Here is a 66,214-nt window from a genome sequence, read left to right on the forward strand (position 1 = left end):
CCCCCTTCTTTTCTAAATTTAGATGACGTATTTCTTTATTGTTCATTGATATGGAATTTTTAATGAAGCATCTTATTTCTTCTTCTTTATAACCCTTGTTATGTTTTTTCCCTCCCATCTAGCTACATCCTCTAATTTCTAAATATTTATTGGCAGGATATATATATATAGATGCATACATATAGCTTGAGACAAGCACCCCCCTTATTGTCCCCCTCCCTATTTATAATGCTACCTTAACCCACTCCCTAATCCAAAACCCCCTGCTTCCCCTAACCAGCCCCTAACCTTAATTGCCTCTGAACCACTCCATAACCCCTTAATCATGCCAACCCACTAATCACATAACCAATTCCTAATTAGTACTAGACCCTTAATTTCTCCCTACCCACTGCCCAACCCTTAACCACCACTGCCCACTCCCCTCTTGCACATTCTTAATCCACATGCTCTTCTTGATAGACCATTATTCTCTCTTTATTTATATCCATCCTACCACTCCCTATTTATGTGCTCTAATTCTGCCTGGTTGAACTACGGTGTGCATGCTCTTTTATGGCCTCTCCACTCACACGGTTTGTCTTCTCCTCCCACACGTACAGACTATCGTGCCTCTTGTAGTGCACTCCGCTATATATATATATATATATATATATATATAATGCATTATATATTTATGTTTTCCTCTTTTTTCTAATCTTTCTATTATCAATAACCATTCATTTTTTACTCTATTGTATTTTAATCCTTCTTCCACCATTTATCTAAAATTTAACTTTTAACCATGGTGCAATGGTTCATTCATTAATCCTTGTTAAAATTGATCTAACTTGTGTCTAAATTAATCTATTGCTTTATTTAAATTAATAGTGCATTTTATTACTTATGTATTTCTATTTAGTTGTGTACAATAATTTTAGTTTTGATATTTAACCTTTAAGTTATACTAGTTAAATTTGGTTCTTATGTGCAAAAATTCTTGTCTAACCTATAAGTACTTTATTTATTTCTACTAGCTAATTCTAGCAAGATGATGGAATTTTTTTATTAAAAATCGTTAAATCCATTGCTTCAATTTAATGATTTCCCTTATTAAACTAATTACTTTATCCATTTTATTTGCTTTAAGTGCTTTATCTATATTATGATTTCAACTTCTTATTACTCCCTTTTAAGTTTTTTTAAACATAATTTAGTATTTTAAAATTTCTAATTGACTTCAGTAAAGTATAAATATTTTGATTGATTCTTTTCAAATTATTTTTAGTGCATGGGTGTGGAATGCCCCCCACTTCCAAAAAATAATTTGGTTCTATTTTCATAAACAAATGTGCAGAGTACCCCATGTGGATTACCCTCCTTGTGGATTCTCTTTGCAACAATTAAAGCTTTCAATATTTTATATGTCTACTTTAATTTTAAATTTTTTCCTTAATTAAACTTTCATGGGAGTGGATAACCCCCATCATTTATCCAATTAATTTGTTTGACTCTCAAGTACCAATTAGGGACAAGGATTACCACCCTTCTTTAACTAAGAATTTCATGTATTTCTTCACTCGGGGATGGTGTACCTACCTTAGGATTTTTGTCACTTTATCAGATTTCTTTAGAATGTAAACCCCTGCTATTTTCTTAAATTCCTTTAGGGATCCTTTTTAGCTTAGAAATACAAAAGATTAGTTCAAGTTCTTTGGTAAAGCAATAACAAGCCAGGGATATGGGCATTACCTGTCTACCCAAATTCAAGATCATTGTTCTAACAACTGGTGGGTTTGGATGGTGGTAGTAAGTGGCATGGACCTTGACCTCAGAGCTTGGACTGCCTGCTAGATTCAACACGTTTCTACTATTTCTTTGCTTTCATTTGCAACCTCAATATAAAGAAAAATTATATTGCCAATCCTGTTACTCAGGCCAAAGTTATGTCAATTTTTTTTCTTAAACATTTCAATCCATTTGTTATATGCAACTTTTTATTATTATCCAAATAATTGAATTAATTGTATGGTTTATTTACTGATGGGATTATTAAATCTACACACACACACACACAGAGCTCTCTCTCTCTCTCTCTAGGATTCTTTTGTACACTTTTGTGTAGACCCTCACCAAAAACAAGTGTACTAAAGATCTAGGGTGCCAACTCCCTTTAGTAAGAAAGCGTATCAAAATCTTGAGTATGAGATGAATTTAACAATATGCCATAAGTAAAAATTAGTCAAATTAGCATGGTTAAGTTCTACACCAAAAGAGCTTCAAATATGTCTCGACACCTTGAAATTTAGGTAACATATGAAAAAGTAACATTAATTTGATAGGAGATGGGCTTTCATATTTTAGTATATTTTTTGTTTTACCCCCCCTCATCGAGAAGACCCCCCCCCTTGGGCCTCACATATTATGAAAAAGGTGTACAAATCCTAAAATCTTGCATATTTTTCAAAGTATATAACTTATATTTTGTGGGAAGGGGGACATGATATTTTCATATTTTTCCCTTGCATATTTGAAAATTTTAAAGGAAATCCATGCATATTGTACTCATATTGTATATGGACCTTCTCCCTCCATACCCTGGATTTTGGACGAGAGTAGTAACATAATACATATTGAGTTGGCATCCCAGGACTAAAGAATGCAATACCCTACAAATTGCCAATAATTGTGTCATGAGCCATGTGATATATACCTCTCTCTCTCTCTCTCTCTCTCTCTCTCTCTCTCTCTCTCTCTCTCTCTCTCTCTCTCTCTCTCTCTCCCCCCCTCTGCAAAAAAAATTGGGAGAGAGATCTACAAAAATTAGAAAGGATTGATGTTCATATCTTGAAAAAAGTGAGTGTCAGAATTGAAGGAAAGTGATCCAGGACATAAAATATACACAATTCTGGACTGAAGTGAAATAAAGATTTGATATAAAGTGATGCTCAACTATCATGAGCTGGAGGTCATCTGATGTGTGCATAGCTAAACATCCATCGGCGTGGGACGTAGCGGCTGTCATATTTATTTATTTGTGTGTGAAATAAGTGTCTGTGTGTGTGAGATACATTTACTAATCAGATTTATTTATTTATTTTGTGTGTGTGTGTGTGTGTGGCCCACCCCAACCCAGAGGGTAAGACCAAGCCCACCATGTGAAACTTACTCCCCCACCTCTACTGAGTCAAAATGAAAAACTAATTCCAATAGTAAATGTGTAAAGCACTTCTACAATATAGATATATCAAAGTTAGTAAAAAATAAGGTGGATCACAACATGACTAGGGATTATCCATGCTAAAGAATTATCCAATGGATGTGAATTAATTGTATGGCAGTAACCTGACCAAAGGCTAGTTGGGAAATCAAAGTATGTGTTAGATTAAAAAGTCCCATCAATAATTGAGTCATATAATTAATTGCATCAATTGGATAAAAAGTTAAAAAAGAGAAACATATAAGGAAAAAATGTTTGAGACATCTAAGTTGAAAAATGCAACCAGAGTTTGCAAAAATTTCAATCAAAATTAAGAATTTTTATTAATATCAAGTTTGACAAACATAATATTGAAAAAAGATGTCGAATCCTCAGACAATCCGGGTTCCGAGGTCGAGTTCCACTTACCTGCGACCATCGAAACAAACTAGGTTTTCGAACATCATAGTTACATTTGGGTATACAAGTAATGCCTATTTCCCCCGGCTTATTATCGCTTTACCTAGGAATATAGACAACCATATGGATTCTTAGATAATTAAAAAAACAATTTAGCCAAAAGTAAAGTTCACGTCACACAAGTGGAGTAAGGAGCGAATGAGTGCATGGGTTAAGAAGGGATTAGAGGAGGTATGGGACGATTAGTGGGCTTGGTATGAGGGGTGGTTAAAAAGGAAATGTCTCTCTCTATCTCTCTCCTACTCCTCTAAATCTATTGGTAGGGCTACAAGATTATGCAATGTTGTGACCCCATCTTTTCCACAACACTAAAAATGCATTGGATGAGTGGATCCCTTGCACCTACAACTTGAATGATCGGATAGTCATGAAAGGATTGGCCAAAGGTCCACATAAGCTTCCCAAGGGCAAGGGAGGTGATATCTTGCATGAGTGGAATGGCCGCATCTTGAAAGTATGGCTTGAATGGTTTGCAAAGAAAGTATGGATTGCAAAGGTGCAACACATCTACATGGGAAAGGTATGTGACTGCCTCCATCATTCAATCAATCTAGGATACTATCACACTATTAGTTTCTCTATCTATGTACCTTTCTCACCTGTAAGTGTACATAATGAATCCATTTGGGAATTGTATTTGGTTTATAAGTGCTCTTATTGATGGCACATGTTTTCCCTTCGGACTTCAAGGAGTGGGAACCAGTTGAGTCATTCATAGGCAGATGTTTTCCCTTTGGACTTCAAGGAGTGGGAACCAGTTGATTCATTCATAGGCAAGTTCACTACAATTCATGAGGATTTAGGTAAGTAAATGCATGCTAGGGAGAAGTCAGCATCCTTGCAAAAGAAGAATGTGTATTGGTATACTGCAACATACATGGATCCAAGGATATCATCAAGATATGGACATTTGCAAAGCATTCCACCACCACAACTTCAAGACATGGATTGTAGCATGGTGGACTCGAGGACATTGCAATCGTATAAGGACAAGATTGCAAAGGATGTGGGCATGGCCATGAAGTTCACATTTGGATACAAATGGGCAAGGTTCTCTTGGTTTACGACTCTTTACATTTTTGCTTCTTGTTTTTAGAATACACATATGAATAGAACAAGAACTATGTGGTCTTGTAAGCATGTATTTAAAAAAGCTCTTGAAGATTTACTTGGGATGAATTGGGGAACCAAGTCATGTCAACAAAAGGGTGATGGGTTTCAATGTCACGCATGTAAGGACAATGTGTGTTAAGGAATTAACAATCAATGTGGTTATTGTGAGGTTAACACAGATTCAAAGGGGCGCAAGTACTTGCAATCCTTCCACCAACAGTCGCAACCGCACGTTGTATATCCACGGGACCAAGTGTCTCTTGATCATTATGCAGATTCACATATTCAGATGATACATTGTCTTTCATTTTTATCTCACATACTATGTGTCGTTGAGTCTGAGACGCCCTAGCTAGAGCCTTTTGGGGGGGCTTAGACTAGGGTAGATAGAAGAAGCCTAGAAACAAGGTCACCAAGGACCATAGACACAAAGCTAAAGTTCTACTGTAGGCAACATCTTCTCAGGAATGTGTATGAATTGTGATGAGATGAGCTTGTTTTTATGATTAAATGGTAAGTTTTTACACCAAAAAGGTGTATATGTACAACATGAGAGTCATCCATTGATGTGTCGCAAGATCACAATTACTCTATCAAACTAGATGCTTAATATGTGGCTAGTTCCTTTGCTAATGCCATTTCTTATTTTAAGAATTTTTTTTGAAAGATAGCTTAATAGACAATATATTTTTCATCATTTTTTTATTTTTCTTTGGTCTAACTTAGTTTTTACATAAGTTCGAAAATGTTGAATAGTGTTTTACTCTAAGTTCAATTGATGCACTAGATGGAGGATTTTCTAGTCACACCATTACGGAATCCCTAATAACACAAGTGAGGCTCTTGCTAGGTGCCTTCTATTGACTTAGACTAGCTCTTGACACTATTTAATAGGCCAAGCCCATAAACTTGAAACTGTGAGATCTTCATGTACATGGCTTGAGATCTAGATTGAGGAACCATTGCTTAATAAGACTTCATGTTGACTAACAATAAATGAGGAAGGTTTACTAAACACTGAGTATTACATCGAGGCAATCTAGATACACATAAACCAATAAAAGATGCCTTAAAACAACCAAATTTCCCTTAGTTCCCAATAACTAAGTGAAGTGCAGGCAATCAAGAATGATGCCAATCAGAGAAACTCATAGAGTGAATATAGATCCATGTGATTTGATGCACAATGCTTATAATCAGAGGCCACCCTAATGCTCTCTCTCTCTCTCTCTCTCTCTCTCTCTCTCTCTCTCTCTCTCTCTCTCTCTCTCTCTCTCTCTCTCTCTCTCTCTCTCTCTCATGCACGTGTGTGCGTGCACACACTTTTTTTGGTGGAATTTTGTGCACGCGCACATGCACACACATACACATGCGCATGCACGCATGCATGCACACACACATAGTGGAAAATAATAATCTTTTTTTTCCTCTTGCAACCATAGCCCTTGTAGGGAAAGATCTAGACTAGAGAGTTCAAGGTCTCTCAAAAGATTGAGGTAGGGGGCATCCATTTTGCTTATGGATTCACTCCTCCCTCCGTGAGTACTTTGTGATTTTCTTTAGCTTGATGACTTTGATTACAAAAGGATAAACCTTCTACCACACTCCAATCCTACTACTTTTTTTTAATGGTGATAGATCTTTTTCTGTCTCTTTGATCTTAACTAGAATGGGGATATGAGACAGTAGCATGATCCACATTTGAGGCTAAACCAGGTTTGAAACTAGGTCTAGATGCCTTTTGGTTGGCCCCTAAGATTTGGATGACATGGCATCTTCCAATCCTTGATGTTGTGGACATGGAAGTCGATACTGCATATAATGTCATGGCACTAAAATTAATTGGCTCTTTGAATTGGGGTTTAGATTTGACTTTTTCTATAGGAATTTAGAGTCGGAGTATTATCTTGAAAGTGGCCTCAAAATTAGTGCTTGTCAGATGGCTCTCTCTATGAATCATGTCATATTGGAGGCATGGGTTGTTGATTTGGACCCTAACCCAATCACGAGGAGTTGAGAAACTAGCAAGAATAATGCTATGAGAACTAGATTTGAACTAGCATTGGTGTAGTATATGGACTAGGATTTCTACAAGGGTGAGCTATCACTAGGGCTTGAGGCAGCTTATAGAACTAGGAACATTAGCATCCCATGAGTGACGTCAAGACATAATACCCAAAAAAATTAGCCCCCCCCCAAAAAAAATGTTGATGTATAAGAGGCTCCCATGAGCGGATGTATTACTTTGGTGTAGCAATGGAGAGTTGGATGCATGGTTGGACAAACACAAATGATGATGTCGATGATGAAGCATCTAAAATATGAAATGACTTCATTTGTCTTCTAGTGAGAGATATAATGGATCACCTTTGATAAACTTTCACTAGAGCCCTCTTGATGTGTACCATAAGACACCTTTGATAGATGAGAAGTTGTAAATCCAATGAGTCCCCCTTTTAGCTCTAGGGCTTTAAAAAATGGAATGGAGTTTTCTTAGGTGGGCTAAAGATTTGGATGAGCACTTCAAGCATTGAAGCCTCCTTAAATACCCTCATACGTCTCTCTTTGAAGAAGTGGAATCCTACTACCCTACTTTGCATTTTAGTGATAGCCTCCTCTGATGAGTGGCACACCCTATGAATAAACAACATTGCTTCATAATGTATGCACTAGGAATAGGATTAAAGATAGAGACAAAGATACTACTAAGCCTCTTGGAATTGCAACTTTCCTTCCTTGGAATGTGAGAGATCTAAATGGAGTGGAAGACTGAGCCCCTTTTAGTGTTAAGCTCTTTATCCTATGACTAGGATTGACTCCATTGGTAATCTTCGACTTGATAACTTTGGCCTCCTAAAAGAAGGGGCTAAGATCAAGAATGTTGATCATCATGTATGGAGCCTTAAGCTTCCTAATGTACAATCTGGAAATATTAAGCATGGTTTAGTAGTATCAAAATCATCACCCATGTTCAATCTCAGGGGGGTCACTCATCATATGTAACCCTATCACGTGAGTTCAACATAAGGATATTTTTTATTTCTAAAATTTATGAAAATAAATACACATAAGGGACTATTTAAAATAGTTTTGGAAAAAATTTACAGATTTGTATAGAAAAGGGGTACATTTTATTAATGAAAAAATTTACAGATAAGGGATTTTAAATATAGGCCTTGAACGCACGTGAAATAGAGGGTTTATACATAGTGACCCCCCCGAGTGTTCAATAGCTTTAACTCTTGTCATGGACTTTCTTTACCACCATCAAGAAGGAGAGGCAAGATTGTTGGTTAAGTAATGTCTCTTGCCCTTTGACCTCCTTGTAGATATATATCAGTGTAGACCTTGTCCTAGATTTCAAATAAAGCTCCAAAAATCCTCTACATATTTTTTTGCTTGAAGCTAGCAGGACATGAACGGCACCAAATTAATTTGAATAAGGAGGCCATTGTGATTCAAGGGCAAAAATATCAAATGAATCCCAACTATGAATTGAGTGTGAAAGAGGAGATTGATAAGTTTCAAAAGGTGTGGTTCATTTTCTCAATTGACAAAATCATATGATGATCACTAGTTGTCATTGTGCCAAAGAAGAATGGCAAGTTGATGCTATTGCCAAGTACATCAAGGTCCTCCATGTGTGACAATGGATGTGAAGGGTTGCAACAACCATTTCCTTCCCCCTTTGTTCTCTCCTGGTGCCCCGCCACTCTATTTGCCTCTTTTGCTTTTTCCTTTTTGTGCCATTACTTTCTCTTAAAACTGCCATTAGCTTGCACTAAAGCTCCAAATTTGTAGCTATAGCTCCGATATTTTGAAGTGTTTGTTTGGTTGCTCCTCAAGTCTCACTTGGGGCAATGGACAGGTAGCTCTATCTCAAGATGTCCATGATGAGATGGATATAGTATTTGATCTTTCGGTAGACATACCAGAGGTAGTTGGCCCAAAGCACTTAGGCTTTTATACATTGGTAGGCCATGAGAGATCCCTCCCATCAATCCCCCCCTCCTCCTACCCATCCCCCCCTCCCAAATCTTCCCTTTCCCCTCCTCCTCCTTCCTTTGTACCCTTGCTCCTCCCACCACTATACGGCTGCAATCAATCACGCCACCCACCTCTTGCCCTCCTCACCTCCCCCCTTGTCTTTGTAGCAGTCCCTTCTGCTTCCCCCTCTTCAATCTAGCCTCCTTGGATGACCAAGACTTTGGGCAAAGGCAAGATTGGGGCCTCCTATGCACAATCTCAGGCCTCTTCCTTGGTGTCCCATACTAACTCTCTCTAGCACATGATGCAACTCATAGTCAGAGGTAGAGGGTTTTCAACTTCCAAGCCTAAGATAGCATCCAAGTCAACCCCTCCAAAGTGATTTTTGGAGGCTCGGACCGTGGAGCTACCTCGACATCCCAGATTATTGATCCCTTTCCCTTGAGGTGATCTTGTAGCCTCATAAAGGGGTTTTCCATTAGGCTGGTTGGTTCCTCCTCATGGCAGGTTTAGGGTTTCAACTTCACCTCTATGAGAGAGGAGAAGTGGAACCCTAGTGATTTCTTATCTCATGACATGAGACTAAATGTTCCATATGATGGAGACGTGGATGGGACCCTAGGTCAAGGAGGAGTGTCTAGGACCCTAGGTCAAGGAGTTGTAGATCACTCATGGGCACACACATCAGTTGAATTTCTCAATAGGTAGATGGGGATTGAGTTTAGTATTAGTTGCACTCTAGGTGCGGTTGGAGGTTCAAGTTATACAACTTAATGGCCACTACTATAGCAGTGTGCTAGCTAGCTCAAAGTAGAGGCTTCCTTCATGATGCAATGGGCCTTAAAGGTGGGTATTGAGCCTGCAATGCCTCTAATGCACCATTTCACAGATGAGGACTACTCCCCTTCAAAGCCCCCTTTGAAGTGAAATGCCTCCAAGGGTATACTTTAGCCTCCCACTTAAAGAAGGACCTTGTTCACCATCCCCTCCTCCCCATGAGTTGGAACATACATAGGTCCCATGATTGTGCATCTCAACAGCCACAACCTTTGCTACTTTGTCAAGAGTTGCAAAGGGCTATGGTAGGGTAGTTAGTGGATTTTATTTTGCTTTAGGAGCATATGTTTTTAGCATCTGATATCAAATGCCAATGATGCCTTATTCTAAGAAAGGTACCTGAGGTGTGGTCTCTTGCAATACATAGGAGTGGAGGGGTTGGTATCTCTATTTTTTAGCCCGTGGTGTTTGACCAAGGAGAGCTCATCATAGATTGGGTAATTTGGATGGGTCTACAAATGGGGATAGAATTGGGATTTCGAATATGTACGCCCCTACTTGCAAATAGTATCATCTTGCCTTTTGGAGGTGACTAATTGAGATCCTCTTCGATGTTGACTCTTGGTTTGTTGGAGGTGACTTCAACAACCTAGATTTTGTGGAGGACAGGCAAGGAGGATCTTCCTTCTATAGTTGATAGGAGTATGTGGGAGTGGTTCATCTTTGTGATTAGAGAGCATGATCCATGGAGAGATGTAGAATTATATGGACTTCCTAGAAGCCTTCTCTTCTCCTTTGGTCAATGGAGGCATTATGGTCTACTCAATCACCTCATCTGGTTTTATGTGGGGGATTGGGGGATGCATAGAGGAGGAGACATAGGTGATTTTGTAGGTATGCCAATTATGCTTCACCTGTTGTGGACTCCACCAAAAGGAGGTTCATATTCCTAACACTTTATGTCAAGACGAGGACGTCGAATAGGCAATAATTGAGATTTGGCAATAGCTAGAGAGTGCTCATGTTGTCTCTGTGCCAACATGGACTTAGGTAGAATAGAATGTGTGTGTAGAGTAGCGGCAAATCTCCGCTTGCATTTGCATAAGGCTAGAAATAATCCCTCTTAGAAATCCAACTTGCATGTTCTACATGCAAGTTCTACATACGATTCCTACATGCAACTCCTACATGCAACTCCTACATGCGAGTTCTACATGAAACTCCTACATGCAATTTCTACATGCGAGTTCTACATGCAACTCCTACATGCGAGTTCTACATGCAACTCCTACATGCGAGTTCTACATGCAACTCCTACATGCAACTCCTACATGCGAGTTCTACATGCAACTCCTACATGCAAGTTCTACATGTGAGTTCTACATGCAACTTCTACATGCAACTCCTACATGCAACTTCTACATGTAGAGAGAGAATGTCTTACAATTCCTACATGTAGAGAGAGAAGATCTCCAACTTGTATAAATACCCCATAATGGAATGAAGCCCACACTCTTTGGGGCATTGTGTTGAGTTCTACTTTGGTATTCCAAGCAATTGTCTCAAGTGTCCATGCTTCCTTGCACTCCACGTCCAAAAGCATGTCCTAACCTTGCAACTCCTCCTCCCCTCTCCTCCAACCTTGCAACCCATCTTCTCCCTCTCCTCCTCCCACCTCCTTCCTCCTCCTCCCTCTTCCTCCTCCTCCTCCCTCCTCCTCCTCCTCCTCCTCATCCTCCTCCCTCCTCCTCCCTTCTCCTCCTCCCTCCTCCTCCTCCTCCTCCTCCTCCTCCTCCTCCCTCCTCTCTCTTCTTTCCCCCATGCTCTTATACCTTCTTCCTCTCACACTCCTATGCTCCCCCTAAACCCTTAGTTCCTCAACCCTTAATCTCCATGATCTACAGGGGAGACGAGTTCTCCACCATGTACTCTACTCTAAACCTTGGAATCTCTTCTAAACTCTGGAACCTCTCTCTAAACCTTGGAACCTCCTTCTAAACCTTGGAACTCCTTCTAATCCTGGAACTCCTTCTAAACCTTGGAACCTCCTTCTAACCCTGGAACCTCTTCTAAACCCTGGAACCTCCTTCTAAACTCTGGAACCTCCTTCTAACCCTTAAACTCCTCCTAAACCTTGCAAACCCCAATGAAGGTGAAAGCCTTCATTACCTCAACCATGATGATACACGTTCCTTTTACACATGCATGCACTATGTTTGCTTACCACACTTAAGCCTACATCTCTCATCGGAACACAACTCAAGGTCCTAACCTACATGTATACTACAAATGACAACCCTGATATATCTGTAGGTGACAAAAAGCCTCAGAACCCTGCATACTGAGAATACCTTGCTCTTCCTACAGAAGCCGTAAGAAAGAGCCAACATTTGGCGCCGCTATCGAGGAGACTAGCATCTCAAGTAACGAGTAAACATATGCAGGTATGTGTAAAAAACAAACTACTTTGAACTTTCACGAACATAAAACTCAAAGCCAAGGAGAGTAAAAATTTTTCCATTTTTAGCCAAACATATCAACCCCAAGCATCAACCTTGGGTTACTACCTTAAGAAATTTTCTTTATTTCTTAAAAAGAAGCCAGTTGATAAACAATTAGGCTAGGTAGTGGACACAAATGTGTAGAGCTTGAATTTTGATCGTTTCACCTTTTTGCAGAAGAGCAAACCAAGCTATCCATAAAAAGTTATGGCTCAGGATGAGTTTAGGGTTTAACCTTAAACCTAAACCCAGTTCCTATAAAGACCCACTCCACCCCCTCATTCTTCATCTTTCATATCTTGCCTCCATCCTCTTTCCCATTCCGAGCCCTATGCAAGACACTCCTCCCTCTCCATCGACTACCACCCTACTCCCATCCTCACATGGTAAGTGACTTCGAGCCCATCTCGCAGCGATAACCTAGCCATCCACCCACCGTGCATTGGTCCTCAACAATCCCGTTACATCGAGAAAGACTTGGAGAGCGTTCAAGTGACCATCTCTTCCTCCCTTTGGATTTCTGGCAAAGTTTTCCATTTTTCGTCAAAGTTTTTCGTCCGTCAAGTTTTTTTTTTCTTTTTTCTTTTTTCCCTCCCCCTCCTCCATCTCCCCCTCCACCCTCCCCTCCATCTTCACCACCCTTTTCCTGCCTCCCTCCCTCCATCTCCCCTCCACCCTCCCCTCCATCTTTACCACCCTTTTCCCCCTCTGTTCCTCCATTCCCCCCCCACCCGCCCTCCATCTCCACCACCCTTTCCCCCTTCACCACCCACCCCCCCACCACCACCACCCCTCCCCCCTCTATCTCCACCACCCCTTTTATCAACCCCTTCCCTCCACCCCTCCCCCTCCACCACCCCCTCCCCCTTCCCCCCCTCTATCTCCACCACCACCCCCTCCACCACTCCCTCACACCCTTCATCACCCCTTTCCCCCACCCCCTCCCACCCCCCCATCCCCCCCCCCCCCCTCTCTCTCTCTCTCTCTCTCTCTCTCTCTCTCTCTCTCTCTCCCCTCTCTCTTTCTATCTCTCTTCCCCTCCCCCTCTCTCTTTCTTTCTATCTCTCTCTTTCCCTCCTCCTCTCTCTTCCCCTCCCCCTCTCTCTTTCTTTCTATCTCTCTCTTTCCCTCCCTCCCCCTCTCTCTTTCTTTCTCTCTCTCTTTCTCTCTCTCTCTATCTCTCTCTCTTCCCTCTCTCTCTCTGTCTCTCTCTCTCTCTCTCTCTCTCTCTCTCTCTCTCTCTCTCTCTCTCTCCCCCCCCTCCTCTCTCTCTCTCTCTCTCTCTCTCTCTCTCTCTCTCTCTCTCTCTCTCTCTCTCTACCCCCCTCGCCGGCCGCTCCCTACAAACCAACCTACCTAACTACTAAGCAAGGGCCTTAAGGCCCTTACTGCTTGAGAGCCAGTGCTCGCAGTGGTGGCGCAACGACCGCCCCGCCCCTCACCTACCCGCCCTGCACCCCTCCATGCCCCGCTCACCCCCTCTGCCTGCCCACCCTCCGCCCCGCGCCAGCCCCTCACCCACCCCTCACCCACCCCTCAACCCTCCCCTCCCCTCCACCCTCCCCCCCCTCTCCCCCCTCCACCTCCCTCCCCTCCCCTCTGTGTGAACCCCCCCCCACGTCGTCGCCGCCGCGCGGAATTCCCCCCCAAAAAAAAACCCTAACCTAACCATTAATCTAACCCTAAGTTAGTTTTAGGTTAGGTTAGTCTAACTAAGTTAGGTTAGTTTAACCTCGGTTAGTTACTAATAGCTAGGTTAGTCCAACTAACCTTCACTTAGTAACTAACTGTAGTAGGTAAGAGTAGTTAGATTAACATCCCAGTTATAGTAACTGGGAGGATATAAGTTAGTTTATCTAACTAGAATTATCTTGGTTCAAACCCCTCAGTTGGACTTAAAGTCCATTCACACCACCCTTAAGACAACCCCCTCCAAAAAAAGCCAAATTTACCCCTACTTTAACCCCTAGTAACTCATCCGTTTGAGACCCAAACTAGACCCCGTTTGAACCCAAATTTCACACACGAAAACACCACGCTACGGGGTATTTTTCCAGCCCATTGCACACATGATTTCACACCCCTGTGTGGGCCTTGTTTTGCACAAATTTGCTTGTATCTTCACACTATGTCCTCCGATTAACGATCCATCTGCATCGGCACATTTCCCTACACACATAGGACAATCTTAGGCACATTATTAACACAACGGCCCCTACACAAACTAACACCACTCTAACCCTCCCAACAAAACTACATCCACACCTACACTTGCGGTAAAGACACCCTTTGCAAATCTCACCCAATCTGCATGCAGCTACGTTCTGGCCAACGCCTCTGACTCCAACGCTCACCAAATCTGCATACAACTCTGCTGCAACCACTGCCCCCAACAATCCTCTACCCCAAATCCCCCCCTGAGATTCAATCACTCCCTTTGACTCCTCCATGCCACAACATGGCTCGATGCTATCGTGACAATGATGGGGATATCGACCTCGATGCAGAGGCTGACAATTTTTTTAATCAAAGAAATAATAACACTCAAGGTAGGCATCCCTTGGGAAAAGTGGAACTTCCCAAATATAATGGTAGGGGAGATCCAGCTCGATTCCTCTAGCATTTTGATGCCACATGCTGCGCAGGTGGAGATCAATCCCGTGAAACCAAGGTGGCTTGGTTTCCCATGGCCTTAACTGATGAAGCGTATGAATTCTACCTAGACCTTCTAGTGGAAGAGCGTGCCACATGGAACCTACTTCAAACAGAATTTAAATGATGCTTTCAAACAAAGAGGCTACAAGAGGATCCCGCTCTCCAACTAAGCAAGATCGAACAAGGCCGTCGAGAAGATGTACGCACATACCTGGGTAAGATGAAAAGATTAATCACCAAATGTGACCCACGCCTAGATGCAAACTACCTCACGGCATGGTTCATTGTTGCAAGACTAAGAAAGAAAATCCGAAAGGATATGGAAAAGATAAGTAGCTATGAAACATTCAGTGTTGCTCATGCGGTAGCCATTAACATTGAGGATGGCATGACCGACTCAAACATTAGCAGTGATGACGGTAGATCTAGTGTGCGAGATAAGCACTCAAAAAAGGGCAAATCAAAGTCCACTATCGAAACATGAAATAAAGATCTGCCTAGAGGCCATGACTATGCAGCTGAAAGAAGACATGATGTAGACCATGGAACAAAAACTCCACTTGTCTCAGCCACCAACTCAAACATATCCACAGCAAGAAAATGTTTGGTGTCCACATTTTGCATGGCCAATCATATAGCAAATGAGTGCCCGGTCCTAAGAGCTAGGATCACTGCACAAGCAAGTCCACTGCCAAGGTTGTGGTGCCATATTCGCATTGTCAGCGGCCATGATGAAAATAGTTGCATTTTCAACATGCGCAACAACCCGCCTCGACCTCAACAATACCAAGTGGCACCCATGACAGTGTACAAGCAACCAGCACTGGCACAAGCGTCCCTAGCTCCAAGGCTAAATCTTGTTTCCGTTCGGACACAAGTCCCACAACTACTCAGGAATCGGAATCCATGACCATGTCCAAGAGCACCAAATCCAACTCCTCAAGAAGTTCCAATACATCAATTACAAGTCGAGGAAGTACACTCATCATTTGAGTATGAATCAGAGTACCCAGTGTACTATGTAGAAGGTGCAGAGAGTCTAATACCAGTTTATGTAAATCAAGTACGTCCCAACACATATTGAGCACCTATCAAGTGCTACGGTTGTGGAGAAAGTCACCGGATCATAGAGTGCCCTCATCGTGGTAGCCCCGCTACATTCCAACCACTCTGCAGAGATTGTGGCATAGGACATGCCTGTATGGATTGTCCCATGAAAAATAAAGTCCCACAACAAACATAGGTTAAGCCTGATGTCCCAATCGACATCATTGGGGTGGACAATCAAAGTCTAGGTCTGGCAAGTGTAATATCACAACCTGTCAATGTAATTACATGCCAAAAGAAAGAGGCCACCAAGGACCCTAACATTCCAATCCAACCAAAGCGACTTCTTAAAAAGAAAGCACAAGTGTCTCCACCTCTGCCAAGCAATGAGCATGCAAGCTCATCCACATCAACTCCCGAGCCTCAAATAAAAGAAGCTCCATACCCAAATGCAGAGGTGGAGAAGGCTCGTTTTCAAACACTTCAACAATGGGTACAAAAGGAACAAGCTCAATTTGAGGCTGAGAAACAACCTCAAGACCCAATCCATGACTTGGACTCACAAAGTATTGATATTGTACTCAAGCCTCTATTCCAATAACAGATTCCACAACATAATGAACTGCCACGTCAACTTAAAGGAGCCGCACTCTCTAGCATCTTGAGTTGCCCTGTGTTAATTCCCATTGGAGTCCTCCTACGAAATTGTCCCAATCTCTAGGAGAGTTTCAAAGGATGGATTGAACTCGCAAATCCCCCTCCACCTACCAATAATGACATCAAAGATATCCCTGTGTGGATGGGTGAGAGAGATGACATACGCAACATTACTGTGCCTTTGATCCACAAGGCATATAATGAAGTCCAAGCCATAGTAGATGGTGGATCAAGTGTAAATGTCCTATCAAAGGAGCTCGATGAAGAATGGGGTCTCCCACCAATGCAAAAGGCTAATTTCAACATACGCCTTGCCGATGATTAAACCCTTGGGAATAGTAAATGGCGTGTCCCACAAAGATCGCAAGAGTCTGCTTTTCCCTTCAATTCACAATCTTGGATCTCCCCAAAAAATCCTATCAAATCTTACTAGGATGTCCTTGGTTATGGGAAGCATCAGTTCTCCATGACTAGGGAACTGATAGACTGACAATCCAAAATTGCGACACAGCAGTTAGGGTGAATGTGGGAATAAGAGCTTTAAAAAAAATTGTGCCTAGAGAATTGGATGAAACATCTTCAATGACAATCTCAAGCAAATCAGCTCCCTTGCAACAGCATGCCATAGTGGGCGATTCACAAAGCAATGTCAATAACTCATACAAACATTGACAACCATCAACAACTACCATTCATTAGATCCCATCTTCTCATAGATAGATGCTAAGGTGCTACAGGTAGATCCTCCACTCACACATGAAGAACCAATCGATCTAGAGATGCCATTCTTTATGGCTAACCTCGAGTGGGATAATGAACCTAAAGAAGGTACCCATACCAATGATGACTTAGATTTTCCTTGGGACCTTGAAACTGAGGCTAAGAATGCTGAAATTGAAGATCAAATCTTTGATAATGACTTAGCCATTCTGCATGCCCTAATGGCAATCGAGCTCCCAAAAATTGAACCTCCAAAGTTGAATAACAGCAAAAGATCCTGCAAGAAAGCTGAAGGAGGAAATCGTAGAAAAGCCAAGGCTGAGCACTTCAATGACTTTGAATGAGTCCAAACAAGGATCGTCAAATTGTACCTTGCAAAGCGAGCTCTCTCAAAATCAGAACCACAACCTCTTGAATGGTCCCCTGAGGGACTGGAAGGAGTATGCGTGGAAACACCTTACCAGTGCAAAAGTTACCTCACAGTTCCCAACGTAATAAGTTCCAGAAATATAAGCCACATGTGTAGATGAAGCTTGATTAAGAGACTTCAAAGAAAGAAAGTAAAAAAGAACCTAACAAATTGGTAAATGCAACTATGCCACCTAGTACACATGGCACATGTCAGGCTACTTCAACACCATTAGAGGCCGATCTTTGAGAAGTGCCAGAATACTTCAAGAATTACAGTAGTGATAGTGCACCAATAGCAATGCCAAGACCATTAAGAGAATCTGAAGTTCAAGAAACCGATAGCATTGGAGAAACTCCAATCTATGAGGGATCAGAAAAAACATGCACAATAAACCTCGCCCTTGAAGGGGAGGAAGAAAAACTGGTTTTCATTGGGAAACAGCTTCGACAAGAAGATGAAACCAAACTCAAAGCACTCTTAATGGAATACCGTGACTGCCTAGCATGGTCATACAAAGAGATGAAAGAGATTTCACCAGACGTGGCAGTACACACAATACATATAAGGGAAGGTGCTCACCCTAAGGTATGTGGACCTTATCGCACAAATCCTAAATATGGCACCATGGTTTATGAGATGAGCTGGGAAAACTCCTAGATGCCAGATTCATCTACGAGATAGAGCACACTGATTGGGTTTCACCCATGGTCATTGTGCCTAAATGCAACAAGAAGCTCAGAATATGCGTAAACTTAAAAAATGTGAATGCCATCACAATTAGGGATCACTATCCCCTACCCTTAACAGAAATAGTGTTGGAAAAGGTAGCAGGTTTAGAAATGTATAGCTTCTTGGATGGCTTCACTGGCTATAACCAAGTGCAAATTGCTCCTAAAGACCAATCAAAAACAACATTTGCTATAGAATGGGGTATTTTTGCATGTAGAGTCATGCCATTTGGCCTTTGTAATGCCCCGGCCACATTCTAGCGAGTCATGTTCACAGGTTTCAAGTCATTTTCGAATAAGTTTTTATAGGTGTTCTTTGATGATTTGTGCATCCATTCAAACAAAAAAGACCACTTCAAATGTCTTGAAGCAGTACTAATCAAATGTAGAGAGTACGGCATCTCCCTAAATCCAACAAAATGCCAGTTCATGGTCACCCACGGAGTTGTTTTGGGACACATCATCTCTCAACATGGGATTGCAACTGACATGGACAAAGTCAAAATCATCATGGAATTGCCTCCTCCTACAAATTCCAAAGGTGTACAGGTCTTTATGGGACATGCTGGCTATTATAGAAGATTTATATTGCAGTATGCCATGATAGCTAGACCACTTTACAAATTATTAGTGGAATTCTTATGGACCGAAGAGTGTGACCAAGCCTTTGAGCTTTTAAAGTGGTGCCTAATCACAAAACCCATCCTTATATCTCCCAGTTGGGATATTGATTTTCATGTTCATACAGATGGATCCAAGTATGCAATTGGGAGTGTGCTTTGTCAACCTAGTGAACATAAGAAAGACTACCTATTCTACTTCACCAATCGACAACTCAATGATGCAGAGATCAACTATACCACCATAGAAAGAGAAGCCCTAGCAATGGTGTATAGTGTAAAGAAATTTCGGCACTATCTATACTGGCAAATGATTTTGTCTTCTACACCAACCATCAAGCATTGCTTTATCTTGTGAACCGTCTGTGTACAACAGGAAGAATAACTAGATGGCTCCTCTTGCTTCAAGAATTCAAATTCAAAATAGTGGTCCACAAAGGTGCCCAACACTACATTGCTAATCACATGTCTCGTGTCAAAGTTGGGAGAAGAAGCCACTGGAGTAGAGGATGACTTACCAGATGCCACACTATTTCAAATAGATGATGTTCCAGAGTGGTGTGGAGATATCATTGGGTACTTGATGGCAGGAAGACCACCCCTGAAATAAAAGCAGTAGATGCCATAAAATTGATTCTAAAAGCTGCACCCTATCAACTCATCGCAAGACAACTGTAAAAGATGGGCAAGGACTAGATATTAAGAAGATGTGTAATGCCTCATGAGATCATGCCAATCTTGAGTGAAGTCCATGAAGGCATTGCAAGAGGACACTTCCAAGGGGAAGCCACAGCAAGAAAAGTTCTCCTCATAGGCTACTGCCTATGAATATGTAAAAGGCTGTGATGTATGCGACAACGGACTACTAAACCACAACACAAAGAATTCAATCCCCTAACAACAGTTGTTGCACAAAAACCATTTGAAAAATGGGGAATTGACTATGTGGGTCCCATACATCCAACAAGCAAAAGGAACACAAGCATGCTACATCATTGTGGCCAACTGATTACTTTACAAAATGGGCTGAAGCTAAAGCAATCAGAAAGGCAGATGCCAGAAACACAACAAGATTCTTACATGAAAATGTGATCACCCGATTCGGATGCCCCATTGAAATTGTGTCAGATAGATGCACACATTTTGTCAATGAGGTAATCCAAGAACTCTTATCTGGCTTCATGGTAATCCATAGAAAAAGCACACTCTACTAACCCTAAGGGAATGGACAGTAGGCCGAATCCACCAATAAAATAATATGCATTATCCTCACTAAGGTAGTAGAACCACAACATTCTGATTGGGCAGAGAAACTGAATGCAACCTTATGGCCATACAGAACCACACTCAAGGTCAGTACAGGGAACACACCTTTTCAATTGGTGTACGGCCTTGAAGCTGTGGTCCCACTAGAATTTGTAATACCAAGCCTATGCATAGCAGTACAAGAACACATGGGAGACCTTGAATCCTTGAAAGAAAGACTCTCAGTTGGAGAAGCATACAGAGACAAGACTAGTTGCCTACCATGCCATGACAACAGAAAAACACAAAAGAAAGGCATGGTTTGATAGAAATCTGAAAGCTAAAGACATCAAGGAAGGCGACTTAGTCCTGCCATACAATGCCAAAGCACACAAGGGGAAACTGAAGTATCTAGGTCAAGGACCATACCGAGTACGAAAGATGAATCCCATCGGAGCTGTACTGCTGGAAACATTGGATGGAGTCCAATTCAACACAATAATAAATGAGAGCCAATTGAAGTGCTACTACATCAACACACAAGCCATCCCCGACAAAAACGAAGATTTGGGAAACCAAGTCCTCCTTAATTAGGATTAGATTGTATCACGAGCACTCACTAGCATATGCACGTTTTTGCACATATAGTTTGCACTAGATTGTTACATGCACACTCACTGGCATATGCATGTTTTTGCACATTTATGAAGACCTAATCAATTTCGTATTAGGGATGATTGAGTCTTAGTTACCCTATTAAATCCCACAAATAAGCATATAGTTAGACACATCACGTGCACTCACACGATTTTGCATAGGCACATAATAGATTGCATCAATAATAGTATCACACACTTTCATTCCATACTCTCAAAGCATGCAATGAATTCACAAGCAAGACAAGAAGCTATGCCAAAACTCAAGATGAATTGGCAAAAGAGTCTGCAGCCTCAGCAAAACGAGACCCCCGCCAAACATCACAGCCGTCTCCTATATGCAAAAATATCAGACTTGCATACAAACTTATCTACAAGCTCAATGATACAAGTGCAATTGCATCCAACATGTATGTAAGATAGCAAGAAATGCCAACCTCAACAACAAGCCCTTGCCAAACCTCTTCCCAAGAAGATTCGATGGCAGAGTTTGCAACCTCAACAATGAGACCCCCTCCGAAATTCACAGCCATCTACCCCTCCTTAAGAGGAGATAAGCTTCCTGACTACAAACCATAAATTGTATGGTGTAAAAGCATTACAGCAGGAGCGACCCGCATGCCACAAGCTCAACAACCACTGGGTTACGCACATGGCATCCCAACTCAAAAATCAAAATAAGACATAACCCAAGGATGGGTAATAAAATGGATCTGGGAGTATGTTGTCTTTGTGCCAACATGGGCTTAGGTAGAATATAATGTGTGTGTAGAGTAGCGGCAAAGCTCCGCTTGTACTTGCATAAGGCTAGAAATAATCCCTCTTAAAAATCCAACTTGCATGTTCTACATGCAAGTTCTACATACAATTCCTACATGCAACTCCTACATGCAACTCCTACATGTGAGTTCTACATGCAACTCCTACATGCGACTCCTACATGCGAGTTCTACATGTGAGTTCTACATGCAACTCCTACATGCAAGTCCTACATGCAACTCCTACATGCAACTTCTACATGTGAGTTCTACATGCAACTCCTACATGCAACTCCTACATGCGAGTTCTACATGCAACTCCTACATGCAACTCCAACATGCGAGTTCTACATGCGACTTCTACATGCAACTCCTACATACAACTCCTACATGTGAGTTCTACGTGCAACTTCTACATGCAACTCCTACATGTGAGTTCTACATGCAACTCCTACATTTGAGTTCTACATGCGAGTTCTACATGCAACTTCTACATGCAACTCCTAAATGCGATTTCTACATGCGAGTTCTACATGCAACTCCTACATGTAGAGAGAGAATGTCTTACAATTCCTACATGTAGAGAGAGAAGCTCTCCAACTTGTATAAATACCCCATAATGGAATGAAGCCCACACTCTTTGGGGCATTGTGTTGAGTTCTACTGTGGTATTCCAAGCAATTGTCTCAAGTATCCATGCTTCCTTGCACTCCATGTCTAAAAGCATGTCCTAACCTTGCAACTCCTCCTCCCCTCTCCTCCAACCTTGCAACCCATCTTCTCCCTCTCCTCCTCCCTCCTCCTCCTCCCTTCTCCTCCTCCCTCTTCCTCCTCCTCCTCCCTCCTCCTCCTCCTCCTCCCTTCTCCTCCTCCCTCCTCCTCCTCCTCCCTCCTCTTCCCTTCTCCTCCTCCCTCCTCCTCCTCCTCCTCCTCCTCCCTCCTCTCTCTTCTTTCCCCCATGCTCTTACACCTTCTTCCTCTCCCACTGCTTTAGTTCCTCAACCCTTAACCTCCATGATCTACAAGGGAGACGAGTTCTCCACCACGTACTCTACTATAAACCTTGGAACCTCTTCTAAACTCTGGAACCTCTCTCTAAACCTTGGAACCTTCTTCTAAACCTTGGAACTCCTTCTAACCCTGGGACTCCTTCTAACCCTGGGACTCCTTCTAAACCTTGGAACCTCCTTCTAGCCCTCGAACCTCTTCTAAACCCTGGAACCTCTTTCTAAACTCTGGAACATCCTTCTAACCCTTAAACTCCTCCTAAACCCTGCAACCCCTAATGAAGGTAAAAGCCTTCATTACCTCAACCATGATGATACACGCCCGGGGGATTCACATGGGGGAACTTATGATATCACGTGAGTGTACAATAGGGGGGTTTTCTGAAATGAGGAATAAGCTTATACATTAGGGGTGGGGGCCCTTTTTTTTTTTCCCCAATATTGAATTTAAGTTAGGGGGTCCATGCCATATTTAAGAGGGGGGGACATAGTATAGGCTACCTTGGGTAACTAGTCCGAACAAGTTTGGTTTTGTGTATGGTTTTAAATAGTGACAAGGAAAGTAGTCTAAAATTTCTTATTGTGTAATCTAAATTCTTGAGAAAGAACGTAGATTTAAGGAAAGGGGGGAACATAATAGAAATTTGGTGGTATCTTATAAGCTTAAATAGGGGTGTTTTATCATCCTACATGGATCTTAAATAGGGGGTTTTCTTGAAGTTCATGCACGCAGGTGACGTCCCCCTTTAATGAAGAGTGAATCCCCCGGGGATACACGTTCCTTTTACACATGCATGCACTATGTTTGCTTACCACACTTAATCCTATGTCTCTCACCAGAACATGATTCGAGGTCCTAAGCTACACGTATACTACAAATGACAACCCTGATATATCTGTAGGTAACAAAAAGCCTCGGAACCCTGCATAACTGAGAATACCCTGCTCTTCCTACGGAAGCTGTAGGAAAGAGCCAATAGCTCCCAAGGGTGGGTGGGGCAAACATAATCCAAAAGAGTAGTGAGGAGATTTAGTCCTAGGATCTTTGCTGATGCCACCATTTGCAAGAGACAAGAGATCATTGAGATGTGATGAGGCATCCAGAGAGCATCCCAAAGAGTAGGGCCTAGTCTTGTGGCTGATAACCCATTATGAGAGTGCGAGGCTTGAACTCCAAGCCACAAAGGTCTAATGAGTGGAGTTCTTATATCACTTCTCCTACGATCATGGGGTATAATAGTGGGATAAGATGACTAGAAAGTTGTTTCATACCATTGGCCCATGATCAATAAGTACACAGCTCCAACAATTAAGGGATGTGGGCAGAGGCAGTGATTTTACATTTTCTCTGAGATGCCCCACAACACAGAGGATTAAATATCCTCAAGGACACCAAGGCATCTTCTACATTTCCCATCTCCCTTCCCTATCCCGAGTCCTCTTACATTGGTCCAAACCGCTTTATGCAGGATGAGACAAGCTAGGCAGGACATCTTCTAAGGGAACTGCTTGATCCATAATTTGCCAAACCTTTCATACCATTTGACCCTATTGTCCTACAAAGACCACCTAGTCTTTAGGGTTCTAGATAATTTTTCCATGCTAGCACAGTGGGAGTGGGTATAAGGAGGATTGAAGAGCTTCCTAACCAGCTAAACTCCTTGTAAAAGATTAACATAGAACCCCCTTGATATCTCTCTGCCATAGTTCCATCCTACTTAAAATTAGAGTCTAGCTTTGGTTAGTTAAAGAAAACTCTCTCCTAATCTCCTGCTAGGTCTTCCACCTTAGTTGCTCCTTGTTCCAAAGTTGGCCCCAAGTCTACAAACCTTCCTTGAGCAAAGCACAAGTCAGAGCAAACTGTTCCTCACAGAGTTGATCATTTCTAAAGATAGTTGAGACCCAAATGGAATCTACCAAAAAACTATAAAAATATTTTTACTTCCTCAAAAGCTCTCCAAGTAGATCACCACAGCGCACTACCCTTAGTTTTACAAGGTTCAAGATTACAAACAATAGATAATAAGGGATAGTTCTTCCATTTGGGGGCCCTAACTAGCCTAACCTGTTTCATGTTCCTCAACAATAATTGAGCCCAATCACTCTATGAATTCAGAATAGCTTTGATAACCTAGGTGGCAGATAGATTTTTGGATGCCATAGCAATGTCTGTGACACCTAGCCCTCCTTCTTTCTTAGGTTTAGTGCAATAAGACCACCTTACTTTAGAGATTTTGGAGTTACCTCCCCGTAGAAAAGACCTGCAGACTCTAATGAATCTGTCTAGACCAGACTTGGAAGGTGCCCAACAAGAAAGATAAAAAATAGAGATGGGACAAATACAATGGTTAAGCACCAGTCTCCATGCAAGATTGGCGTGAAATCCCCTCCACTTGTCAACCCTCTTCTAAAATTTGTCCATGAACCAATCCCATCGTTGTTTCATGGATATGTCAAATCCCATGGGTATCCCCAACGACCTAAACACAGTGCCTTTGCTAATCCTATGGCATCCCAAATTCTGCACAAATAAATCTTCTCCTTACCCTTGAGGGAGTCATAGCTTGTTTTGGCATGATTAATTCTAGAACCAGATGCTTTACAAAATATTTCTAGATACTCCATTATGCATCTAACATCCTGATTTCTCATCACGCTTAGCCCACTGATTGTTAGCTACTTCCAGAAGAGGGATGTCCTCACATGATCTCTACCTTCTTATAAGATTAAATACTTCCTTGGTTGGTTTATCGATCTTACCTACCCACCAGTTCCTAAAATATACAAATTGGCCTTTTTTAGCTTCAAGAGGTTAGCTTTAGCATTAAGAAGCTCTACTTGAGCACTACTGCACCCTTGCCTTGCCCTCAGCTCTAGCTCATTAATGACTTCTTTACTTTTGTCCATTCTTCTCGTCCTTTTACTGGCCCAACTTTTTCTTGCACTCTTCAAAATATGTTGAGTGTCCTAACTGCATTCTGCCAAAAGGAAGAGGCACCCTAGCCAAGGACCGTCTTACCACACACCTCAATAATTTGGCATTGGATAGACTTAAACTAAAAAAGGCTAGGGTCAGTCTTGAACCACAATGAGGTTTTCCTTCCTTGTCCAAAGTCAAAGCTCAACATTATCAGCTTGTGATGAGACAGAGAGAGGGTAGAGAGAACGTTTAAATCCCAACCTTGGGGGTCCTGAGTAAGAGATAGTGGGAAAGGTAAAATCTGTCCAATCTATCTCCTACTGGTAATCCCCAATCTATGTGTTAGACCAAGTGTATTCCCCCAATGAGTTGGGATCTATAAGTTTCATGGCATCCTTTAAGTTTTCCTAGGCCTAAAGTTCATCGTCCCTTAGAATAGTGCCCTTGCCCATCCATCTCTCTCTTCTGAATTCCACCATGTTAAAGTCTACTATTAGAAATGCATTTCCATGTAAAACATCCAAAGACTACCGTGGTCAATTGTTCCTGAGAAATGGTATAAGCATAAACTAAGATACAAAAAAAAACCTCATTCCAATGACAGTGTAGTACAATCCATCTATGGTTTACATATGCAACAACCTTCTTCACAACTTGTTCATACTATGAGAGTACCCCAACACCAGTACCTCCCCTTCCTATCTCCAGATCACTGAAGAACCATACCCTTCTCTTGTGAATCCACTTGAGCCTATTTTCAAGATCATTCATGGTGCACTTTACTTCCTGAAGTGAAATAAAAATGGGAGATAAGGAATTTTCTCTCGGCCACCTAACCAACATATCCCCTCTAGTGGGGTTTGTTAATCCACACACATTAACTATGAGGAAAGACATGGTCTTACTTACCATGTTTATTTTTCCCCTTCTCAGCCCTAGGGGTAGGGCTCTTAGGCAAGGCCGAAGGGTACTTATCATGAGAGAGCTTCCTTTTGGATTGGAGTTGGGCCACTACTTTCCCTTTGACAATGATGTCTTTCTCAGCACTGGGGTGGGGAGGAAGCTCCTCTTTCGACTTTGCCTCATCCGAGAGCATATCATCACTTTTTAGGACCTTGTCTTCAAATTCTTTGACCAACCCTCCTCCATATTGCCCTTGGGCTTCTCAATAATCATGCCTCAGATGGGGAGTTAGATAACACATTAAAAGGGTTGTTAATAGGGGTAGAGCAATGGCCCTTCTCGGCTAGGGGCTCAACTTTGCTGACCTCTTTTATAAGTGGGTTGTTTGGAACAAGTCTAGGAGATTCCTAAGAGGACGGGGGTGGAGTGGAGACCTTAGGACCCATTTTTCTCTATTTTCCACCACCGGGGGGTTTGTAGGAGCTTTTTAGTCTTGGCTTTCTTTAGTGGGCAATTTTGAACTATATCGCTAGAGAGGTCACACAAGAAACATGAGTTAGGGAGATTCTTGTACACAAGAGGTTGCTCCCTCACGACATCACCTCTCCTATTGAGAAGGAGCATCGTTTCAGGGAGATCCTCCATAAGGTCAAGCTGAAGGACTTGAGAGTCACCCCTTGGATTGATGAGTTGTTCATGCTCAATGCTCAATACTTTGCCCAAAGACCTGCATAGTGAAGCAGCTTGATTGAATAGAGAAAAAAGACAATCTGGAAGCTCAACCTAGACTGGAAGTTTGAGACCTAGGCATGTCTGGGTTGAAGAAAGGTGACTATCTCTCCAGGTAGAGAGGTTGGTTCGGTATCTTCCAGAGACCATGGTGGAGAACCTTGGAGGTGGATTCGAGACTGGTCAAAGAGAAAGATGAAATACCTCTTCATAAGAAGCATACGTTAATAACATCAAGTCTCTTTTTCACCTAGTTGTTTTTGAACCATCCTTCTAAGGAAGCTACAAGGGGACGAGGACCATGTAGGAATCCAATAAGTGCATGGTCAAAAAGAAAATCCTCAGCATCTTCGAGATCCTCATTGATGAGTGCCACAACAGTTTTACCTAATTAATGAGCCTTCTCTGCTCTTGAAGCTGGGATGCCCTTTGCATGAAACTCTCATGAATCTTCAAGTGTTTGCTCTCCTCCTCTAGGGTCAATGGTACCTGTTGGTTGTTTGTCTACCTTGCATTGGTATCTGTAACACAAAGTTGTAACACATTCTCTTTCTACATGTAGAAGTTGTAACACAAAGTGGACTTATGTAGAAAGAGAATGTGTTATAGTATCTGTTGGTTGTTCATCTACCTTGCATGGCGGTGTGCCATTCTTTTCTTCTAGCTTCTCAGCACTGGCCTATTCACCTTGTCTCTATTGTTCTTTTCTCTCTTCCTTTAGCTTAGCCGGTCCACTAGTAGGTGCCAAAAAAATCTACCTTCCGGCGATGCAGAAGAAGCCTCCCTTCATTTTCTATAGTGCCCCTGTATAAGAGGTGCGAGGTTCAATGCCTTATATTGTCTTGATCACAGAAAATGTTTTTATGTGTCCAATATTATGATGTGGTTGCATTGTACCCCTGCCCACAAAGATTCCTCCTCTGCCAAGGAAGGAGGAGGGAAGGAGGGTATACCAAATCCTATGGCACCACGTCCACCGGCTTCTCCTTGACCTCCATCTTGGGGACCAACAAGGAATTGAGGAGAGGGGGCTCCATGGTTGTCTCTTTTGATAGGGGAAGGAGACAATGTCTACTATAGCTCACGTCACTACTCAAGAGATACGAGCTCTGTAAGATCAAAACAATCAATATTGTATCTTTCCCAACTGAAAGGGACGTAGGGCAAATGAAAGGCATTGAACTAAGGAGTGGCAGTCAGATCGAAGGCTAGATTTACATGCATAAGATGTGGGGGGGAGAGTTGGAGAGGATGGGTTGTTTTATCTGGGTCGACCTCCATCTCCCTCTTTTCTTCAAAGGTAGTATTACAACTTGAGCATTCCATTAGATAGTGTGATGTTTACAATGATCGCTTAAAGGCAAAGAGAAAGTCTTGGACACAATAGACACAACCACTACCATAGTCACCCCGAGATCCCCAAAGAGTTCCACCTCCAATATCAATAGATCTACTCATGGTAGAAAGGAATTTGAAAGGTGTACCTACAAAATAAAATTTCATTCATGGCCAAAGTGATGGAATTTTATGAGCCAACCTCTTTTGAAGAAGCAGTGCAAGTCCTTGAGTGAAAAATGCAATGGATGAGGATTACAGTGCTCTTCTCAAAACAGACTTGGACTTCGACAAATCTTCCTGTAAATTAGGAGCCCATGGGATGAAAATGTGTTTACAATGCCATACTCAACTAAGATGGAGAGATTGAGAGATACAAGGCCAAGTTAGTTGACTAGGGATATGCCCAAGAGTATGGTCTAGATTATGAAGAGTCCTATGCATTAGTTGTAAAGATAACCACACTTAGGGAAACCAAATCTCTTGCTGCTCCCTTTGATAGGCCAATCCACTAGATGGATGTGTAAAATGCCTTCACTAATTGTTCTTGACATGAGGAAATCTAATATAAGATATGTTTTTAGTGAGAGGGAACACAAGGTTGGAAAGTTGAAAAAGTCACCATATGATTTGAAACAAGCCCCTTTTTCTTGGGATGCAAAGATTCATCGCCACTTCCTGGCATGTAGTTTTTAGACATCAGATTACCCATACCTTTACATAACAAAGACCATAGAAGACATCCTTGGAAGTGATTTATGTTGATGATAGGGTCGTCACTGGCTACAATGAACATATCACCTTAGAAACTAAGAGTCAGCTCACCTCAGAGTTTGATATGAAGGATATGAGAGAACTCTATGATTTCCTTGGGATAGAAATATGGAGATATGACACTAGCATCACACTTTCTTAGGGCAAGAACATCTCACCTCAGAAGCTAAGAGTCAGCTCACCTTGGAGTTTGACATGAAGGATATGAGAGAACTCCATGATTTCCTTGGGATAAAAATATGGAGATATGACACTGCATCACACTTTCTTAGGGAAAGTACACTGAGTAGGTGCTCCAGTAGTTGCATCTACATGACTGTAAGCCACTCCCTAATCCTATGGAATGCAAAGTTAAATTTTAAGCATTTGACAATTCTCTAGCTTGGGATTGTCTTCAATGCGAACAACTCATTGGTAGCTTGATCAATCTATCACCAGGCCCAACATTTCTTATTTATTGGTGTGCTCAGTTAGATCATACAAAATCCCAAGAAGGGTCACCTCCTTGTAACAAAGAGAGTACTTAGATACTTGCATGGTACATAGGATTATGAATACATTATGCCAAGTCATCTGGCTTCCACTTCTTGGGATGCATAGGTGCCAATTGGGTAGGATGTGTAAATGATTGAAGATCAACTAGTTCATACAAATTCATACTTGGCTCCACACCTTTGTCATGGATATCCATGAAGCAACCAATTATGGCCTTGCCTTCTACCAAAGTAGACTATAGAGGATCCACCAATGCTACATGTGAGGTAGTTTGGTTCATATGGCTTCTTTTAGAGAAGACTGAGATACTTGTTGGAGACCTTGCCATGCGCTATTTTGATAATATGTGCAACATTCATTTAGCAAAGAACCTATGTTTCATGCCAAAACAACTTATGTTGAAGTGCATTATCAATTCATTCGTGAAAAACTTGTCAATGAAGGGATCAACTTGGTACATCCGACACAAGAATAGGTCTTCACCAAGCCACTTTCCTCAACAAGTTCATACACATTCAACATGAGCTTGGTCTTTGCCAATTGCAACATAAGACAGTAGTGAAGGTTACGTTGTATAGATTTGTACATACTTTTTCTACTGCACTCTTTGCATCCATCTAAATAGGGTTCATGGGACAAATCCTAACCATAATCATAACCCTAACCCTATAGGGTCCATATATATATTCTATGTTTCTTTGGAATAGAACTTAGTGTGTATAGTTAATTCTCTCTTGTGCGCTCCCCCCCCCCCCCCGCTCCTCCAACATTTCGCTACTCATGGTATTCTGTGCGTAGTAGTGCTTCTTTCCTACATGCTCTACCATGCTTTCGATTCTAAGGGCCCCAAAGATATCAAGGAATGCGTACTTCATAATATATCTTTCCCAAATCGTACAATAAATAAATATTGAAATATTTATTATGCATCTATGGACCATATTGAATTTTGTTAGTATTATTTGTGCTCCCTTCTTCTTGTCAACTCACTTAGAATGAAACAAAAAGGAAAAAGTCTTATGCCCATTATATGACAAGAAGCATTTCAATTATGAGTATCCAAAGGGAAGGACAAGTCAGAGGTCCATACAAATTAAAATTATGCCCATTTAAAGTATGAGATTTTCCTTTACAGTTAGAGTATATGTGGTAATAATTCTTCTTCTACGACATGATCTATTCTTGAGACAAACTTAGTGGAACTGGTACCTTCTCAAAATTGGTTTAACTCTATTCTCTTAGTTTTCATCTACATTATTTAGCATTGAGTGCCAAACAAGACATTCAATTCCATTATGCATTCTTTGGCATTGAGTGCCTTTTTTGGCATTGAGTTCCCAAGACAATTCTTTCCTATTCCATAGCTATAGTGGATGTCTCATCTATAGGTCCCCCCCCATTATAAAAAATACCCTCCCCCCTTGATATCTATTATCAATGTACACTACAATAGAGATAGCTCCTTGTGCATGGTACTTTCCATATAGAAATTGTTTTTTTCCCCTTTATCATGTTCAAATGTTCTAATGTACGATGTAAGCATTCCCAAACCAAGCCTCCTATTGTGCATATAAGAAAAAACCTAAGGAGAAAATTATCAAATATGTTTATGGATATGGTTTGCAATTTCGATCATGCAACAATGGAATCAGAGATAAGGTATGGTGATGCGATACAAAGGACATATTTCCATGCACTGATTTGAGTGATAAGAATGTAAAACATGTGCTCGTATGTTCATCCATCTTAGGGGAGGCATGCTAATCTACAAAGGTTAATAAATTCTATGCTCAAAGACAACTAATTATAATATTACATGTTACAAAAATGGAATGTGGAGGTGGAAATCATTTTTCAAATTTAAACTAGACTAGAGGTCAACTTTTCTTGCACATTCTCTCACAAGTTGAGCTTAGCTCACAAAAACTCTTTTAGTAGTGGAAACATAAACAAAATATGGTAACATAAACTCAATATAGGATTGTGTAGAGTTAGGTTTTATAGATGTTCATGTAGTTTAAACATCAACTTAAGGGCCATTTCCATTACCATGTAAGCAAAAATTTGAATGAAACGTTTCCAATATACTAACCTACAAGACCACAAATAAACAAACATAAAACGAAAGAGAGACAATAAACAAAGAAGGGCACTACAATATGTAAACAAATCTTAATATGGTGAAGACCACTAAGAGTTCCACACTTTTCTACATATCATGCTATGATCCTTGTCATTCTATAATCAATGTATTTAAGTGCCTACCTTTCATACATGATAGAAGACAAAGTATGTACCTTTTGGTCCTACCCAAGCTATCCACTAAATGGCCCCTCAGTTTTCACCACTTCCCCCCCCTCAACGTATGTTGAAATAAATTTCACTCATTTGTCATAGTAGAGGGATGTGTGAGTATGTGCTCACCTTACATAATGGGAATATTTTGCATCTATGTGTTTCCATAACCAGAAAAGACAAAGTACCTACCTTATATAATGGGAATCTAGGATTTGAGTTTGTATATGTATATCCCCATAACCAAAAAACGACAAAGTTCGGATTTCATTACTTGAACTCCAAGGCTGGAGGGAAGAGGAGACAATTAATTGTGATAAGGGACTAGGATGAGAAGGGGATCATGATCTCCTTCCCTGCCCCCCCCCTCTCACCTTCCATGTTCACCTAGCTAAAAGGTCACCATCATGAATAAGTAACAACTTTTATGATGTACGTCCTTGCACTCTTCAACTATATTTCTAAGTATTTGTGAAGATTTTTTGGATTCACTACACTATTTAATAACTTTTTGGAACATTTATGATGCATTCCTTCTTGTGTTTTTTTTGTTCCTAGGTCTCTCTCTCTCTCTCTCTCTCTCTCTCTCTCTCTCTCTCTCTTATATATATATATATATATATATATTTGTGCTCCCTTCTTCTCTCTCTCTCTCTCCCCCCCCCTCTCAATATTTTTTTTGGTCCCTTCTTCTCTCTCTCTCTCTCTCCCCCCCCCCTCTCAATATTTTTTTTGGTCCCTTCTTCTTGTCAAGTCTTGCATGACTACATCGTTGATTTGCTTCCATGAACTCACTCTCTTGGAATGAAACAAAAAGAATGGCTACATGAGAAAAGAGTATTTTGAACACAAGTTGTTCTTACTTCTTTGCTTTAGTGTATTTCTCCTCTAGTTCATTCCAAGAATGGTTACATGACAAAGAAGTATTTCTGAAGACAAGTTGTTCTTGCTTCTTTGTTTTACAAACAACCCCTACTTTATACCCCCCCCCCCTTTCCCGCCCCTGTGCCCCTCTCCAACCTTTGCTGCTTTTTGTTAAATGTACCCTAGAAGATATATTTGTGGGTAATTGGGATTTGATACAACTTAGATGATGTGATATAAAGGACAAATTTTGAAGTGTTTCTTGTATTATTAATCATGGAAAGCTTGTGTTCGGATGTTAGCTAGGCCGTGACATTTTAAGATACAAAAGTAAAACTAAACATTTTGTTTGAAGAGAAGTTAGGAAAATATTGCACATCATTAAAAAGAAAGGGATGTAGAGGTGAATCTCACGGGAAAGCATACACCACTTTTAAACTAGACTAGAGGTTGATATTTTTATGGCAAGTTTTCTTGTGAGGTTGAACTTCGTTGATGGAAACGCATTGAGTAATGGAAACATAAACAAAATAATGTGACATAAGTTGCACATAGAATTGTGTAAAGTAAGTATGACCTAGATTTCATATATGTGGTAGCTTTAAGTATCAAATTAAAAGCCATAAACATTGTCATGTTAGTCAAATCAGTCTCTCCAATAAGGCCTTGAGGAATATGGAAAAGCATACTCTTTTACAATACATAACCAAAACTGCCACACAAATGATACATGAACGTCCTAAAAAGGGACACACCCCACAATTTCTTAAATTAAAGATTGATATGTGATTAGGAACAAGAGGTTAATAGCATGATAGGTTTTGTTATCAAGTGTTAATGAATGATCATGGAAAGCTACAACATGTTTGTGAGAGACAAACCCCTTCATGTTCACATCCTTCTATAAATTGCGGCTTAATAACAATCAATATTTTTTTTTTGATTACTTTCTTGCTGAGATCTTTGGTGATAAAGTGTTGTTTATGAGTATCTAAGATTTGTGTTCGGCAAGTAACTTTTATCGTCATGACAATAAATGCAACACAAGAAGGTGATATGTGTTATGAGGGCCTTGTGCACCAAGTTAGTCTAAACTATTTTAAGTATTGTTCCTTACCTTCTTTGAGTAGAAATATGCTTCTAATAAAAGGGGGAAATGTGTTGATGATGGCTCAAGCATACCCCAAACTTGGAATTATTGTTGATATATTGAGTGCCCCTACTCTCGAAAGAAACTTTAATCCATTGTTAGTGTGTCAGGTACTTTGAGAGTTAGGAGTAAATTACTTGCTTTAATTATACTTTCTAGTAATTACTTGCTTTAGTTATGCTTCTCTAGTTAAACATTTCTATAAGAACTAGATGATTTTGCATTGTATTTATTTTGTGATGTGAGAAGGAAAATTTTTTTAATAGTAAATTTCTTGCTTTGATAATGTTTTTCTAGTTCAACATTTCTTCAAGAACTAGATGATTTTGCATTGTATTCGTTTTATTCCTCCCCCCCCATCCCTGTGTGTGTGTGTGTGTGTTCATTTTTTTAGGGAAAATGAGCTTCACATTACATGTAGTCTCATTCTATCTTAACATTGCTAAGAATGAAATACATTAGACAATTAAAAGGGGAGAGATAGTGGAGCGAGGGGTATTTGGTCCATTGTTTTCTTATATTTAAGTTCGTGCTACTTTGTAAGGAATGATGCATCTATAACTTTTTAATTTTGTCTTTGTTGCCTTTTAAAGTTTCTACAAGTATTTACAAATGCAACCTTCTTATGATTGAAGATATCAAGAATGTTCTTTGTGACTTTTCATTCATTGCATCATCCTACCGACACCAAATTCTACAAGAGTGTCGAGCTAATCATTCTTTTCTCTTTACTTCATAGCATGGCAATTAAGACTACAATATCCATGTCACGTGAATAGCTCTTAATGATTGTGTGGAACTCTTGACACTTCAAACAAGCTTACTTTTGGTATGCTTTTTATTCTTTGGATTTCGCTTGCTATATGTAGTTGTGAATTCAAGATTAGTTACTATTTTTTGCACCTCGAGCATGGTAGTATATGTGCTCACTTTGCATTATCCTAGTAATCTTTGTTTCATAATGGCAAGCTGTTTAGGGCATACAAGCATTCCTACTTAATAATAGTTTTAGGAGTTATAAGAATTCCACAAACTCGAGTCATCATGTACATCGTTTAGTAAAGGAGGTGAAGAAACATGGTGTCCAGTCCAAAGTGGTTGCATGAGGTTTAAGAGTCTTAGTACTTTATTGATGTGCTTTTGGTAGAAAGGGATGTTTAATGGAGTAAGTGTATGTAGTGTCAATTGAACACAAAGTACATAAGGCAATTGCTAGTATAGCAACTAAAATTGAGAATGAAGATCATTTCATAACATGTCGTCAGTACCGGACCAAAAGTGAAGCTATGTTATAGCTAATGCTAAAGGTAACGGCTTTCATAAAAAAGATTGCAGTTGCAAAGGGTGAATATGCAAGCTTTGGTGGTGTTTCTAGATTGATGTGGTGTTTGTGGATTGATGTGATTGCCCCATGGAATGGGTTCCAAGGAGGGTGAAGTGAGGGACGGAGTGATTGGCATAGTGCACGTGGGCAGTGCCTGGGAGAAAAGCACATGATTTTTTAATGCTATTAAAAAAGCAAATTTTTCTAGAAGTAAAAAGCCATAAAAGGTAGGACTCACAAGTGGATTAAGTTTTTTACAAAAATTAATAGGGAGGTCTCAAACGGCTGCTGGCGTGCGCCATTGCATACACACCGCCCTAGTCTGGGTGGTAAGATGTTTGCGTAAGGTTGGGCATGTTTATTAGCATTGCCCTGTTAGGGGCAAGGCTCTAGCATAGGGAAACATGCTATGTTGGGAGCCCTTTGAAATCGGGAAGTACAACGAGTTACACACTCTCTACCTTAGCCACCTGGTGCATTAACTCCTTACCTGAGCATACAAAGTCTCAAATTTTGGTAAGGGGCAGTGCTATCGACCACGTCCAATGACCCCTTGTTAGATTATCCTAAGGAAGAAATCCCGCATGGGGCCCCTGGGGCAGGGAGAGTGTTGCGCGTCCAAACTGGGCGGGTGGGACTGGGGTAGTAAGCCATGTGGCCTCAAAGTCCGTATTACTTTTTAGGAGGCAGCGAGCCAAAAGAATTATTGAAAAGAAGAGGAAAGGGGGGGCAATGATGTAAAAGAAAAGCAATAATTTATAAAGGGGTATTAAAAATTATTAAAAAAGGCATGTACACGTGGGGGCTACGGTCCGTGAATACGGAAGGGGCGGGACCGTAGGCTGAGGTGGCAAGGGTAAAGAGAGGATGACGTGGAGGAAGGATGGGGATGACGTGGACTAGTGGACAGCTGGCATGCTTCTTCTTCATATGATTCGTCTTCTTCTTCTTCTTCTTCTTCTTGGTTTTGTGTTTTGCCTGATTTTTGCTGCTGCTCCTGCTGGCTATGGCGTCTCACAAAGCTTCGAATTCTTCTTCCAGGTCTGTTTTCCTCCTCCTTATAGCTTTTCCTCCTTCGTATCGCTTTCTCCCTCACCTATCCTTCCCTTCCCCCTGTCGCAACAACGTTACCTAAACGTGGAAGGGCGTACCAACCTTTTCTACACCGCAAGATGAGGGAGGAGGTAGATGGAGTTTCGGGAGAGACGAAGCGATAGGAAGGAAGAGTCTGCTTCTTCTCCCCGGTCGCAACCTCCTTTTGCCTCCGCTTTTCCCACGCAGCATTCGATTCCTTACCTCACCAGACGATTTTTCCCAGGCGGCGGAGACACCCCAGAAGTATGTGTGACTAGTCCTTGTCTGGGCGAGGAAGCGCGCCCTGTCGCAATTCGTTCCTTCATGGAAAAGCAGGCGGCCACGGTTCCTCGGAGAAGAAGACGCAAGCTGATCTGCAGAGCTCAACAGCAGGCTAAGCGTCTGTGCAGCAAACTACGCCGAAATAGTTGCGGCTCCGTTTCCTCGCCCCTCACAAAAGAAGCTGTATCTGCTGAATCTCCAAATTCAAGCTGCTGCTGTCGGTTTGGTTGCCTGGTCAAGCGTCTGCTCGGCATCTCTAATGTAGTTTCTGAGCCCGACAGTAAACTGCAAGAGGCTTCAGAAAGTTCTGTGAGTTCGAACAAGCCTATTAAAAGGTTACGATCCTTAAAGCGAGTTACTTCATGGTCGCAATATGTTGAGAGGAGTGGAGGAGAGCAAGCAGTTGAGACGGCCAGAGAATGGATGATCGATCTGTCTCAACTCTTTCTCGGTCAGAAGTTTGCATCTGGAACTCATAGCAGACTCTACCATGGGTTCTATAAGCAGAAAGCGGTTGCTGTAAAAGTGATTAGGCCGCCTACAGAGGATGAAGCCCTGGCATCTCGCCTTGATGCGCTATTTTCCCATGAAGTCGCATTGTTGTCGCGTCTTCAGCATCGCAACATTGTCGAAGTAAGCTTTCGCTTCTCGTCTGGCATAAACATGTCGGCATGAACGCCGTGTATTTGCCCCCGTGGTTATTATGGGTTGTTTACACTGGAATCCGATTTTGGTTGCAGTTTGTTGCTGCATGCAAGAAGCCACCCGTTCTCTGTGTTGTGACAGAGTATTTGCCCGGAGGGTCGTTAAAGGCTTTTTTACATAGAAGGGAGCCACATTCCCTTTCCTTAGAACTCGTGGCTGGGATAGCGCTTGATGTGGCGAGAGGTATGGAGTACCTTCATTCGCAAGGCGTAATTCACAGGGATTTAAAATCAGATAATCTTATCATGACAGATAACCTGCACATTAAGGTGGCAGACTTTGGGGTGTCATGTTTGGAATCCCATAAAGACAGGATGAAAGGTTATATGGGAACTTATCGTTGGATGGCTCCAGAAATGATTAAAGAGAAACCTTGTTCTAGAAAAGTTGATGTTTATAGTTTTGGCATCGTTCTTTGGGAGCTGTTAACTGGCCTGACCCCGTTTGAAGGAATGACTGCAGTTCAAGTTGCGTTCGCAGTTTCCCAAAAGGTAATTTCTATTTAGTCTCGTCTACCTATGTTCTAAGACAGGTATTTTTTGAAGCTTTAAAGATGCGAAGTCCCGAAACTTGTTGGCTGAGGATGATAGTTTAATAGGGGGATAAAGTGTAGAGATAGTATGGTTAACGCCTGTACACTATGGCTGTTTGGAATCCTCCCGTGACCCATCTTGCTTGGTTATTGAGAAAGTAAGTTTCCCCACTAGGCACAAGAATGGTTAGGGAAAACTTTGTTGATGTTGATTGGACTACCTGATTCGTGTTAATTGTCTTGATGTCGATGTAGAATGCCAGACCAGCTGTACCATCTGATTGCCCCACAGAATTACAGACGCTGATGCAACAGTGCTGGTCCACTAATCCAGCGAAGAGGCCAGAATTCAGTCAGATAGTAAAAATCTTGGAGGAGTTTGAAACCTCGCTGATGAAAGTGCACTGAACAAGTCATTCCTGTATGCCTCATTCTTTTCAGGTCCCATACACACCCGATTCAAATTTAAATTTACATAGTAGACATTCTTCTGTTGCTGACATTCATGACTTTATTCTATTTGGTCCTCCACTAGACATGTATCCAACGTGGTCACATGATGTCTAGATGAGGTTGGCTCTGCAAGGTACATAGCTACTCGTAATTTTGGTAAATAGAAGCCTTTGTTAAAGATGAATGCTGAGGTTAATTACTCTGATAGCCATTCCTTTTAGCTGCGCTGCATTCTTCTCATTCCATAATCCAGAGGCTGAGAGAGCAGTCTATGTTCTGCCAATGAAATTTAGATCCCTTGGTAGAGTTACCAATGTGCATTGGAGGAGCATGGCTTTGTGTGCTCTTTAGAAGTCCATATTAAAACGTCACATTATTTTTTATTGCTGCTTTGTATGTCATTTCAAAAACTTACCTTCTAATGTTTTTATCATACCCTTGTCCTTTGTTTTTTTCCGTTGGTAAAGTTATAGGCGGTTAGTTGTTTATGTTTGTATGGGTTTCACAGTTTTATGTTGTTTAATTTCTTTTATTGGATGCAAAGGTTCTTGTAATGGGGATGAGTTTTTTTTAATGTGTTTTTTTTGGCTCCAAAGTCATGGATTGGCATTTATGTTATTGTGAATTTCGATAGCTATTCCCATTGTAATTAAAAGCTATGTCTTCTTCTCAAGTTGGTGAGGTATACTCTGCCTTTGCATCTTTGCTTATTTTAAATATGTAATTTCTTTCATTGAATGCAAAGTTTCTTGTAGTAGGGATCAAGTTTTTTTGAATGTGTTTTCTGGGCTCCAAATGGAATTTATGTTACCCCGAATTTTGATACTGATACCCTGTCATTACAGAGCTATTAGTGTAATTGAAAGCTATGTTTTCTTGTCAACTTGGTGAGGTATTGAATTATATTAAATATGTTATAAGATGGTCTGCTCTGTAAACGGTCATCTTAGACAATGGCTGAATCATGTGCAGGAAAAATCCTAACCACATTATTGGAGTGTCTGTTAGAGAACAACAATGCGTGTGGAAGCTAACCCAAAATGTGTCCTAAAATCTTGACCTCCTTGCTGCTCTGAAATGCAGCCAATGGTGAGGCACAAGCCGCACCCCCCTCTTCCTCCGTTGATCCGTCTTCCTTGCTGCTCTATGGCAGCCAATGATGAAGACACCTTGAACTCTTTGTCTGCTGCACTCAGCCTCTTTCTTTGCTGCTCCAAATCTCCTTGGATGAAGGCTCAAATCTGGCTGAAGTCCTGCTTCAATCTGCTCACTGAATGGATGATAAATGAGCCAAAGAGGACCCCCCAAATCAACTGATCCAAACTGGTTGAACCCTCGGGGTCCAACCTGGTTGGCTGGATCTGACTAGCCTTTGCTTGGACTACGTGGCCATGTGGCACACAGTCACTGGCCTAGGCCATGTACCAGCTGCCTACCAGCTCCATCAGTTCCACCTGCTCTGCTCCAGCCCTTACTGCATCAGACACAGCTCTGTAAAACCACACGTACAGGTTCTTACAGCAGGTGCCAACTGTCCGTACTGTTGCTGCAGAGTCCCAGGATGCTGATGTCACTTTCCACGCTGTCAAACCTGCATAGATCTGCTCCTGCCAGCGACGTGGCTGATCCTTACCACCTCTACCCTTTAGGGGAGCTTCCAACTGGTGAAAATGATGTTGAACTAATCTATAAATAGCTTTCTTATATATTAAGCCGCAAGTATTCTTGACTGGACCGTCCTTTCAAAGTGAATTCAGAAATTATCTTTTGCAACTAATTGCCTGTCCAATTTTATCTAAAGCATGTGGTTATTCCTATAAATTATGGACGTTCTGGCCATGTCAGATTCGTCTTTGGTGTCCCCTATAATTCTACTACAACGATTTGATCTGTTTTTCATGCTGGATGTTCCGATTTGCTTATATGAAATATGTTATAAGATGATCGTGCCCGGTAAGCGTTCATCTCAGACAGTAGCTGAATCCTGTGCATGAAAAATCGTAGCCACCTTATTGGAGTGTCATCCCCAGATTGGTACTTGAAAATGATGTTTATATAATCTTATAAATAGCTCCTTGTATATTTAGCCTTGAGTAAAGTATTCTTGACTGAACTGTCCTTCCAAAGTGAATTCAGGAACGATCTTTTGCAATCAATTGCCTGTCCCATTTTATATAATGCATCTACATTACGGACTCTGGCCATGTCAGATTCTTCTCTTTTGCAATTAATTGCCTCTCCCATTTTATATAATGCATCTACATTACGGACTTTCTGGCCATGTCAGATTCTTCTCTGATGTTCCCCTATAGTTATACTAGAATGATTTGACTGTTTTTCATGCTGGATCTCCCAATAAGAAGCATGGTCAGCATAGCTCCCTTTCAAGACTGCAGAAAATTGTCAACTAAAACAAAAATGTCATTTAATTGCCCTATGCAGAAAGAATTGTCTTATGAAGTGACTCCTTACTAAAATTTGATGTGAAGGGTGGACAAGTAAGAAACACCAGTCATCTTCGTGGCCACTCCTTTTGCCACTCCTTTTTTGGGTTTCCAATATGTAAGCACTACTACAAGTTATGGAACGTTCTTGGCTTACCATAGGCGTTACATTTTTGCCAAATGACTTAATTTAGATTGTCTTATATCCTATGCACATGCAATGGTTTCAGGAAAGAAAGCGTAACCAAGCTGGCAAACCATTGTAAGGGGCAATGAGAGGGAGCATGAATATAACTGCAAATTCTTGTCGGAGCTGAAAACAAGCTGAAGGGGCAATGAGAGGGAGCATGAATATAACTGCAAATTCTTGTTGGAGCTGAAAATTGCTGCAAAACAGGTATTGGCAGCAGGCAATCAAGGATGGAACCTTTTCACCTATACCAGGTTCTATCCTTCGCAATGGACTTGAAAAGTTGAGTGCAGGGTGCAAGTAGAAAGGATGAGGTAGGCTGTGATACCAAATGAAATCAAAGGAGAGCGGTGTGGGCTTGAAAAAGTCGTCGTTACGCTGAGGCACTTTGCTAGAACACCCATGACCTGAGACATGAAGTTCGACCCTTGATCTGATAGTATCGATGTACGACATGCATGCCTTGATATAATGTGCTCAATGAGGAACTCGTGTTTGCTCAACTGTCCAGCTTTCAACACGTCGCTATCTCAAGAACTTTGCTTCTTGGATTTTGACAGGAATAGAACATAGACCCTAAGCAGGACAGAATATAAGATGAATGCCACACAAGCATTGTAGGACTGGTGGTGCCTTTTGAGTGCAGTTGTTAGATTTGAACATTGTACCATGCATCTTATATTTTGTCATAAAATATAAATAAACCATTCTAGTAGTAAGGGACTAGTTTAAAGTTTAAATTCAAAGACTATGCACATTCTACCATGGCTTTTATGCTGCTTCATAATACAAATAGACATTCCAAGTCCTAGTAGTAAGATAGCAAGTTTAAATCCAAAGGGTCGTACCCCCCCCCCCCCCCCCCCCCTCTCTCTCTCTCTCTCTCTGCCTCTGAGTGTGACAATGGGTCGGCCAAGAAGTATGGAAGTACACCATTTAGCAAACCCTTGTTAAAGAGCTGCAAAAATGTGGCTAAAGCAACCTTGGAAAATCTTGGTTGTAATAACCAAAATCTTCATTTCTAGAGTAACAAGCTCCTAATAAATGATTAATTATCAAAGCTAGTGGGAAGCATGCTAGGTCCAAGCAAAAGTCTTACCTTGAATGTTTTTGAACTTGTATTTTGTTGCTAACTATGGGAGATTTTGTTGTCTCAAAAGGGGCCCATAAGGGGTAGGTAAAAGAAAAGTTCACAACCTTGTTGGATTTTTGAAGCCAATACATTCATGACAAATAAGCTTCAATGCCATATGAAAATTAGAACTCTAATACAACTTGTCCAAACTATATGTCAATAGGGGGCCCTAGATGGTAAAAAATACCACGGGGGGGGGGGGGGGGAGGGGAGGGGATTGGTGGGATGTGGCGGTGGTCTAGACAATTTTACACGTGTTTGGTGCATGGCTATGTGTTTGGTGGAGTGAGAGGGTTATAAAGAGCCCTCTCTTAATGTGATTAAGCCTCTTTGACATTAGACGAGTTATTATTAGACGGAGGAGGTCACGCATGGTAATCCCACGATGTGAAGGTGGTGCATGGTTGTGATAAAGGTATGTTTGTGGAGATGGAGCTTGAGACGCGCAGGTTTGGTTGTTCGTTTTTGGTTTGCATGATATCGTTAATCACATATGGTTGTTGCAAAGCTGATGGAGTTGAGTGTGACGGTAGGTGTTGGAGGTAGGGATGTAGATGTTGACTGTCTACTTCAGAACTTTCTCGAAGCTGGAGAAATTTCTTGAGGAGGTGTGCATGTGTGGCTTCTGCGCCGTGGAGAGAGGTGGTGCACTCTACCACTTACACGTTCAAATGGTTATACGAAACACTGCGCGGAGTATACAAACTCTAAATTGCATGATGCAGAAGTATATTGGTTGGGATGTAGAGTGACTTGTTGGTGGATTAATAATGCGTTGAGTCCTCAAGCAATGGAATTTACATACATACCAAGGGATGTTGGGTTACTCTATGAAGGATTTTGGCTAGCCTCACTTCAAGAGTGTTTGCAAGGGCATAACTTTGGATGATTTGCAAGCAGGCATCGAGCTCTATGTACGCTATGGAGCCGATAAAATGAAGAATCGTGGTTTTTTAACTAGCGTGGTAATTGATGAGTCTAGAAGTGAATTGAAATTTTTGTGTCTCTGCCTCAACGCAAAATAGCATCAATAGTATTGACAATGCTTGTTAGGGATGAATTTTCTATAAATTCAAGTGTTTTTAAGTCACTCTCTACATCACTTAGCAACTAGTCTTAGGCAAGTTTTGTGTTTAACAATGCTTAAAATAATGCTATATTAGTCACAAAGCAACTTTTTAAATCAAATGTCTTTATGCAACATAAATTTAAGTTGCTAAGCAATGTTAGTTAAATAGCATCACTAAAGGTAGTTTAAAGCAAATGCAGCTTGACACTAATACTGCCTCAATATCAAAATAGTGCTTGCAATTATCTTATGATTAGGTTTAAGGAGGCACATCTTTGGGATTTTCATCCTAGAATAAGGTTTGGGATGTGTAGATTTATACAAAGTTAGTTGCTACACTTCGCTAAATAACATATATATTATGTCTCTTCCAAGTTATTATGTGCAATATACTCAAAACCCTCACCTGAGATGGATATTTCTTAGCTCATTTTGAGCTACATTCTTATATATATTTTTTGCTTATATGGGCATATGCTATCATAAGAGATATGGACATCCCTCTACTTTGCTACAAAATGAGATGATAATACAATAAATAGAGGGATACAAGAGTTCCCTCTACTTTGGTATAAAACCTACTTTTGGTAAGTTATTTAATTAACATTATTAATAAAAATACATAGATAAATAAATACATGTTTAAAGAAAAACGTGCCTGTCCATATTAGGCATGCATCTGTGAGGAGGCCTAAGGCTTAAAATTACTGATAGAGTTGAGACAAGTTATATAATTTTTGCCATGAAACACAAAGCATCTAGCAATAAAGTGAGAGTTTTATTGATCCAATGCTCATGGTGCTAGCTTTATTGGATAAGTGAAAGAAAGATGAATACATCTAATATGTATCACAAAAGAAACACCCTTCTATAAGGAAACACAAGGATTTAAGCTTGTAAAATGAATAAATATGAAGGGCCACGCTCCAGCCCTTCTTTTCTTTTGGAGGCAGCACCTTTCTAATTAGAACGTTAAGTTTTTAAGACCAGCCTTCTTTTCCAGAGATTTAAAAATCCCCCTTTGAAGGATTTATTACAACATATACTTTGAAATGTTTAAGAACTTATTAGTCTAATTTGTCAACTATGATTCAAATAACATAAAACATGCAATAATTAAACAAACACTCTCCATAATCCGAACACATTTTAAACTAAAATTATTAATTTCAATGCTCATGCAACATATAATACTTATTATGTAATATAGGAACAAGTCCATTTCTTCTACTAATTATTATTAAAGAAAAGAAGTATATAATAGAAATCTCATAGTTTCAACTACATCATAATGATAATAGACATGGATTTGGGTTGGAGATAAGGACAATAATAAAAAGGATGATGGAAACTAGTTTGGAAAAAAATGTAGATTGATCATTAAAGAAAAGAAAAAAGATGCGATGACAAATCCCCATCAATATTTTACAAAGAAAAAAAAGACTATAATTGAGATAGGTGCATTCATTGTTATTGCTCCCAACATTTATAACCAAACAAGTTACTTGACTCTCCTTAAAATTTTTCCCAAAACCAATTAGCATCTTCTTTTGTACTATTGTGTTCATCGACTCTCATCTGTGTTCTATTGACCTCGTCTCTTCTTTTTCATTTTCAATCATGGGTCTCATCCTCTCCTGCATCCTCTATACCTTACATTTTTCCCAAAACAATTAACGTCTTCTTTTGTAAGATTTCCCTCATCTCTCATCTCTTTTTCCATACTTTTAATAATGGACCTCTTTCCTTTGGAAAATTTCCATGTACTATTTATGATCCCTCCACATTTTTAATTCTCTTATCCATTTTTCTCTCCATGTCTTTTATTGTGACTATCATATGCATGTTAGTCTTCAACAACCTACTTTTATGTGGCCATTCATGAAGCCAATTGGGAAACAAGATGATGTTTGGTTTGGTTGAAAATTTTAGGAAATTTTAAAAAATGATTAACAACAAACATGCCTATCTTCATTTTTGTCTGTTTTTCATTATTTTTACTCATGGTCTTTTTTGTCTACATCTTCTTTCTCTTATTCATGATTTGAGCTAATTTTAAAAAAACCAGTCTCACCATCTTATTTCTTGACGTGGTCTTCATCCCCAACCCATCTCCATCTATATCTATGTTATTGGCGTCAACATACACGTATTCTTCTTTTACATTTCTACTTTTATAACCATGGTGTTGGCTATTATGCAATTTCTTCATGGAAGCATGGATGTTTTATTATTGCCATGTCCCCTAAACTTTGTGTTTTTTCTATCATTGCACTCTTATCTTTTGATTCAAGTTAGTGGACACCTTCTTTGAATCAACTTCATTATTGGCTCGATCTACATTAATTTTATCTTCACATGTGTCTCTGTCTCTTTTATTATCAAGTTGAAGGAGAAGGAGATAGAGGTGGAGCTAATGATAACTCTAATGGAGAAGAGGTGTGGATGGAGCTGAATTTGAAGGTAAGGATGATAATGCCTTGAAGGAGAATTACGCAATGCTCATAGTTTTGAGTATAACACATTAACATAACAATAATCAATTTTACTTATTACAAAAAGGCTATGTGTAATTGCCAATGTGGCAATGCCATGGGTATACAAGTACATTAACAAAGAAGAGTACATGCATGTTATTGACAAAACCACAGATGAATATGTACACAACATTAAAAAAGAAGATGGTGATTGGATTGATAAAAGATCTACATCATGAATAAGAGTAAAAAGGAGGTGAAACTGAAGCCTGAGGGCCTTGACTTAAAAATAGGAAAATAGATGAAAATGGAGATAAAGGAATTTGAAATTGGAAACTCATATAGTATTAGTATGATGACCATTGGCTTTGGATTCCATTTTTTATTTTCTTGGAAGATAGATTCCAGATACATCACTATGTGGCATAATTGATACTCTAATATTAGAGAAAATGAACTTAGAATATTAATGTCAACAAATAACTAAGTAAAACATTTAATAATTTAAAAATGTATAGGTGTTACAATGTTTGGGCAATGATGCTATTATTATTATTATTTGTTGATTGAGTCTCCAACCATCTTACATTTTAGAATTCATTATAGAAGGTCATTGTAGTTTAGAAATTCTATTCATATGTAATTTAATGTGAGTGCTAAAGGATTTTGAATGAATAAATAAATTCCAAAGGACCAAAGGTGGTGGAGAATTGCACATACCATTATTTGTGTGCAGCATTGTAAAGTAGCCCCATGAGGGACTTCTTAGGCCATTTTATATGCTTACCCTATTAAAAATTTGTCATGATAAATTGATAAATATCACATGGAATCATAGGATAATAATCTATAAGGTTGTAAATAGTCTCTAATAAAAATGGTGCCTTGCATATATTTTAATTATACAAACTATAAAGATTTAATTTGCCATGGCCTAACTCAATTTGTTATCCCATTGTATATCCATGACTTATAGGGAAATTATAGATACTTGGGATTCACACCACATCCAACAAGGCATACTCAACAAATAGTTATGATTATAAATGATCAAACATCATAAGGGCCAATGTGATTGAGTGCATCAACATTGTAAAGAATGTGCCCTATCATGATCAGACACAAAACATTTAGAGCCAAGTGAAGTTAGAGGCCCCTTAAAAGGGAGGGTAGTATGTATTAAAATTGATATAACTATCATGTATCAATGGTTTTATTGACAATATCCTATTATGAATGGTTATTTCAATAGATGCTCTATAATATTGATGCTTATTTTAGCATTAAGGGTTATATATATACTTATATTGATGCTCTATAATATTGATGCTTATTTCGGCATTAAGGGCTATATATACTTATCTTGATGTTTAGAGTTTTTTGTTTCAAGTTCTTGGGATGAAATTGTATTTTCTATGATAGATAATTGTTTGTTTTGGATGTAACATATTTAATAATAAGGTTTTATGGGAGGAAATTTGGTTGATTTGCAGATGTTGAACACCTCAGATGTGGTAGAGCAACCCCAAAACCATTTTGATCACCTATGCAAGAAGATATTATGAGAATGTGCATGATGTAAGGGTGTCATAAGTAGAGGAATTTTGCATAGATAATAATCATGAGCATGAGGATTTTAAATCATCAGCCTTGTATGACATTTGAAGTCTATTTCAATATGTGGACGTTCTATTTTAGGGTAATAAAGAGGAACCAAATGAAAGGTGACACATGCATTGCATTATTATCCTCATAAATCACAATTGAATCCAAATTATTGAAATTTTCTAAAGGAAGCATTACAAAGAGAAGAAGAAGGATCAGAGAAGCCCAATAATGTGAATAGTGCCTATGTGAGCAAGATGATGCAATGCATGACATGATACATGCGTATTTTGGTCTAGATATTTAAGAATAAGCATGACAAAGAGGATCATCTTGGATATGGAGAGCACTACTAGCTAGAAAAGCACCCCATGAGTCTTGATGAGGAATTATTAAGAGAGGAGGAAAATACAATTTTATACACAGGATCTACAACCTCCCGTCTCGTAACATTTTTTCTCATGTCTCTACTAGTCAAATGCCCTATCCCTTATGGATGTGCTAAGTGTCAAGACGACATGGCCATATGTTTTAATCCTTAAGGAGAGGCAGGATGAATAGGCAAAGGAGTCAGCAATGAGACTGAGGAGACTATGTAGAAGACTCTATATTCAAGGATGTGCATGGATGCTAGCTCACCTTGTTGCCGACATCCATTTCCTTTGCAAGGGAATTTATAATTTTGTTAAGATATTGGTTAACAATATGCCATCGCTGGTTAAGTGATGTGATTTGATGGAAAATGGCAAGTCCGTAGAGCCAGGATTGTGTCTTGGAGCTAGATGGGCCCAAGAGGATGGTAAAAGAATGAGAAGGGAGAGTGGTATAAAGAGATTAGGGTTGGCCCTCCCTTCAAAAGGTGACTTGTATAAAAGGCCAAATGGTTGACTTTGGTCTTCATTGTTGTTTGCACAAGTTTGAATACAAGCCGCCCTCTTCTCTTCCAAGACAGTGTTTTGGGTGTTCCCTTGTTTCCATTATAGTGCCCTTGTGTTTGCCACTCCATCCCCCTTCACTCTCTCTTCCCTTCTCCTTCTCCCTCCCTTCTCGCCTCTCTTCTCGCCTCTTCCCCTTCCCTCTTTTTCGCGCAGAAACACATTGTAACAATTCGGAGGCTGCTTGAGTGACACTTGCGGATGACTCGTGCCTTGCATTGCTCTGACAAGGATTAGCTTGGAGTGGAGGCTCCATCGGCATCTCTTCAACATCCCCACAACATGTGAGTCACCGTCGAGACCCACTACATTTTTGGCTCTACTGCCGGGGAATGAAGGTATGCTTTTGCATTGCACTTGTCTTCCTTCGTTATCTACCCATCACACACGGCTTCAAGCTTAACTTGGAGCTTTGTTAGTGGAGTTGTAGGAGAAGAAAGAGTGGAGAAGTGAGAGTTGTGGATAGAAAAGTAGGAAAGCTGTCCTTTCTTGTTGGAAAGTCATTTTGGAGCATTTGAAGCTTGTTTTTCATGCTTTTTAGTGTTTTGAGTTGGTAGGAACTTAGTTTGTAAGATTGCTAAGGAGTGTATGATGTGCAAACACACAAAACACAACAAAAAATGATGAATCTTGTTGTATTTCAAAGTGGTTTTGTGTGGTAGAACTCACCCCTCAAGAAATCTTGCATTTTGGCTTTCAAAAGTTGTTTTTCTTTCAAGTTTTTTTCATTGAGTAGGTAGATTAGGTAGTTTAGCATCCTCCCATCACAAAAAAACATGAACAAAAACTTTTAAATCATCAAGAACCAGTTGGCAACTACATGTTCCTATCCCCACGGGTCGGCACGATAGCACTATCCTGTCGATCGGCGCCATAACCGTATCCCACTGATCAAACTTGCATTGACCCATTGCCATAGCGCGATCTCACCAACCGGTGCCATAACCATATCCCGTCAGTCAAACTTGCATTGACCCATTCGCCTTAGCGCTATCCCATCGATCGTTGCCTTAACTCTACCCCGTTGACCTGACACATGTCAGTACCTAACCCGTCGCCCTAATTAATTAATGTCAGTCAGTTATCCCACCGATCAAACTTGCATTGACCTAGTGCCATAAGGCTATTCCACCAATCGTTGCTTTAGCCCTATCTCCATGGGTTGTCGCCATAGCTCTATCCGATCGACTTGCTATCCCGTTGACCATTGCCTTAACTCTATCTTGCCGACTTGCTATCTCATCGACCTCGCTATCTCGCCGACCGTTGCCTTAACCCTATCCCGTCGACTTGATATCTCACCGGTCATTGCCTTAGCCCTATCCCCACGGGTCGTCGCCATAGCTCTATCCCGTCGGTCAAACAAGAGTTGACTCGTTGCCCCCACACCCCATCAGGATGCTGTCCTTGGACCCTACCCTGCTGTGGCGCAGGGAAGCCATAAGGGGCTACCACCCCTTGACTCCGCATCAAGGCAGACTCAACCTAGAATTGAGGCCACAACTGTGCCATTGAGCACATGATCTTGAGATCACAAAGAATCCTACAAGATTACCTTGAGCCTAAAGACAGTGCCTTTAATACCATCTTGTCGACCTCCATACCTACCTTGGCATCCTTATGATCAGCAAGCTCAAAAGTTAGTTCTCACTCATTGCAAGAACCACCACTAGTTGAATTATCCAGCTCGGAGGAGTCCTTGAGTCAAGACGGAGACATGGTGGACCCTCCAATCTTAGAGCCTTAGTAGCTTTGGACTCCATCCCCATTGATCTCCACTCTCCTACTCCATCTACAACAACATCTACATTAAGGGAAACATTTTCTAATATCATGGGAAGGTTTGGATTGACAGACCCAGTAGAGTGGCTAAACCCATTTGCTGGACTGACTAGGGCAATGTCAGAGGCTCAAATGCTGGCCCAACCACTGATGTCGGAAGCAATACCTAGGGAGCCAAGTCCCACCAAACCTAATGGAAATCAACCCCCGTCATACCAATTCTTTGATGATAGGCAATCCTATGGGGGGGGATTTGGATCCACATTCTCACCAAGGTCCCAAAATCTAGAGCAAAGGGGGCACAAGAGGAGCCTTGAAGGCCCATAATTAAGGCCCTCCACCACAAAACATGGCAACAAAGATATTCTCTACCCAACAAGTGCCCCTTATAGGCCTATGCCTGCAGGGAACATACCACTCCCTAGAGGACCTCTAGTCCAACCTGTTAGGCCCAACCCAACCCAAGTCACAATGCAAATGCCTACTAGTGGGCTTGGATCCTGGGCTTGGATCCTTCCATCCCAACCTTGTGACATAAAATCTGTGGAACCCTTCATTAGGACCACTAATATATTGTTGGAGTAGCATGGAGACAAGATGGAGATACAAGATGATGAAAAAGATAGATTATTCATGAGAGATATGCCCAATATATAGGCACAAGTTACATCCAAGAGTGACATCATATGTGAGCTCAGTAGAGCATCTAGATCCACAAATTTCTCCCAGTATCTCTCAATCAGGTCCATGATTCTCTCAATCACACCTACTAGAACCTGCTACCACCTAACCTGGTCACACTAACTACCATGTGGTGACACACAAACTCAGACAAACCTTGTACCCCTTGGTACACCCCATTACATCAATTTGTCCTTCATTCCCCCCCACAAATTGATGACCTCATCCCTCAGTAGTAGTACATGGGATGGTCCATGGCTTGCCCACCATCATGTGGCAATACACATGGCCCCAACCTGTGCCTCACTCCTAGGACTCTTGGTTTACAACTGGAGGATTGGACAATGACTATGCATGGGAAATTACAAGGAAATAACTCACATAAGACTAACAATCATTTAAGGGTGGACTATCCATGGCAGAGTACCATTCTTTGACACAAGATGGGGATACCAAGATGATGAAAAAGATAGATTATTCATGAGAGATATGACCAATATATAGGCACAAGTTACATCCAAGAGTGACATCATATGTGAGCTCAGTAGAACATCTAGATCCATAAATTTCTCCCAGTATCTCTCAATCAAGTCCATGATTCTCTCAATCACACCTACTAGTACCTTCTACCACCTAACCTGGTCACACTAACCCACCATGTGGTGACACACAAACTCACACAAACCTTGTACCCCTTGGTACACCCCATTACATCAATTTGTCCTTCATGTATGAGACATCGGCCACCATTCCACAACCTCCCACTGTATCACAAATAGTCCTTACAGACAAAGCTATGAGAATCCTAGTGCAAGCACTAGGAAGGGGGGCCGTCACTCCACCACCAATATTTCCAGAAGGGGATACCAACCCCTCAAAGATCAATCCTATCACAATCTCCAAGCTAATCACCAAATTTGTAGGAGAAGGAGACCCAGTCTCCCATGTTGAGAGATTGGAACAAATCTGTTAGACCTTTGGTGATATCGGGGATCTACACAAGGTCAATGCTTTTAGCTTGAGTTTTGATGGCAAGGCTGGATAATGGTTTAGAGCCTTAAACCCGGAGGAGAATATAAATTGATACACATTGCGTAGATCTTTCATTGTGGGGTCCTAAGTGGAGCCCACTCAACCAACTTTATGAGGTGAAGCAAAAGGACACTAAGTCCTTAAGAGACTATATCACTAGGATTAAGCATTTGAACTCGCAATGTGAACCCCATGAGAGGATGAGTGATGTGCAGCTTCTGCCATGCTTCCTCATAGGGCTACAAGATGCTAAGCTGCATGATCATTTGTTTGCTATGAATCCCACATCGTTTGAGCTATGCAGCAAGCGGCGATATGCTTAGGTGATAACATGAGGGAGAAGCCCCAAGATGATAGATCCTTAGCTTTCTCTTATATGTCCCAAATAGCATAGGCTTCAACCTCAGAAGCAACTAGGGATGCAAGCATTACGCCCAAAGTGCTCAACATGGAAGAGTTGGCCAAAGATCTATTAAACAAGTTGAGCCAACAATGGAATATAGAAGCACCAAAAGATGCTCCTAGTAGCAACCCCCATCTCTTTCCATAAGAGATAACATATGGTGTGGGGTATGCACTCAAAATCATCCCACTCAAAATTGCCTCATCTTAGAGATAGGCCAACACTCTACTGTGCCCATTGTGTTCATTGGGGAAATCATGACACATCCCAATGTCATTATCCTAAGGTGATTCCTCAACCCATGTATCAACAAGGGCCGCATCTACCATTTCCTACACCTCCTTGTCCATCCAATCAGGCACAATTGGCAATACAAGGAGCCACATCAGCCAATCAAGGGCAATTTAGGGCTCAAAATATTCCATTACCCTCGCCAGTACTGGGATAAAGAGCTTCGCAAACAAGCCAAAAGGGATAAAGCTAGCACATCACAGCCTAGAGATGCAACTGAACCAGCACGAGTAAGCACCAAGGGTGCAATGAAGATTGGGAAGGGAAAAAACAAGGTCATCATCCAAGATGGGTCAAATGAAGATACAGTCTCCGTAGCAACATCATCTTCCTTGGGTGATACAAATGGTACTAGCAACAACCACTCGTATGAGGAAAATAAGGCAACGCTAACGGTTTCAACCCATGCCCAAGCTACAACACCTAGGGGTCATGGTGAATATCCCAACCCATGGGTAGGGAAACAAGGTCTTACCGAGGCACATAAATTGGTACACAAGTGCCAAGAGGAATGTCGGCAGAGTCTCAAGGCATGCAAGAGTATTGATACAATTCATCCTAGACATGAGATAAATGCTCGAGCCTCAAAAGCCTTGCAAATACCTGTAGAGGAAGAAGGTGTGCCATGCCCTTCAACTGAGGGATCCACCCTAATGGAATGGCTGTTTGAAGAAGACCCCGCTTTGCAACAACTAAAGGACGATGACAACATGTCCTTATATGGCTTAGAAGAGTCTAAAGCAATAGGCACATATCACTGGTCCTCGAGACATCGTAGGATTTTACCCTCATTCCTGTCCACTGAGATCAAGATGCCCATCACAACACTATTACAGGAGGGTAATCCTACTCTATGGGGAGACCTCTCGGATTGGATGAATGGGCAAATAGTGACACCCCAACCCACAAACCCTGATAATGTTGAATCTCGCAATCATTCTCAAGACCTTCCAAGGGTTCCAATCAACAAATTGGGCCAATATTTTGAGAGTGATGACATGAATGCAGTGATACCCATCTTCTTTCGTGATAAGAAAGCTATGGCAATCTTAGACGGAGGAGCAGGTGTTAGCATCATTACGAAACAATGGTGGGAAAGGTGGGGAAGTCCCAACCGAGAGAGTACTTCCTTGGTAGTTAAATTAGCTGATGGAGGCACGGCTCATCCCATAGGAGTACTCAAGGACATTAAAATCAAAACCTGTAGTCTTACATATCAGGTGTGCCTTGTTGTAATGGATTTCCAAAACAACCCTGGGTATGACGCTATTCTAGGGAAACCTTTCTTGTGTATGACAGGATTGATCCATGATTGGCGCTGCAACAACATTTATCTAAGGAAGATCACCAAGTCATGAGGGTTGATCTCCGAACATGGAAGGCTCACACTATGTCCACAAATCTATTTGCAGATAAATCGGATACCACCAATAGGTCTGTGTTGGGGTAAAGCTGGTTAAAAAATATGAGAAAGAGGATAGTGAGAAGAGTCTTGACAAACCTTGGTGTGCTCCTTTACCAAATCCGCCAAGTACTGAGGGCACTCAGACGATGTACCTTGATTATGAACAACTTAAGTCCATTACACCTTTTTACACCATAAGAGCGGTACTACCTAGTCAAATTGAATTAGGAATTGACAATGCCCTTGATCCTAATGAGATAGATACGACTCCATCTCGACTTTGGGTAGAGCTGACATCAGCAGGTGCAACATGCTAAATACAGGCCACGGTAGATGGGCGAGCATAACACAACCTCATCTTTTGGGAGACATTAAAACATATTGGCCAAGTATGCCTTCAAGTATGTGATTCTGAAATTCAATCCATAGAGGGTACCTCTATTAAGGTTATTGATTCTTTAATGTTGAAATTTTCCTTGGACAATTATATTTTGCCTTGCAAGTTTTTTGTAGCTCCTACAGGTACCTTAACGGAAGCCACCATTCTTGGTAAAAGCTGGATCCAAAAGCTGGATCCAAGTCACTTACAAAGGGTTATTTGGTGATGAATCATCCCATCAAGATGCACTAATTGCTAGCCAAGGATCAATATCAGCAACTACTTCAACCTCCCCACCTTGACAAAGATGCCACCAAGGAAGAAGAGGAAGACAAAAGGTAACTAAGAAAATATGGGTCCGAAAGGATCTATTAAAGGCTCAAGGATACTTTGAGGGTAAATCATATTTATGGATTCCAAAGAAACCTCAACATATAAAGACAACCCCTTCTCTAAACATCAAGCCTCATCATTGCCAACCACCCCCTCATGTAAACAACAAACCTCAACATCAAAGAAGACGATGCCATCCAACAAGGAAGGTACATTACTCATGGGTTCCCACAAGACTACTCGAGGCCCAGGGATATTACCATGGAAACTCTTATATATGGGTACCCAAGCCCATATAGCAATCAACAGCCCATCCATGCTTGCCTTGAGCATAAATGTACACCATCTCAATCTTAAAAGTAGGAGCGAAGCCCCAAATCTATCAATTCAAAGGCATCAATGAGTGTAGATGCACCAGTAGTAGTCACACAAGAACGTACTATGCAAAGATGCCAAGAACAGCGAGAACCTGTTTCAAGGATAAGGGAAAAGCACCAATGCAAGAGGATCATACGCAAAGGAGTTCATCTACCTCCTCTCGAGTACTTACACAAGAACCTATCTCAAAAAGGGAGACAGTAACACAAGAACTTGCTCGATCGCAAGTCTATCAAAAGGGATGTCAATTTATTGCATCATCTTCAAGGCAACTGGTAGTAACACAAGAACCTATCTTGAAAAAAGAGACAATAACACAAGAACTTTCCAAGACAAAAGCTGAATCCACATTGGTAGCCTCACAAGAACCTTCCTTACTGAGAAATTTGGCATCTATCATCAAGGTAGCTACACAAGAAGTGGCCACACAAGTAATGCCCATCACAACGAAAGTCCCACAAGAACCTTCCAATGTGACCAATGAATTATCTTCATCCCTGACAACTTTCTTAGCTGAAACTTGGGCTCAACGAAAGCAAAAGATCTTTGAGACATTGTGATCCTACTTACACTTGATACATAGAACATATATCACTTTGTTACGATGAGTATCATAGAAGTGGTACATGTGGAGATCGCAATGTTCAATGGTGCAACACTAACAATATGAAACATGCCAATAGTAGATCCACAAGAACCTTCTCCTAAAAATGGAGTAGCTCCGCAAGAACCTACTGCTGCAATTAAGGATCTCAAATAACTCCAAGCAACATTGCTACCAATGGGATGACAACTGCTCGCCAACAAAGATCTCCAGTGATGTCTTAATGACTCTCCTTCGGAGTGATTATTAGACTTATATGAGGTCCCAAATAGTTATACAATTCCTATTACTCTAGGGGCCTACAAAATGATGTTCTTGCTAGGTCTAGGTGTGTCCATAAAGAGCAATAAAGTCGATACACTAATTAGCAACACTACAGAAGATAAGCTACAAACACTACGAAAAGTCGATACACCAATTAGCATCAACAACAAATCCCATCAGCAGAGTCAGAATACAACATGACACTGGCTTATGCATAAGTCATCAGGATCTTGAATTTGAGTTCACACATGGAATGACAAGTGGTTCTCCACAAGCAGCTCTTGAGGATGCATTCAACTCTAGGGTGAAGGTGATTACACCAATATGGGTTTGGATGAGTTTCTTGTGACCCTCAAAGCTTTTTTTACATTTCTTTACTAACATCACCATTAGCTGTCTAACTTCTACTCATTCTCTTTTCTTTATTTTTCTTTTCTTTCAGTTGTAGCTTAGAAGCCTTTCCTAGAATTCATCTCCTATAAACCTCTTCATCCATAGTTTTCATTTTAGGGGTTTGTATGATGTAATGTCAGACTCCTCTCAATTTGATGACTCAAACAAATAAAGATCCAGATGGTGCCACAACCTTATTGGGCTCAAATACTTCCCAAAAAAGCCCTCAATGAAATATAATCCATAAAATGGATTTTAAAGGAACTTCAACACAAAGAGGCAAGACAAAAGGTCATGCACAACTCTAGATGTTCAAACATGGCATGACATAGTCTGATGAGAATTCATGAGAGGTCCCACTCAAATAAAATATGGGACTTACGAGGAGCATGAGAATGCACTTTACTTACTCTGCTAACACTCTAACACCTCTAGGATCTTATACCAATCCCTATACTAACATCTTCTTCCTAATAACTTACCCCTTATATTTTTCTCTTTCTTTTTTGTATTCCTTCTTTGAATGGTCACGAGTACTCAACTCGGCTCACTCAAACCCTGAGGTGCTAGTTCCAAAAGAATCACTCATGCATACTTCCAGCAAGCATTCCATAACAAGGAGCCACTACATCCCTCTGCTGCAATGGACCAAAAAAAGAAGCTTCAACCCGCCGGTGCACATGAAAGACTACCTTGCATTATCTTCATTGACAATGCTCCAACAACCATGAAGGCTACACAATCCATGGGACTGGATCAACATCAGGAAGGGGGGCATGTTAACAGATTGGTTAACAATACGCCATTGCTAGTTAAGTGATGTGATTTGATGGAAAATGGCAAGTCCGTAGAGCTAGGATTGCGTCTTGGAGCTAGATGGGCCCAAGAGGATGCTAAAAGAATGAGAAGGGAGGAGAGTGGTATAAACAGATTAGGGTTGGCCCTCTCTTCAAAAGGTGACTTGTATAAAATGCCAAATGGTTGACTTTGGTCTTCATTGTTGTTTGCACAAGTTTGAATACAAGCTCCCTCTTCTCTTCCAAGAGAGTGTGTTGTGTGTTCCCTTGTTTCCATTATAGTGCCCTTGTGTTTGCCACTCCATCCCCCTTCACTCTCCTCTTCCCTTCTCCTTCTCCCTCCCTTCTCCCCTCTCTTCTCCCCTCTTCCCCTTCCCTCTTTCTTGCATGGAAACACATTGCAACCGCTTGAGTGACACTTGTGGATGACTCGTGCCTTGCATTGCTCTCACAAGGAGTAGCTTGGAGTGGAGGCTCCATCGGCATCTTTTCAACATCCCCACGACACGTGAGTCACCACTGAGACCCACACAAATTCATATTCTACCATTTTTTCCACTATTTATTGTGCCTTATTATGATTTACCTAGATCTTGTCACCCCCACATGGCACTAATTTGTATGCACAATTTGCCCCAAAGGGGGTCTATTACTTTCCACCAATGCCACATGTCAATGAGGGTAGCATGTTGGGTCCCAACCTTAATTTCATAGCCACAAGACCTCACCCATAAAAATAATACTCGAGATGGAGGTGTCTTCTATTACCTTAGTCATTATATGTCATTCTCCATCTTGGCGCCCACATGTATGTGGGATTGTCATCTGGCTTAGTGCCACTTGTCTTCCATCAGGGTGAAAAGAATTTCAACCTTCCCCTATGTTCCAACATGCCCTTCTCAATGGGTACATGGATGCAGATATCTATATGGATCCATCTAAATGCTATGGTGTTTTAGGGAAGGAACATCTAAAATATGAATTGGTAGAATCCCTCCATGTCTTGAAGTAATCTCCCCAATAATGGAATACCAAAATAGTGATGGAGAGTCATAGTTACTCTTGCCTTTATGGACATTCCACATTTAAAGTTCCCCTCTCCCTCTCACTCTCCCTCTCCATCTCCCTCTCCCTCTCCCCTTCCCCTTCCCCTTTCCAACTCCCCCTCTCCCTCTTCCTGTTTCTTTTTGCCTCCTCTTCCCAAGCTCTTCCTTAAGGATTTTTTTCTCTATCTTTTTCCCTCAAATTTCCATCCCCCTCATGCTTTGCTTCTCCCTCCTCCCTTCCCTCCTCCCACCAACCTCCCACCCCTCCTAGAATTTTCCTTCTCCCTCCCACCCCTCTCTAACATTTCCCTTCCTTCTCACTCTCTCATTCCTTTTTCTTTCCCTCTCCCTTTTCCTTCCCACCTAAAATTATTTTTCTCTATCCCCTCAAACACACCTTAGAGTAAAACATTGATTAAAACCAAATGTAGGAAATTAAAAGCATCAATAAAAGTGTAGGAACAAGGGGCATGATCAAAATTGTCAAAAGAAAAAAGTTGAAATTGTTTTGGAATTTTAATAAATCTATATAAGCATCAATAATCTGCCCATTGATGGAAATTTTCAAACTTTTTACCCCTTTGGAGCCATTTTTATGGGACAATACTTGGAAAATTGGATAAGTCCCTCAAGTCATCCACAAATTGTGCAAGGCCTTCCATTTAATAGGATTCAACCTATGACGAGGTCACATAAGTAATGGATTTCACCTTCCCCTCTAATTCAATCCTAAAGTGTCTAATTTTACACTTTTTATACAACTCATTATTATCCTTGGATTGGCCAACTAGAGTAGCTAAAGGATCTTGAGTTGGCCAAAGAGTGTGCAAAACCATTCCAATTCATGGGACATGATCATTGGGTTTGGAAATTTCCTCCTCCACTTCAAACCATGGATTTTTTCAAGCTTCTATTCCTTCCACCATGGATTTTTTCAACCTTCTATCCCTTCCAAGCATCGCCTTTTTCAACCCTTGTGCCTTCCAAGCCATGATTTTTCCCTCTACTTAAACCATGGCTTTTCTCAACTTTCTATCCCCTCCCTTTCTTTCAAGCCGTATCCCCTCCAAACGGTCACCCTAAGCAGGTAAAATCCCTTTAGTCAAGCAACAAGAATGAAAACCCCATTCAAGCATCCATTCTTTAATTGAACTAGAATACTGAATCCAATGCCTATGCGGCCTTAGCACAATCTCAATCCCATGAAATTTTATAGCCTTGAACACTTATTTCCCAACACGAGGGCCTTTACCCAAATTTTTTGGATATTAAAAAATGTCAAAAAATACCATTCATGGTTGAATGAGATAGCAAAAGGGAATCCATCAATTATGAATTTATGGATTTTATTTAATTCCCAAAACCACTATCAATTGAAGTGTTAGTAATTCAAAAACTTTTAGCCTCATAACTAACACTTATTCTAGTGCCAATAGATCTATTTCATACCACGTGGGTTCAATAAAAGAAGTTTTTAAATCCCCCTTTTAAAACATTTTTCACATACAAAAGGGTATCATATAAAGGGAGTATTTACAAGTTGAATAGAAAAAGGGTGTGTTTTATTCATGATACATTTATAGATAAGGGGTTTTACAAATAGGCCTTGAACAGTTGTGATATATAGGGTTTATACATAGTGACCCCCCAAGGAGTTCCTTATTAGAACTTCACTTGTGGTGCCCCAGGACTTTAATACATGATGGCATAAAGGTTTTGGATACGTTTTTCTATGTTTGGAGTAACAAAGCCCTTTTTAAAAGGACAGATAATTATTTTATTCCTGACATTGAGCTAGTACATTTCGATAGGGTAAGGTCAAATCCATCGCTCTATATCTCCTAATGGATCGAGATTTAGTTTTCCTCTAAGTCACATTGTGCCTAAGGACTGTACCAAATCTTATTGTATAAATAGGTCTATATATGCCTTTTTAAAAGAAAAACCTCATCACACACACTAGAATACGTGTAAAGTGCCAACATTGGTTATATTTATAACCATGTTTGACATCCACAGTAACGAGACAAAACTTGATAAGACTCCAACACATGATGTCATAAAGATTTTGGCTATGTGTTTTTGTGTTTGGTGGAGTAACGTAGCATCTTATTTTAGGGTGGAGTTTTTTATTTTTGCCACACTTAGAGCTGGTACATTTTTGATACGGTAAGATCAAATCCATGGCTCTATATCATATGAATGCATATTTTTTAAACACTCATGATGCATGGTAAAAAAAAGGAAAATATGAATTCGCAATTATGAAAATTATATGCGATGGATATGATACTTTGCACAAACCTTAAACTGGATAAGATGAAGGTGTGTCCAAAGTATCATAGGGATCAAAGATATGCACATGGGAAAGGAGCACACTGATGCAATCTTTTAATAAGAATGCTTGAGGAGTGGTAAAGAACTACTAGACATTCATTCCTAATCATCCAAATGATATCGGCTGGGTATGACACTTTGTACATGACTTAAATTAAGTAAGATGAAGGCTTGTGCAAAGTATCATATGCATCAGTGACAATCACATATGGTAGGTGCACACCGACGTGCAAGTATGACACATACACCTATGTGTGTGATCTTATATTATATTATATATCATTTGATACATGGGAGAGGGAAGGGAAGATGGTGATATGGGAATGGGGGAGAGAAGGGGGAGGGGAGAGTGGGAGGGATTAATAAAAAGTGGAAGTGGGAGTGAGAAGGGAGGAGGGAGGAGTGGCATGAGGGCAAGAGAGAGGGGAGAGGACTATGGGAGGGGAATTGGGGACATGGGAAAGGTGGGAGGGGAGAGGAGAGGAGAGTGGAAATGGGGGGGAGAGGAGCATGAGAGGGAGAGCCAATGAGGGATTGGGATAAGGGATTAGGGACCAATGGGAGAGGGAGAGGATTGGGGAGCCAATGAGAGGAAACCCTAGTTTTTATTATATATTGTCTCTTTCTCTCATTCATTCTCCCATTTCAACAAGCAATAGTAAGAGGAAGTGCAAGGAAGATCACTTTTCAATCTCAAAGTTTGCAATCTAAAGTTCTTTTCCACTCAAATCCTTTTCCAGGTAACTCTTTGTCACATTTATAGATTTTACTTTCAATTTTATGTCTTAGTTTAAAGAAATTAGGGAAATAAAAAAGTAGAGAGAGAGAGAGAGAGAGAGAGAGAGCAATGTGATGGAGAGGTGAGGTGAGTGTGGTTGGAGAGGTGAGGTGAGAGAGAGAGAGAGAGAGAGAGGGGAGGGAGAGCAATGTGATGGAGAGGTGAGGTGAGCATGGCTACACACAATAGTGGAGAGGTGAGGTGAGGTGGGCGACTACCACAGAAGTAGAGAGGAGCTATGTGAGGTGAGAGCTATGAGTGATATAAGGGAGAGATGAGTTGGGTAGCAGCCCGCAGGGTAGCAAAGAGGTGAGGCTAGAAGTAAGAGCTATGAGCAATGCGAGGGAGAGGAGAGGTTAGTGGCTACTATGATAGCGGAGGGTTGAGATGAGAGCTATCTGAGAGTTATGAGAAATGTGAGGGAGAGGTGAGGTGGGTTTATAGCAGCTACCATGGTAGCAAAGAGGTGAGGTGACAGCTATAGGTGATGTGAGGGAGAGGTAAGGTGACATGCGATAGTGCAGAGGAGCTATATGAGGTGGGAGCTATGAACAATGTGAGGGAGAGGTGAGGTGAGAGCTATGTGAACTATGAGCGAGACGTGAGGTGAGCGGCTATCAAGGGCAGTGCAGAGGTGAGGTGAGAGCTATGAGCAATGTGAGAGAGAGGTAAGGTGAGTGGCTGCCACGACAATGGAGAAGTGCGATGAGAGCTATGAGTGATGGGAGGGAGAAATGAGGCGAGCAATTGCCACGGTAGCAGAGAGATGAGGTGAGAGCTATGAGAGGTGTGAGAAAGCAATGTGAGAGAGGTGAGGTGAGAGAAGTGACTGCCATGGTGGGTGAGAGTTGAGGTGAGAGTGAGATATAGAGAGCATTCGCGAATGCAAGAGAGAAGATAGTGCTAGAGAGAGAGAGAGAGAGAGAGAGAGAGAGAGAGAGAGAGAGAGAGAGAGAGAGAGGAAAAGCAAAAGAGAGAGAGAAAGGGAGGGAAAGAGTGATACAATTAAAGAAAAGATAATAAGAGAGAAACAGAAAGAGGTTTGATTAAAGAAAAGTGAAAGAGAGAGAGAGAGAGAGAGAGAGAGAGTTAAAGAAAAGGGAAAGAGAGAGAGAGGGGATGTGGAAAGGGAAAGAGAGGGGATGTGGAAGGAAATGAAAGAGAAATCTTATCTTACAAATGAAATTGTACCTAGAAATTCTAGAAGAAAGAATGACACTAACAAAGATTTAGAAAAGGAAAGGAATGAAAGAATGAATCACACTAACAAGGACACTAACAAGGATTAGAAAAGAAAAGGAATGCAATCGTACCTCTTTTTGTACTAAGAATAGTGAGAAGTGAGTTGTATGAAGTAAGAATCAAAGAGAGGAGGAAGATAAGAAGAAATGAATCGTACAAAGTAAGAATCGAAGTGCGGAGGAAGATAAGAAGGAATGAAGAAATGAATCATACTAAGGGGGATTAAAAAAAGAAGAGGAATGAAATATTGAGTAGGTTAGAATCCAAAATTTGAATTTTGAAACAATTTTTAAAAGAATTTAAAATTGTAACTCTTTCATTAAGTAGGTTGAATTTTAAAATTTAAATTTTGAAACAACTTTTTCTTAAATTTGACATGATTTTTGTTAAATTTTAAATTTAGTAGTTAGATAATTATCAAATTAGTAACAATTTAAATATTAAAATTTCATACAACTTTTTCAAAATTTTAAATTTGATTCTATTTCCATTTTGAAAAATTTTTTTTTTTTTTTTACATTTTAAAATTAGCACTTAGAATTTAAATTTGATTTTATTTACATTTCAAATTTAGTACACTTAATTTGATTTACATTGTAAACTTAGTACTTAGAGATTTGTTTTTTCAATGAAATTAATTGGAACTTAAAATTTGAAGTTTAAGATGGTGGCCCTCTTCAGAGGTGCATTATACTGCCTATATAGGGCTCTATGATATCTGTTGCTTTATCTAGATGTACGGTGGATCTCAAAATGTAGTTATCGTTTTCACAATACATCTAACTTTTTCATCTCAAAAAAGAGAGAGAAACAAAATTGACAAAGAAAAAGAAATCCCACATTTGGAGTTGATTTGAGACCTCTCTCATGCTTCAATTTAAGGGAGCATGTTAGAACCTAAAATAAAGGTCCCAAAGGGAGTTTCCATGTGGTAGATTTCCAATGTGGATTACCCTGCATACTCATGGGTTTGATGACATAATAGGTATACAAAGTCTACAATAAATATAAGGCTCTCACTTGGTGCTATTTTGGAATAGAGAGCTCTCCAACACCCATAATGCAAAAACCAAGGCCCTATAAGATTGTTGAACTAAGTGCACGATATAAATTGATAAATTGATTGAAATCGGCATCTAGGATTGCCATTCAATATTGTCTTTGAAATATTCTAGCTTGCACATGCATTTTAAAAATTAATGGTGGTGCGATTCAAGACCACAACATGGGATGCTTCAAAGGAAGTTAGCTTAGAGAATGTAATGGGGCCATGTGAAAGTCCAAATCCATAATATCCATTAAGATGTATATTGGTAAGTGATTGAAATTTGGCATAGATTAAATTGCAATTCAATACTGTCTTTGAAATATCTGAGTCTATCATTTAAAAAATTAATGGTGGTGTTCTTCAAGACCACAACATAGGATGCTAGCATTTTAAAAATTAATGGTAGTGTGAATCAAGACCACAACATAGGATGATTCAAAGGCAACTATCTTAGAGGAGAAGGCCCAGATCTTCACTCTTAATATTTGTGGCACTTAATATTTGAGGGTCTACTCTTGGAGGGAGCGGGACTCAGTAGACACAAATATTGATGGCTTAAGATCTATATAGTGATGTTATATCCAAGGAAAAAACATTAACTATTGAGTTACTTTCTCCATTTTGATAGCATGCTTAATTTGATAGTGGGAAAATGACACCTAATCGAGACCTAGTACTTGGCATGCGAGTGCCAAGCAAAATCTCAATGCCAATAAGTGGATAGATCCAATACACTCCAACCACCTATTAAGAGTGAAGGCCCTAAAGGTACCTCAAAAAGGGGAGGAATAATAGGTGCCGAGCCCTTCAATAGAAGGGCCTAGCTTAATGTAGAAGATATTCAAAGGGGATCCAACCATACAACTATTGAGGAAGAAGATGAGATGCCCTTCTATGGCTTTGAGGAGCCAATGTTGGTTGGTCAAGAACCCTGTATTGAGCCTCAAAATATGATTAGATTGGCAACCTTCCTATCCAAAAAGGGTTAAAATTGTTAGATATCAATGCTCCACTCTCATATAACTACGCGGGAACCAACTAACTCTACTTGTAAGCCCCCCATATGAGAAGAAGGCATTTGAGTAGCTCGGTTATCTGGTAGGTCCTGGTTTAGACACCAGATGGGGGCCATGTGTGGCTTGATGGCTGGAGGGAGTTGGCACATTGCCAACTAGGCTACATGCAAGTGCGGGAAGGCATTCCATGACTGACCGCACTGAGGGTAGATGGAGCATTTCTTGGGGCAGCCCCCACTCTCGGGTTGCGGGGCCTATTTGGAGTCCCAGATGATCCCAGATTGTTGTGGGCCGAATGATAACCGTAGGTTAATTGCTCTATTTTACACCACGGTTCTATCATGTGGTCGATGGCCTATTTCCTGACCCCCAGTCGATTGTTTTAGGCAGACTGGGTCAGTCACCCAATTGGGTCCAATTGACTACGACTAGTGGCTATATAAGAGCAAGCCCGTGAAGTGCATTTCATCACTGGCTACAACAACCCTGATTCCTTAGCATCCAGCCTCCGTCCTCTACTGTTTCCAGCTTACCATCGAAGCTTCTTTCACAGGAGTGCACGGCTGGGCGGCAGCGCCATCTATTGTATCAGATCTACAGTAATCAAATTGTTTATTCTCCATACTATCTGGTTTTCTCTCTTGCGGACGAGATCATGTTATTTGTTGAGCAAAGACGTTGTATTATTTTCTTACATGGTATCAGAGCCTAGACTCTAGCAAGAAGATTTGGTAGTGTGTTTATGTTTGCGAGCAGATTGTGAGAGATGGCGCAGCCCGCAAGACTGCGAATCCCACCATTCGGCAAAAGCGAAAAGTTGGACAGCTCTAACTCTCTACTCTGGAAGTTCAAGATGAAGACCATCCTAAGCGCATATGAGCTTTGGGACACTGCTACTGGGGTGGATGTGAGGCCAGTTCCAAGATCGGATCCAGCCAATGCAGGACAATAGATAGTACCAACTGGAGATTCTCACGTGGACAAGAAGAAATGTAGATGCGCTGCGTTCTATTGTTTGTAGTGTAAGTGATTTTGTCAAGGCATTAATTCAACATGTCACCACAGCAGAGGAGGCATGGACGGTCTTGAAAATCAGTATGAGACCACGAATCAGACGTGGATTTAGAATCTAGAGACTTAACTCGTGAACAAAAAATTGTCTGAGTCTGAAGCGGCAGAGAAGTCCATCACCAGGGTGAAGAATCTACGCGATCAGATGACTGTGATTGGCATCACCATCACCAGCGAGAATCTAGCACGAAGGTGCATACGGATTCTCCCACCAAAGTACGACGATCTTCTTACGGCATTGAATATGCAGAACAGAAATCCGCCCCTCAACTTTGAGGATTTCAGCGCGATGCTTCTAGAGGAGGAGATGTGTCAAAAGATGAGGACTGGAGAAGATTCGGCTTTCTACACTGGATCAAAGAAAGGTAAGGGTAAGGACTCTGGTAACCCATCTTCTTCTGATGATAAAAAGAGAAAGAAGAAGATCAAGTGCTTCTATTGCAACAAGGCAGGGCACAGACAGAATGAGTGCCAAAAGAAGATTGCAGATGAGAAGAACGGAGTAAAGAAAGAGTCCAGCAATAGCGCACAGGCAGCATCAGTAGAGCTGTTCATAGCAATTGAGGAGATTTGCACGGAGGCAGTTCATGTACCTGCGGATGAACCTTGGATCATTGACAGTGGTGCATCGTGCCACATGACTAGTCGGAAGGATTGGTATACCTCTCTACAGCCGATAGGGAATGACATCCTGGTAGCAATT

The 66,214-nt window shown here is 40.8% G+C and overlaps 1 protein-coding gene across 1 annotated transcript; it reads left to right on the forward strand.

Annotated features, from left to right (window-relative positions):
• Window positions 1–36,280: 36,280 nt before the first annotated feature.
• Window positions 36,281–38,742, forward strand: LOC147893739 (serine/threonine/tyrosine-protein kinase HT1-like). Its single transcript, XM_087386205.1, has 4 exons — window positions 36,281–36,371; window positions 36,649–37,319; window positions 37,427–37,882; window positions 38,179–38,742. The coding sequence occupies exons 2-4, from the start codon at window positions 36,729–36,731 to the stop codon at window positions 38,329–38,331; spliced, it is 1,200 nt and encodes a 399-aa protein (XP_087242331.1). The 5' UTR covers window positions 36,281–36,371; window positions 36,649–36,728; the 3' UTR covers window positions 38,332–38,742.
• The last annotated feature ends 27,472 nt before the right edge of the window (window positions 38,743–66,214 follow it).

Source organism: Dipteris shenzhenensis, chromosome 15 (genome assembly GCF_047967505.1).
Source record: "Dipteris shenzhenensis isolate YYH24624 ecotype China chromosome 15, Dip_SZ_1.0, whole genome shotgun sequence".
NCBI lineage: Eukaryota > Viridiplantae > Streptophyta > Polypodiopsida > Gleicheniales > Dipteridaceae > Dipteris > Dipteris shenzhenensis.

Coding starts and splice junctions, on each gene's coding strand:
- LOC147893739 (XM_087386205.1), top strand. CDS start 36,729: ATGGAAAAGCAGGCGGCCACGGTTCCTCGGAGAAGAAGACGCAAGCTG. Junction 37,320..37,426: donor AGCATCGCAACATTGTCGAA/GTAAGCTTTCGC, acceptor TTTTGGTTGCAG/TTTGTTGCTGCATGCAAGAA. Junction 37,883..38,178: donor CGTTCGCAGTTTCCCAAAAG/GTAATTTCTATT, acceptor ATGTCGATGTAG/AATGCCAGACCAGCTGTACC.